This window comes from Zophobas morio, unplaced genomic scaffold (genome assembly GCF_036711695.1).
Source record: "Zophobas morio isolate AGI-343-1 ecotype UQ-CSIRO unplaced genomic scaffold, CSIRO_AGI_Zmor_V1 ptg000159l, whole genome shotgun sequence".
NCBI classification, from domain to species: Eukaryota; Metazoa; Arthropoda; class Insecta; order Coleoptera; family Tenebrionidae; genus Zophobas; species Zophobas morio.
In genome coordinates, this window is record NW_026972263.1 from 7,587 (window position 1) to 79,675 (window position 72,089).

The following is a 72,089-nucleotide window of genomic DNA, read 5'->3' on the forward strand; positions in this document are numbered from 1 at the left end:
ATTTTTAACGAATTTTTATTTTTACTAATCAGGCGGATTTGGAACTAGTTTATCCGGCAAAAGCAATTTCTTTAAACTTGACAGATTCGTTGATATTTTTTGTTACTATTATCGGTAGAATTCACTATTTTTTTTATGATTATCAATTTCATAAATTTTCTATAAAAAGTTTTTACACATTTTATGCTTCACCAATAAAATAAATTCTTTAAAACATATCTTTTATATGACTACTTTCTAATGAAGTCTGATACTAATTTTGTATTATAATGCAACAATATTTTCAGCTTATAAAAAAATTATTGAAGGCTTATATTATTAAAAAAATTGTTTTTTTTTTAAAATGTTTATTAGTGGGCCTCGTTTCTGTTGCAAATTCTTCTTACGGCGAAAATTTGGGAGACTACGTCTACAGCATTGCATTAGGTAATAATAAGTAAAATAATATAATGATGCTAAAATTAATAATAATTATAATAATAATGTAAAACTTTTTATATACAATTGAAAAAGAAAGTTTGAAAAATGTAACAATAACAATTACTGATAAAAAAAATTATTTTAATAAAAGAATTGTTAATAAAAGAAATAATATTATTTACTAGGAAAATTAAAGTTATTAATATAATCTTATAAATAAATACGATGAAAACAAAATTTTAAATAAAAGTAGTAATAATATATGTTAACCTAAAAAATATTATGTTATAAAATACTAAAGACAACATTATATAAACTTTTATAAAGGTTTTACTTATAATGGCATTAATGAAAAATATTATCAATATATTATTTTTGAAAAAAAAATTTAATGATAAGTTTTATTAATAAAAGTAATAGTAATATGTATAGAAAAAAAATTGTTTATTATTATAAAAAAATTTTAAAACAAAAATTTATATAAACGTTTTATTAATAAAAGTAATAACAATAATAATACTTAATAGTAAAAGTATATTATAATTATGAAAAAGTAATTTTTTTTACTTTTTTAAGGTGTTGGAATTTTGATAGCAAGAAGTATTTATAATTATAATAACCAAAAGTCTGCTTATGAGGCCACTTTAGTACTTTTACTATTATTATAATTATTATTATTATTATTATATATTATCTGATAGACAAAAACTTTGTATGAGAAACAAGTGAGTACAGACGAAACTTTACTTATTCATTTAGTTCGGAATTGCGAAGAACAGGAAGTCAAAGAAGTTAAAATAACTTGTTTATTATATTTATTATATAAAGATGTGAATTAAAATTATAGAAAAGTTTACTCTCTAGTCTTTTTTTATAGTTATACTTATTTTTATATAAAGGTTTGGGATTTATAAAATTAAATAATAATAAATAAATATTACATTAGCGATTATAATATTTATAAAAAGACAAAAATTTTTCTTTTATAGAAATAACTAATATTAATAGTAATAATAAATATAAACAGATTCATGAAGAATAAAAGAAATAATAAGCAGAAGTAAATATCTTAAAAAAAATTCTTTTTTAATTTCAGTAAATAAAAATTGCTTACGAAAAGTAGACTAATACAAACAAAAGTATACAATTCAAGAAAAAGCACTCTAAATGTTACAATACTTTAAATTCATTAAAAAAATTGCTTACGAAAAATAGACCAATAAAAATAAAAAATTATGTAAGTAAAAAGGTTAGTTTTTTTTTAAGTTCAGTAAAAAATTGCTTACAAATCAATTTTAGACTAATAAAAAAATTGTATTAAAGAAAAAAGTTTGTTTCAATAATATATAATGGAAGATTTTTTATGATAATATTTATAATATTTGTAATATTTTTTATAATAATAATAATAATAAATAACAATGAAGGCCCTTCTTGCTTTCTTTATGCTAACAAAAGAAGGCTCTCAAAAGGAAGATATTCTGGACTACCTCATCGAAGCATTTTTAAGAAAATATTTCAAAAAAAATATTGACTTCCACGTGATTTTGATTCATTATTTTTATAAATACTTTAACTTTTCTTACGATGAAATCCTTTTATTATTATTATTATTTGATAATTAATAACTTTTAAAATTAAATAATTTTCTCTATTTTTTCTGTACTAAAAAGATATTATTTCTTTTATTCTAATTTTTTTTTTTACAGTAATTATTTTTACTTATTATATTTTTTAACTCCGGATTATTTTATATACTTATAACTTTCTTTTATTTTTTATGAAAATATTATTTTTAAATTTTCTTTTTACTTTGCACGACAAAAACATTATTATAATGATTATTGTTTATTTCTTATACAAACTTTTTTTAGTTTCTTATAATATTTTATATTACAATTATTGAAACTGTTTCTTTAATTTATAATAATAACAAAATAAAACTATTATTTTTTATTTTACTTTTCAGTATTACTTTATTAAAGACCTTCAAAATTGAATGATAACTTTTCCTTACATTTTCACTACTTTTACAAGCTTTTTTTTTTTTAGGTGTCTAATGCGCTTTCTAAGCTTAGCCACATCGGCCTCGTAGAAATTTCTCCCGGCGGCTTGGTTACTGCCATCCCCTTAGAAAAAGCCGTTTCAACTATTACTAAAAAGGTATTATTGTTATTATAATTGTTATTATTATTATTTGATTAAGATCTCAAATGTTTTTGATTTAAAAACTAATTTACTTTTTTCGATTTATAATTATTTTTGTACTTATAAATTTTAGCCACAAGTTGTATGTTTAAATATTTTTTTCTAATTAATAATTTATTAGTTAACGATTATTATTATTATAACGTAAAAAAGTAAATTAGAAAAAATACACTGGTAATGAAAATTTTTTATTTTTCCCAACCTTCATATTTTTGGGGAATTTTTTTTCATTTCTTATATAATTAACAATATTTTTATTATTTAACTTACAAAGTTATATAAATTTTTGTTATAATAATAAAAGTTTATATTTAATGTTTGCTGGATCTGCTTTAACTTAATTTCATATAAATTCACTAAATTTCAGTGGAGTGAGTTTGATATAGGATTAAAAGATAAATCAAAAGAGGGAGGAATGGTTTCCGGAGCTGCCGATTTCGTAACCTTTATTAATTTTTTTTTTTTATTAATCTTATAATTATTACTCACAATTTACTATTTTTATCTTTTACCGATTTGAGTAAAAGTTGACAATAATTTTTAATTCTGTTCAATTATAATATTTTGTGTAATGAAGATACTAAAATTATGTTACTATAAAACCTTTCCATAGTATATAGTATTAATTTATAGCCCTCTAATTTTATTATTAAATAATTTAATTTAATTTAATTTAATTTTAGGTTACCGGCTGGATTCCAGGAATGGGAAAGAAAAAATCTTCAAAAACACCTCAAAAAGAAGAGAATTCTTCTATAAAGAATTGATGAAAGCTAAAATTATGTGTTTTTGCAGAAGTATTTCGCTAAAGTTTTAAATTTCTTCCGAAAAGTTCTTGATAATAAATAAAATATTTATTATTGAATAAAAGTTTTTGTTGGTAAATTAGTTCCATTAAGATTTAAATTAGTCATTTAAAAAATTTTAAAATTGCTTATACCCAAATAAAGCTTCTGTGTTGCACGCCCTTAAAGATCGAAATTAAGTTTATTAACTTTATAATAAAGTTTTTTTTAAAAAAAGTTCTCCTTAAAATTGTTTTGTTTTTTTAATAATTTAAACTTTAGTTTGTATAAGCTTTAGTTTTAACTAAGTTTTCTAGATTAAATTCATTATTAAGTGGTCTTAAACGGCATATATTAAATCTTCACACCTTTTAAAAAGTGCTGTACATAAAATTTGTTATAGTAAACCTAAAAAATTATAAAAAGATTTTAAATTTTTTAGCTTATCTTTCCATGTTTTGTTAATAATATAGCAGATTTCATTTAACTCTATAATACGCTTGGCTTACATACGTTTGTCATACGGGGAATTAGTAAATGCGTAACCTTTTATACTCCTCCTACTAGTAATTGGACGAGTAAAAAAAAATATTTGCATTCTGTTGCTCAATTATATAACACGAGAAGTACGGACTCTAGGTGCTTCGCTGCGTCACTAAGGCTGGAGACTAACAAAAAAGTCAACGAAAAAAAAAGCGGAGCTTTCACAACTCCCATAAAACTAGACCCATTCGTTATCTTCTTCCCCATTTTTAGTAAGTTATAGGGGGTATCTTCAAGGGCGATTAGAACAGTTTTGTGGTCTGAAGAGAGTTCCAACAACGTTATAAGAAAAAAATTAAAGCATCAGGGCATTATCGAGCGCACCAAATGTCTAATATAAGGCATGATGAGTCAAGCCACGGGGACCTATCACAAGGATTCCTTTTTTTCCGCGCGTTTTTACGGGCCAATTATATTTGGATACGTACAATTACTGTCCCCAGTGAATGTTTGCAATTAAGATTTCTACCAATGGTTTTTGAGGATGAGCCAGAGAATGATGTATCGATACCCATCCTAATTTTTCTGTCGTCGAGCTTTGTAGGCTAAGAAAATGTTAATTTTACTATTGTTACTAAGTCTCAATATAACCTACAGAAACGTGAGTTTTTTATATGAAAAAGGCCACTCTTCCCTGTCCGTTGGGTCTATCGTTACCATACAAAAAATAGTTATGGCAGTGTAGAATTTTCATCCTGATTGAACTGTGTTTATGAACTAAAATTATGTCATCGCTTGACCCCTCAGTTCCAGTTTTTGAAGTTCGCGGAGCATGATGTAAAGACCGTAAGCATTTTAAGCTACAATTTCAAGTTGCTTACCTCAAGTAAATTCACAGGCTACCGTTCAAATTTTTAAAAAGTCCGTCGGTAAGTTTTGCAATTAAGCACTTAATCTGTTGTTATTGAGAATCTGTTATTCAGTTTTATTGGCTTAGTTCTCGCCATCCTATATGCAGTCTGAATCAGCATTATCATCTCGCTATGAGGTAGAGGGATACAACAAGTGACAGTAAAGGGCTCTAAAGGTTAATCTTACTAATTTCATTAGGTAAAATTTTTTTCTTTACATTATCGCGTCACCTTTTCCTTTTAAAAGGGAAATATTACACCGTTGAATTTGATCAGTATACATTAGTAGTTTATAAGAGCATCACGCTTGTCTCCGCGGACAACAAAGGGAAAGGCTTTAACTGTAACTACCGTAGGTTGGCAAAGAAAACTGCTCCAAATATCCACTTGAATTAATCATTAAAGCTGTATAGTATTAAACGAGTATTCGTGCTCAAAACAGTGTAGAGCCGGGGAGGCTTGGCTAGCGCCTTGTTGGCTGGGCTCCAGGTGGCCTCAGGTTTAATACTTGAGGGTTACCTCTTCTGGTAATGGTTTTTAGCAGTTTTCCATCACTGTAGGGATGACCGGGGTATATTTATAGTACTAACACCTGATAACCTTCTATCAAGCTCATACTCAAAGCCAAACGGCCAGAGACCATCCGAATGAATACATATTGATAGCGCCAATGAAACTGTACATCCAGCTACGGATTTGATGATGCTTTGTATCAAATTGCACTAATAGTTCCGGGACAGAACGTGAGTTTTAGGTTACATTACTCATTATGTAGCTCTTTCCGCCATGGCTTTCGTCCGCAACTACTTACTCTAATGACGATGGTGTACTACATAACTTAGCTGGTTTTATCGACGTGCTTAATAGTATCAAGGTTGATTGCGCCAGCTTTTCATAGGCAAATCACGAAGGACCACTTCTAAAGAAAGTGCTAGTACTCAGCGCGATGCTTTATTTAACTAAGTCTAATATTAAGTCTATTTGTTAACATTTTGATAGCAACTAAGTCAACCTTGAATGGATTTGCGATGGGCCGAGTCTAGTTAATGAATCCGAAGCCTCAAAGCGCAAGAGAGATTATTAACCATAATGTTTCTTCCAAAGGTACAGGGAAGATAGCACCTATCGAAGGACTTAGCCTAAATCAAGGCTAATTCACCCGAAATGACTGGGAAAAATAAGTGAAATAACAATTAGGGGAAATATTAGCTTTATCCTAACGAAGTTTACTTTATTAAAATTAAGCCCTATTTTCAGTCCTAAACTGATAACCCAAAAAGAAGTAACTCTAATTTATAGCTAACGTTATTAAGATAAGCTTTTGAAACCTACCGAGGTTAGAGCAACCTAAGCTTTGAAACAGCTCTAGTTTAATCAACTGTAAAGTTATTAAACTTAAATTAGGATAAGCTAAATAAAGTTTATAAAATGAGGCTCAAAATTGTTGATAACAATCTTAATTTTTCACAAGATAGCTCATTGTAGTAAAGTTATCGAACAAATCTAAAATCCTGAAAAAGTAAACTCTTGTTTCTTAACTTTTTATAGAATGAATAAATCTACTTTAACTTAAATATTAACAATCTTTCTTCTAACCTCGACTTTGCTATATTGTAGTGAGCGAGTGCTTATTTACTAGCAGGAAGGATTAGATTAAAAATAATAACACGTGCTAAACTCTACGCCTAAAGTTGGCATTTTTTAGTAAAATTAAGTTAGTCAACGAATATCAACAAAAGTGGCGAAAGTAGCTTGAATTTGCCAAAGTTGACTGAAACTAGCTAAGGTCAACGATAGTTTGCTACTGTATTTAAATTAACTTTTAATTGTATCACTTTAGTAAAAAAAGTTTAGCCATTGAACTTGTTAAAATATCTTAGCTTGCTCTGGGTAAAATCACTATAATATCATTATTAAGGTAATTTTTTAAATGTTTATTTGATTTTTGCTATTATATACAATATTTAAGGAGAAGAATCACCCGTATGAGAGATAAGCCTCTGGCATGTTTTAGTTTCTTTTCGCACGTCCTGTGCGAGCATTTTGTACCTTGAACTTAACTTCATCTTAACTTTTTAGCGCGGGAAGTGCGAAGGCTCCTTTAGTTAACTGTGACTACAGAAAGTAAGACCATGGTTTTTTAATAGTTTGAGACCTTGGCAACTTCATAAGCTGAGCGCTATGTCGATTATTTATATTTAACATTGGGCCTTTAGCTATAACTCGAAGCTTTCGTTAAGTTTTGTACGTACTCCCTGGGAGCGAGGATTGCTTTTTGTTCCTAGGCTCAGGCCATAAAGCGTCAGAAAAAGATCGGACATATATATAAAATTCGCTCCTGCAGGCAGCTTAATACAAACGGCTTTCCGATGGTTTCAGTCTTAGAAAGGCAATGGGTTATCAGCCATTGGCGGAACACCTACTCAATGTAAGCTCATTCTTCCCCTTGGGTCATTTCACCTCTACTTTTCAAAAGGGTCAACTTTGTTTTTAACTCTAACATATAAACTCTAACACAATTTTGACACTATTGGCTAATTAACCATGAGACCTAATGAAATGTAGTTATGGTAACTTCCTTTGGAGCATAATGAGCTCAGGGTGAGCGTGTGCTACGGAAAGCTCCAGAGTTGCAAGAACCAGCTAACTCCAAATAGGCTAGAGACGCACGGTTGGAAACAACTGCTTTTAAAACTGACGAAAAGTTATCTCTAGGCTAAGTCCTTCGATAGGTGCTATCTTCCCTGTACCTTTGGAAGAAACATTATGGTTAATAATCTCTCTTGCGCTTTGAGGCTTCGGATTCATTAACTAGACTCGGCCCATCGCAAATCCATTCAAGGTTGACTTAGTTGCTATCAAAATGTTAACAAATAGACTTAATATTAGACTTAGTTAAATAAAGCATCGCGCTGAGTACTAGCACTTTCTTTAGAAGCGGTCCTTCGTGATTTGCCTATGAAAAGCTGGCGCAATCAACCTTGATACTATTAAGCACGTCGATAAAACCAGCTAAGTTATGTAGTACACCATCGTCATTAGAGTAAGTAGTTGCGGACGAAAGCCATGGCGGAAAGAGCTACATAATGAGTAATGTAACCTAAAACTCACGTTCTGTCCCGGAACTATTAGTGCAGTTTGATACAAAAGCATCATCAAATCCGTAGCTGGATGTACAGTTTCATTGGCGCTATCAATATGTATTCATTCGGATGGTCTCTGGCCGTTTGGCTTTGAGTATGAGCTTGGTAGAAGGTTATCAGGTGTTAGTACTATAAATATACCCCGGCCATCCCTTGGTCGAATAAGGTCTAGGTCAGGTATATCTCAGCCCGGCTACCCCCAGTCTTTTGGGACAGTCAAAATACTCCTTCGCTTCGAGAGTGAACTGAAAGCGTTCGTGTCCCAATCCTTCATGGAGCGGGGGGAGAGGGGGAGGAACCAGATCTCAAAGGGTTTAAAACCTAAACTAGAGCTGACAGTCCTGCTGGTTCTTTCCTACGTATGTACGTAATGAATGTTAGAAGTTTTTATAAGCGATTGTTGATTACAATAGGAATTCCAAATCCTGTTTTATTCTTACTAAAGAGTACGTCGTAGCCATTGTTGTTGAATTTACTGATGGAAAGTATGTTTACCTTGGTCACTTTGCAGTAATAGGTTTCAGGAGCAGTTCTAAATCCCTGCCTACGGGTTGCATGTATTGTAGTTCCGTTGGCAAGCATAGTTGCTTTCTGCCTATAACAATGAGCTCAGAGAAGAGACTTTTGAATTTCTAAAAAAGTATTTAAAAACTTAAAAAACTTTCTAAAAAGAGGGAATCAACGATGCTTTATGTGACAAGCAAAACGTAAAGGCGTACACACAATTAAAAAAAATTGCTAGAACTAAAAATTTCTTAAGTCACATGTATAAGTATTTTAGTTAGCTTTTTCCTCTTATTATTAAAACACAAAAGTTTAGGGGATGTATAGATTAACAGCAGAGTGCCTTACAACCTGCCTTCATCTACGTAAAAATTTCCAGAATTAAAACTTTGATAAGGCACGAAGAGGTAAAAAATAATTTCGTGTTAGTAAAAGTATATTTGCCTGCAATGAACGCAGTTTAATATTTTCAAAAGGCTTAAACTCAGCAAAAGTTATAGTTAATTATTTAAAATACATTTTACTAACTTGTTTTAGTAAACATAAATAGTTTATATTTTTTTAATGTGTTAATGTATTTATTAAAAAGTTAAGAATAAACTAAAATTTTGTACTTTTTTATATTTACTTTATACAATATACTTCATTTATAGAAGTTTTTTTCTCCTGTTAAGCTTTTTCTAATGGTGGAAGTTATTTACTATTTCGGTAGATTGCGTTTTTATTATTATCTTATAAAATTTGGCGTGCAGTTCTTTTTAAAGTTTGTTGATATGTTACATACTGTTTGTTTTCATAGGGCATTCTCTTTAGTTATAATAAGCATATACTATTACAAATCAGGAATTCAGACACTGCTTAATCCTTACGTTAATAAAATATAAAATACGTTATGCTAAATAGTTAATAACCAACTTTTTTTTGTTAATTGTATAGCTACTTATCTGTACTTGCTATATATTGTTTAACTGTTACAGTCTGACTAGAATACTTTTTTCTTGTCACTACTTAAAACATTTTAAGTATAAAAGCAATATGAACCATTAAGTCCATAAATAAAGGTAGCAATCTTGTAAAAGGAACAGGAAAACACCAAAAAAAAAAGTTTAAATTATTAAGACGCAAAAAAAAACCGTTATAAAATAGTATTTAGGGCAAAGATGAAAGATAGTGCCGATGCAATTAAAGGATAACCGCAATAATTTAACCAGCATAGCTTTAAATTTTCTTCTTTGTAAGCTAGAAAAATAAAATGCTTAAAGTATACAGAATTAAAGGTAACGCAATCATAAACTTGGGTAAATCTACGTGATAGTTATCAAACTTTTATTACACTTTAAGCAGAAGGTTTTCTTTCCAAGGGAACAATTTGAATTTACTCTTTACGACTGTTATCAAACTAAAGATACCTTTGAACTTATTTTAACTTAGTGACTTTTAAATAAAGACTGTACTCAATCTAAAGTTTAGAGTCAAAAAGTGTTATGGTTTTAGAAAAAATTTGAATTTACTCAACGCAATTGTAATTGAACTAAAGTTGTTTGCAACCTTGAAAAAGGCTGTACTCAATTTAGTGTTTATAAACAAAAACTATTATTTTCGTAATGCTACAGGACCTTTCTATTTAGTCTCCTTTCTCAGAAGACTTGCATTTACCTTGCTTTCTAGATTATATTAATAGAATTGATAATTTTATTCTCATATACTTGACTATGTCTTAGTCTCTGAAAAATCTAGTTTTAGTTAAATGCTAAGTATACAAAAACTATTGTAAAGTACAGAAAAAAATAAATTTGGTGGTATACCGCAAGGTATTCTTATTAAAAATGACAATTACGAACATAACAAAAAAAAGTTATATTTACATATGTTACATATCCTATTTTCACTGTTTGAAGTTTTTTTCTTTTCGAAACCGCCTGAAACAATATTACTTCGTATATTAATAATTATTTTATTTCTTGTCTTTATACCATTATTTTTGTCGAAATTCTAACATAAAATTTCACCATTTTTTTATATCTATGGTACAAAAAACTTATTTATTAGTGTTGCAAAATAAGCACTTAAGTTATAAAATTTTTGTAGTATTGTATTAAGCAACTTAGAAAAATTTTATAGTTTATACTCTAGTAAATTTACTTCTTTAATTCCTATTGGTTATAAAATCTTAGTTTAGTTTTATTTATATATTATAAAGAACAACTCTTTTACCTATTTTTATATTTTATCAGCTGTTTTCTTTAATACTTCTTTAAAATATACTTCCTCAATTTTGCTATTTCTAGGCTTTTTAACAATACATCTTTAGAAGCGACGTGTCTTCTTTACCGGGAACTTGGTGCACATATATTTTTTACTTATTATTTAACTAAAGTGCTGTCTCTGCAAGAAATCACCAGAACTTTACCACACCAAGTTTGTTTACTAGGAAATCTGCTCACGTAATAGTTAATGTTAAAGATAATCCAAAAAGATATCCCGCATTCTATAAAAATTCAATATTTTCAAAGTATTACTACACTCGGTTTCATATATTATTAAAGAGCTATACGTTTCCTTCCACCAAATAACTTGAAACTTAGAGATAACTATGAAGGGAAAAATAACAGTGTAGTATTAGTCATGACTTTGGATTTTCTTAAAAAAATAATCAAGTAACTCTTATAACTTCAAAAAAATTCATATTTTTGTAAGAAATATATTTAAGTAAGCTTATAACAGTTAACAGTGCATAATTAATAACAAATAGTATCTAATCGAACAATGAAAAAAAAAAAAGTTATGGTTTACATAGTTTATGAAATTCGTTGTACTCTTCTTGACACTAGCTAAGTAGCGACACAAAATTTAATATAAATTTTACTCAAAACCAAAATCATTTAAAATTAATTTAAAATGCGCAAGGATAAAACTACTGAGTCAGAACTGCCGGCAGGTGCAGAGGCAGACAGCAAAATTCCCAAAAGCCCCATTTTTTTGAAATTAGTAATTCCTAGTGAGCGATCGAGCCAACAAAACACCGAATTCCGAGCTCTAAAAAGGTTTTTAAAATTTTGTTTTATCACTACAAATATTAATAATTTGCGCAAATGGTCTGTAAGATCGAGCGCAGACTGCTTAGTTTTGTTATAACGTATTATGTTTTAAGTAGTTTGTACTTTGTTTTCGTACTTTAAGCTTGTATTAAGCAAGGATTACCGAAAACGTTAAACGTAAATGACGTCTGTTCCAATTCTTAAAAAATTAATTATGTTCACTGAAACGTTTAACTGCTCGAGAATTTCGTTGTCTTTTTTAAAGTTTAATAGTTCTTTAAATTCTTACCAAATTCGGCAAAACTAAAGTAAAAGAGGTATTGTTATTGAACTTAAACACTATACAAAGAAAGCCAAAATACAAAACCTTTTTAAAAAAACGGAATAGCAACAGAAAAATAATGATATAAATATAAAAAACGAAATAATAATAAAAGTAATAGTACAAAATTGAGTTGACATAGAGTAAATTGAAGACTAGTGAATAAAAGTGAACCAGCTTTCTTAGCTCTAAAAACACCCTTTTATACCATTACTTTATTAATCTTTTTAACTTTCTATAAAATAAATATGAATATATAATCGAACAGGAAATAAAAAGGACTACAATTTTTTTTTTATAAGTACTTTATATATTTAACAGTAGCCATTATAAAGTAATATACAAATTGACCTAAAAATAAAAAAAAGTTTACACATTTATTTTTATAAGTTTACCAAAACTAAACGGTAACAAAAAATGATAAAATTAATTTTAAAAGGCTAAACTTCTGTTACGAGTTGCTTAAAAAATTTAAAAAATTATAAATGTTTTAGCTAAATAAATAGTTGAGCTTAGTAAAATTGATTTTTATTGAACCTTATAGACTTAGAAAAATTAAATACATCGGTTTATATTACTACTAAAAATAAAACTTAAATTTACTTGCAAAAAGTTAATTTTTAACGGTAGAAGTTAATTTTATAAACAAATTTCATAAATATGATGTTTTAAATAAAAAGATAATAAACTTATTAATTTTTACAATATTTTTCATTTTTTAATTAGATCACAATTTAAACCTTGCTGAACAAATTATTTAATTGTATATTTCCAATAATACATCTACCTTCAATCTAGTATATTATAGTAAAAATTGTTTTAATATGTATTAGTAAAATCGAAATCATATTATATTTTTTGATAAATTTAAAGTATGATAAATGAAATAATTTAATTTATATTTCTAAATTAAAATTTAATTTCTTTGTTGTAAAAATTGAAAATACCAATAAACTTTATTTATTATTGTTTTTAGCACTCAAACTTTTGTCTTACAGAAATACAGTGTTATATGTAAAACTTTAATATTTATTAAAGTACAAACTTCACTAAAAGTTTTTTGCAGGTAAATAAAAAAGAGAACATGGACAAGTTAACAAAAAATATTTTTATTATAAAAATGTGACAATATTTAGTTGAAAAGTACAAATGTAAACTAATAAAGAAACACTTTTAATTTTAATAAAACATCAATATATTAAAGTTTCTGACTTTAAATTATAATTTTAATACGTTTGTAAAACTCAATTGTTTTAATTACTTCATTATATTTTTTATATAATTATTATTTTTCGTTTTGTTATAAATTAAATATAAGAGCAGTATAAAAATAATATGTAATTTTCAAAGTCTTCCTAATAAGCTTTTTATATTATTAAAATAAATTTAACTATAAATTTATTATTATTTAATTTATTATAAAACATATTAGTATATAAAATTAAACTTTACCAAATACAAGCAATAACTTAAAAAGTACATTTTATACTGTAATTTGTTTTGAAAAAAAAAAAAAGGGCCGCCATCTAATAAGATTTTGGTTAAAAAAAAAGTTTGAAATATAATTAACAAAAACTATAAATCCTCGTTACAACCAAAAACTTGTATTACTACTACATAATTTAATAATTTTTTAAAAATCAATAAAGGTGCGAGTACCATAATTTTCAGAAAAATAAAATTACTGATTCAAAAAAAATTAGATTATTAGAAAATTCATGATATATATTTTTTTCCACTGTAAAAGAAAATTAATCTGAATTAATTTATAATTAAATAATTTACTTAATTTTTATTATATAGTTTAATTAATCAATGTCTATTGATTATGTAAATTATTATAAATTTTTTTATTGCGTTTTGAGATCTTCTTTACAAAGCAAACAATCGCAGTTAAAATCGAAAGTGGAATGCAAAATTTTGCGTCGTTCTTCTCCTTAAAAAAATAATAAAAAAGTCAATAAATATAAAAATTTTCATTAATAAAAAATAAATAAATAAAAAACGAAGGTACTATAAAAATTATAAAAATATTATTTGTATTTAATTTTTATTAAAATAGAATTAGTTGATGAGTAAGTAAAAAAATATTTGCTAAACAATTTTTAATATAATGTGATCTAAAACTAAAATAAACAAAAAATATTAAAAAAAACTGTAAATCCAAATAAAATTTATTTTAAAAAATTAAAAAAACTATTAAAAGAATTTGAAACAATTATCATCAAGTGTGTCTGAATAAATTTATAAGATAGTAATAAAAAGTAAAATAAAATTACTGTAAAAAAATTTTAAAAATTTAAAAAAAATAAAAATTTGTTAAATAAATTTTTATAAAAAAAAAACTAAAAAAAGTCTCAAAGTATTTATTTTAATTATAAATATTGAAATAAATTAAAAAAATATGGAAAGAAAAAATGAATACTTCAAAAAATATAGAAAAAGTAAAACTAAAAAAGCTTTAAAAAAGTTATTTATAAAGTTTATAGAAAAAATTATAGAAAATGAAGTATATATAAAATAGCCAAAAAAAAATATAACTTTCACATATGTTAGGTTGACTACTTTTATCACGAAAATCTTTCGATTAATTAAAATAACAGTAAAAGAAGTAGAATAAGTTTATTAGACTGTGCCACATTCTCTTCTGAAAAGTAAGCTGCCTTCGGAGTGCGCATTTAGACATATATATATTGACCCTAGAACGAACTTAAATCTATCACTCATAAATATGGTAGCCTTTAATGAACTCCCCTAATCACTAATGGGGCAAAGGATCTTTGTTCCTGTTACTTATTGGTGAATTCAATAAACAGCGTTGTTTTGAAGAATTCGGTTTCTTAAAATAATGATGACAGCTAACTTATCTCTCTAATAATAAATATATTATTCGTCTTCTATCATAGAACTATAAAATCGTATTATCAACACAAAAAAATATAATAAAACCGAAAAACTAAAAAATATAATAAAAAAAATAATATTAAAAATAAATATGAAAAAAAACAAATAAAATTATAAAAAAAAATAAATAAAAAAATATAAAAATAAATATATAATAAATCGAATAAACAATAATAAAATTTAAAAATAATTATATAATAATAATTTATAAAAAAAAAATAAAAAAAACTAGAAAACCTTGAAAATAATAATTTATGCATACAATAAAATAATTTAAAAAAAAAATAAGAAATAAAACTAACAAGTCTTAGAAAATTAAGAAATTTATATATACAAATAACAAAATTGAAAAAAAAAAAATTATACATACGCTAATACTAAAAAGTCTTGAAAAAGGTTAAAAGTTATAAAACTAAAAAAAATTAATAAACTTTAATGGATAATAAAAACTAGAAAGCATTATAATTTTATTAGTTGTAAATGTACATCTAGAAAAAAATTATATATTCTAAAGGGTAATAAAAATTTATAATATTTATAATTACCAAAAAATAATAGAATAAAAAAAAATAGAATTATTAATATAATAGAAACTACAAACCCGTACAAAAGTTTAATGTGTAATTATAAGCGATATAAAAAAATAAATTCTTATAAAAAAGTTTATCTATAAAAAAGTATTATAATAATATATACATTTTAGTAATAATATTAATTATTATAATATTAAAAAAAAATAATGAAAAATAATAAATAAAAAAGTTTACTTTCTCATAAAGACAAGCAAAAACATACCAGTTAAACGTGGATTCTCTAAATAATTGATCGTCATAAGCTCGTTTTCCTGGATATGTTGAGAAGCAACAAAGGTCAGCTCAGAAGTGCCTAAAAATATTAAAATGCGAGGAAAAAATAATAATAAATAATAAAACATAAAACATACTTAAAAAGTGGATCAAAAACACAATAAATTAGTAAATATAATAAAAAAAATACATGTATGGTAGAAAAAATTCTAATAGAGTAAGTTTATTAAAGCAATATATATATAACATATTTTAAAAAAATTTTTTTATATTAAAAAATATAAAAAAATATAAAAAAATATAGTAAAAATAAATATAATATAATGTTTTAATAAATATTTTTGCTTTAAAATATTTTATAATAAAAGTTTTTATATAAATCAGTTTTTTTAATAATAATAAAATGATTCAGAATTTTTAATAATAAAATAAACAAAATGAAGTTAATAAAAAAATAATTAACAAATTAATAATAAGTTTAATTATATTTTATAGTAATAATAGGTTGATATATTATAACAAGTTCGTTAAATATAAACATAATTATTTATCAAATATAATATTTACTATTAAAAATAACATATATAATAAAAAAATAAACAATAATAAAAATTTCGTATTATTACAAAAAAAATTAAGAATATTTATTATAATAAAAACCAATACAATAAAAAGGTAAATATTATATACCAAATAGGATATATACAAAAAAGTATAGTTTGTAATAATTATTAATATATAAAAAAATTTATTTCTTAATTATAGAAAAATAAAATAATAATAACATTATTGAGAGAAACAAATTTAGTAAAACAAAATAATAGTATTACTATAAAGAATATACATAAAAATTTTATAAGGTCTAAATAATTTAAATAGTAAAATATATTTTAATTAAAGAATATCAATTTATTACGCAGTACAAAAAAAATTTCAAAAATATTGAAGACCCCAAAAATGAAGTAAAAAATTATTTTTTTAAAAAAGAAGCGTTTTTCATAAATTATAATTATAATTTTTGTAAGAATTTTACGCTAAACTTTTATTAATAGACAAAATATTAAAAATAGTAGACTTAAAAAAATGAATAAAAAAAATTCCTAAAAATGGTAAAAACATTAGTGAAGCTTTTTAGCAGATATAGTAATGTATATTTTTAATAAAAAACTTACACTAAACTTTTTAAAATATATAAATATTAAAAATAGTATAAAAAGTTGTATCGAAAAAGAAGTAATTCTTGTAAAAGAAAATGAAGTGGAGTAAAAAATATAAAGTATAATAAAAAAAATTTAAAAAAAGAAATAATAAAATAATATAGCGTATATCCCTAAAGTATCTTTTATAAATAATTGAATAGATAAAATTATTTCTTATCAAAATACTGATGTGGGCTTAAAAATAAATAATAACAATTAATAGGAAAGAATATGAATATATATTCAAGCGCAATTCAGAAATATTAATGAAAGCAAAATAATTTATTTTTTGACAAACTAGTCTAACTATAAAAGTAATATAAAAAAGTTTATCGAGAAAACTGTAATGAACTTAAAAGATATAAAAATAATTTAACAATATTTCTATAACGACTTCCATAAAAAAGGATGAATACTTTAAAATTTTCATACCAAACTTGTAGTTAAATAAATTGATAATAATAAAAGATGTAATATATATAATTCTACAAACTATTTTTATATAAAAAATTACCAGAAGCAGAAAACATATGCACGTTGGGGGAACAGGAATGGTCAAAAAAAGAGGCGCAAGGATAAAGACCTTTTCCAGAATTTACAAATGTCTAATGAAAATAATAATATTGATAAGAAATTAAGACAAAAAAAATAAAAAATGCAACAAAAATTTACAGTAAAATTTACTATGAAATATAATGATAAGAAGCAAACCCACACGAATTCATAATAATAAGAAAATAACAAATGTTATCGTACTAAAAAAAAACTTATAATTAATATACAAAAAGTTATATAAAAAAATAATATTATTAGAAAGTAAAATAAATTGTATTTATACACCAAAAAAGTTCAAAAATATTATAAAGGTAATAAAAATTTAAAAAAAAAACAGTGGCAAAACACAAATACATAATAATAAAAAATAAAAGGCTATCATGCTTCTAAAAAAATTATAATAAATATGTATAAAATTATAATAAAATAATAAAATAATAATTATTATTGAAAAGATATTAATATTAAAAATATAAATAGTAATAAAAAATATTTATAATATAGTATATAATGCAAAACACAAAAATCATAAATATAAAAAATAAAACTGTTTTTTTTTTAATATTTGTAAAGGAAACGGGAATATATATATACAAAAGTTATATAAATTTAACTCCATTGCTAGAAGGTTTCGACTGGAAGGAAAGTTGATTATATAAAAGTTTGCAGACTAAAGCAATATAGAATTCCAAATTATCATCTACAGAAAATAATAAGAATAAGCATTTCTACAATAATAGATTATAATGTATATGTATATAAAAATATGTAATAGTAAAAAATTTACTAAAAATTAATATTTATTTATTAATATTATAATAACTCAGAGATAAATATTTATTAAAAAGTTAAAAAATATAATAATCTAATAATAAGTATAAAAATAAATTAAAAGCTAAAAAAATTGACATAGTAAAAAAAGTAAAATTAGTATTATAATATTAACTAAAAATATTTAATAATATAAACAAAATGAAAAAAACATTCTAAAAAGTATAAAAAATAAATAATAAAAGATTAACAATTATTGAAAAAAGTATTTATGACATAAATAAATACTTTTATATTAATAACAAAATATAAATAAATCATTAAACTTTTCAAAAAGTAATAATAAAATAACACAAATAAAAAAGTAGAATAATATTAATATAAAAAATATACAATAATACTAAAGCAAAGAAAAAAATGTATAAAGGTGTACTAGAACCGGAAAATAAGATAAAATACTAATAATGATATTATTATTAGAGTATATAATAATTATAATAGAAATATATAATATATATATTATGATAGTGGTAAGCATGATATAGTAAGAAAAATGATAATAACTATAAAATTAATAATAAAACTTTAAAGGTTGTTGAGCTATTAAGAAAAATATTAATTATTAAAGTGAGTAATATTTTACTTTAAGTGTTAATAACTTTTGATAATAATAAAAAATATAAAACGATAAAAAAATAAAAATAAGGATTGTAATAATAAAACTTCAAAGATTGATGAACTTTTTAATAGTAATAATAACTATTATAATAATAATAATAATTAAACGTTGACGCATAAAAAATCACCCAAAATTATTAATAAGTAAACAATTATAGATTAATGAGCATAATAATACTTGAAGGGTTGATGAACTTATTCATTAAATTATGCTCCTCCTTTGAAAGTTTTGAGGCGTTGGGCATCGGCGTGGGTATATATAGATGGGAAAAAGCATCTCGAAATTGCTCGTCAGACTCATTTTGCTCAACCATAGCGTACAGCGGCGCAATAGCTTAATAAAAATATTAAGTTTTACTTAAAAAAGTTTAAAAAATATAAATTATATATTTTACTTGTAAATAATAATAAATAAAGAAATGAAAGCAATAATAAAGAAAAAGTAAAAAAAATAACTATTAATTATATAAAAAATATTTTTTTTAGTAAAATGATAAAATAATTTTAGAAAATATGAAAAAATAAACTATGAAAAGCATATAATAAGAAAAACACTATAATAAAAATAAATCGTCAAATATGTTAAAAGAAAAAGAAAAAATCATGATAATTTATTTATTATAAAAATATAAAAAATAAAAATAAAATATATTATGAGTAATATAAAATTATAAAATATAATTGAATAACAATAATAAAATAGTAATATAAAAAAAGTAAAAACTATAATATATTTTCTATTGAAAAGGCTTTATATAATATTTATTAATATTAATATATATATATATAATAATAATAAATATATAGTTATAAAAGTTTAACAATATAAAACCAAGGATTATTTATTAATAATACACATATATATAGTAAAAATTAATAAATAATTATATATAATAATAAAAATTTGATAAAATTTAACTAGATAAATAGTTACACATAATAATTATTTATAAATAATGATAAATACATAAAAATAAAATTCATTAAGTACATATTAATATAATAATAAAAAAAAGTTTAACAAATATAATATTAATAAAAATGTACAAATAATAAATATAGTTTGAATGTAAAAGTATAATAAAATATTAATAAATATTATAAAATGTAATAAAAAACTTAAATTTATATTATACTAAAAAAATAAAGTTAAAAATAAAATTGATAAATACTTATAAATAAATTATAAAAGTTTAGTAAAATTAATAATGAATAATTATATATAATAATTGGAGTTTGACAGAACAATATTAATAAATAAATATATAATTATATAAATAATAACAAAAAATTATTAAATAATATTTATAAATACCTGAAATATTAATGTAATAATAAAAGTTTCATGGAAATAATAATAATTTAAATTGAAGTTAATAAAAATAATGTCAATATATATATTTATATATATAATATTAAAGTTTAATAAAAATAATATTATTAAAATATTTATAAAGAACCATTTACAAGTATTTATATAATTTAAAAATAAAAGTTAAAGATAATATAATACAAGATAACTTTAACAATAATAATATAATTCTTTGATTAAAACTAAGTAAATAATACATAAAATATTTAATAATAATATATACCACGTAAACTATAATAAAAAAATAAAATAGTATTATTAAAAAGTAAATATATGATAAACCTGAAGTATTTATTAATAATAATAATATAATACAATAACTTTAATAATAATTATAGTTTTATTGTATACTAAAAGTATGTATAAAAAATAACGATAATAATATAATAATAATAGTAATACAATAGTTTTATTAAAAAGTAAATATATGAAGTAAAAAATATTAAAAAAAAAATATGAAATAATTAAAAACTATATATATGATATAAAAAAATATTTAACAATAATAATAAAATAACAAAATAATAGTTTTGTTATGATAGAAAAAATATTTAAAAATAATGAAATAAAAAATATAGTAATACAATAGCAGTATTTTAAACCAAATAAAGTACATATAAAAATATGTAATAACAAAAATATAATACTATTAAAATTCAATAATAATAAAAATTATGTGTGGCTGAAAAGTAATTATATATTATATATAATAATAACAATATTATTATTAATATTAACAATAAAAATTATAATGTGTGGTATAAAAGTGATTATATATTATATATAATGATAACAATATTATTATTAATAGTAACATTACCGTAAAATATGGGCCTCTTCGAGGTCCTGGCAAGTTCCTGCAGTTGATAAAAAAATCTTTTGGATTGGCTCATTGACTTTTTTTTTTCTTCACTAAAAAATTTTAGATCTTTTAGCCGACCACTTAGATCAGGGCAATTCTCCATATTGTTTTTTTCGCGGGGAAAACAAAATAAGTAGTGAAATTGTTGCAGTTTTTCACACTTTTTATTGCAATAACCAAAACCACAACATCTGGAACAGCGAATCTGTCATAGAAAATAATGAAAAATATGATTAAAAAATTTACAAATTTTATTATCATTGTATAATATTTAAGCGAAAAATCCTTACAAAAACTTATTTAAAAAAAGTTTAAAATATTAAATAAACTTTGAAATTAAAAAAATAGAAGGTCACAATTAAAAAATTTATAATAAATCTAAACAATGAGTAAAAAAAAGTTCTTGGCAAAAATTAGTATTAACATAGAAGAAAAGTTAAATAAGTAAATATAAAATAAGTGAAATAATAATTAATAATAGATAAATTATATTAAAGTTAACTAATATATAAAACTTTTGATAATTTTTTAAAATTGAATAAATAATAAAAGGCAATAAAAAGTTTATATATAATAAGGTTGTACTAAACTTTTAAAAAAAATACATAATAATATCCTGAGCGTAAACAATAATAAAATAAGTTTTTTTATATATTTCTATAAACAAATAAAAATAATGATTATTTTCTCTTTAATATAATAACAATTAACAAAAGATAAAAAAATAATTGTATAAAAAGTATTTTATTATTTTTATTAAACATTTTTTTTCTATAACAAAAAAAATATAAAAAGTAAACAGAATTAACAATGAAAAAAGGTATTATTAATGCTATAATAAAAAAGGTAACTGTACAAAAAATAATTACTGTATTATTATTTATATAATAATAAACTAGCATAAATAATGAAAGAAAAGTATAAAAAGTAATTTTTATTTTTTATAATATATCAAGTAAACAGAAAAATACTAAAAAGAAAAATTTGAAGATTCGAGCATTAAATTTATATATAATAAAACATAAAGAAAAGTAAAGCAGTAAAAATTATTTTTATATACAAAAAGTATTATAAAGTAATATTTTAAAACTTTCTAAAAAAAGATATAAAAAATACAACAACAAACTTTTTTTTAGTTTATATATAAAAAATAACTTAAAAATAAAATAAAAGTCTCAAAAAAAAATTCTTTAAAATATAAACAAAAATAAAAGTTTATATTAAAAAAAATGGTGTAAAAATATTTTATATAAATATACATGTTTATTTTATTTTATCTTCGAGTAACAAATATATATATAAAAAGTAAATTAAATAAAATATAAGTAAATAAATATAAAGATTTATATTATAATATATAAAATAATAAAATAGATAAAAAGGCCGCAAAAGTGTTAAAAATTAATAAGTAAGAAGAAAAACAATTACCAATAAGTTATTATATACAAATATGACTTTACTAATAAAAAAGTTTACAGAACAATGTAAATATATAACAGAAAAATAATAAAAGTTAAATAAGCATTATAATATAAAAAAGTTAAAAATTTTATGATATAAATAAAAATTCTTATAAAAATAGTATAAATAAAATAATAACATGAAATTTTCCACATAATAATATAAATATAGAACAAAACTAATAAAAGTTTAATAACAGCCTAATATATGATAAAAAAGTTAAAATTATAATTTTTTTAGATAAAAATAATAATACTTACACAAAATTTTCCACATAATATTTTAAAGATGATGCGGAAATAATAATAGTTAAATAATATTATAATATATAATAAAAAATGTTAACAGACAATAAATTTTATATAATACAAAAAGATATTAGAAAAAATAAAAAATATACAAAAAAAGTTATTAGAAAAAAATAATACACTAATAATAAAATTTACACATGATATTTAAAAAATAATAATAATAAAAGTTTAATAATATTTTAAAAAATTTAAAAAGGTAACAGACGAAATAAATTTTTTATATTTATGTAAATTTAAGAAAAAAAAATAAAAAATAATCAAGAAATGTTATCCGTTAAAAAGAAATCTACTAATAATAAAATTTCTTCAAAAGGATATATAAATAGTATTAAACAATTTTTAATAGATTCTAATTCATAAAAAAAGTTAATAAATGAGATGAAATATAAAAAAGTTGTAGTTATTAGTAATAATATATAAAGTAAATGCTTCATTATAATACCATTCTTAAAAATATAATAATAAAAAGTTTATTATAAATTAAAAAAGTGATCATAAAAATTTATAAATAATAATCCTTAATGATAAAAAATTTAAATATTTTATATTTCACAAAAGAAAATATATATACTCTCAATGAAGAAAATTTTTTATTTTTATATATAAATACTTTTTTTTAAAATTTTTCAAGAAATAACATGTCAATATACACATTACTTTAAAAAAATAATAATATAAAAAACTAATAAATAAATATTAATAAGTAAATACATGCTCAGCAATGAGAAACTTTTTGCAGGTAAAGCAATAGTCGTATTCCTGGTTAATAAATAAATATGTAAAAATAAAAGAGCAATACCTTATTTACCTTGATAAAGTTATATAATATGAAATGAGTATAATACAATACAAAAGATTTGTATATGGAATAAATCTTAAGTATAATAAAATTCTACTAAAAAAAAATATTGTTAATGTATAACAATAAAAAATTTAGGGATATTTATAAAAAAATATTGTTTCTTTCAAAAATTTACCAACTATACAAATTTATATGATTAAAAGATAATGGTTACATAATATATTACCAAGTATATTAGTAAATAGTGATATGAAAAATAATATAAATAATAGCAAACAGTAATAATATTCTAAAAGAATTATATTATATAATATTAATAATAAAAAATAGTAATAATAATAATAACACAGTATTAATAATAACTGATATAAACAGTAATAATATTAACATTGCAGTCAGCATTCATATAAGCCACTAAAGGCTTCATCACAAAAATTGTCTCTCCCGCGCGGAACGGACGGGCAGCCTTTACGACCCGTCGCATGCTCGTGGCGTCGTGGAGCACGTGGATTCCGTATTTTTCAGGAAACTGCTTTAAGAAATCCGATCGAAAAGCCTATAAAAAGTGCAGGAAATATTTTCATATATATAGAAGTAGTGCAAGTGATAAAAGTAAGTGTAAATTCGATATAAAAATCGTTTCACAATAATAACTAATAATAAAAGTTAAAAGTAATAAAGTAAATTATAAATTTAGTATATAATTTTATCCTACTATTATATGATGACCAGAAGACAATTAATAAACTTAACAAAAAATAATTATCTTTCAAATTTATATAACAATAAAATATGTGTACAAACAAACTTTTTATCAAAGTTTGTTCATCATATATATTATTTACCTTCAAAAATACCAAAGAAAAAATAAATGTTCATTATTTTAGTAATAATAAATTTAGTTATTATAATATATATGTATTATTAACGTTAAAAAAATTAAGAAAACTAATAATCATAAAAAATATATAATATATATTAAAATAATAATAATTAAATTTAAAACTCATATTATATATTAATACTTAAAAAGTTAATTAGTAGATTTACTATAAAAATAGTAAAAGCAAAAGATAATAAACTTTTTGAGCGATAGCAATAATGGCACTTTCCGGTAAAAATTGGCTGAGTTCCTCAAGACACTGAAGTGGTGCTGTGATTAATTAATTAAAATTACATATTTACTATAAAAAATAAAAAAGCTAATAAAATTAGAAATTGAAATTTATTAAAAAAATTTAAATAAACTCAAAAAATACTAATAAATATTAATAATTTTAAAATTTTGTGAGCACAATTACTAATGAACTAAAATATGAATTTTATATATATATATTTAATATAATAAAAATTCAATAAGTACAAATGTAGTGATAAAGTTATTATAAAAATTTAAGTATAACTATATATTAATAAGTAAACTTTAAGTATGAAGTAAATATATATCTAAGTAAAAAGTTTATAAAATACGTAAAAAGGATTATTTAGTTACTAAATAGTTATAATAAAAAAAACGTAAATGATATGATTTAAAACATTAAAAAAAATTAACCATTACAAAATGAATTAAAAAGATGGAAAATTTAAAAATAAATTCTTTGACCAAAAATGAAAAACTTAACAATATTAAAAAAAATTAAATAACTATGTATAACTATATAAAATAATAATAAACGATAAAAAATTATAAAATATGTCAAAAGCGTAAAATATAATAAAGTAATAATAAAGTAATACTTTTAAAAAGACTTTATCTTTCATAAGATTAATTTCAACAGTTATTTAAAAAAAATCAAATTTTAAAACTTTTCATGAGTTTCAACAACTTAATAACATTAATTCTTATGCTTAGAAACTAAATAACCTTAATTTTTGAATTTTATTATTAACTATAAAAAAAAAACCTTTTTGAACTGAAACTATCTTGGCGTAGGCATCTACGAAACCTTGAATATCATCTAAAGAAATTTTTTTTTAGATAAACCTCGTAATATAAATAATTTTTATTTACAAATATATTCCAATTTTTTTCTTTAATACAGTAATAAAGTTATTATAATAAGTTAACTTTTTTCAAGACAGTTTTTAGCTATTATCGCTTGTTGAAGGGAGAATTTTTCAATTGGCTGCAAGTCATCCAGAGGAGCTGTAATTAAAATAACAGGGTAGAAGTTTACTACATTATATAAATGTACTTTGTTCCTTTTGTTTAGAAGAATTCTTGCTTTCACTTTGGTTCACCGTGTTCTTAGAAATTTTCTTAATTTTCCTCTCTGTAAAAATAAACTCTTAAAAATTAAATAAGTAAAGTGGAACATAAAACTTCTTTGCAACGCCTCTTTGTGGGATAAAGAATGAGTTCTTTTATAATCATATACTAGCAAAGAAAGAACGGCGGAGCAGAAAAAAATACTGCCAACAAGTAATAACTTAGTCATGAGTATGTTTCGAAGAAAATTTCCAGCTTCCTCTTCCACCGCAAGATTCCTATTCACACACTTGCATTATCCACGTGATTCACTCCAGTTGAAAAGCTACCTAAACTTTACTCACTTGAAAAAAAAGTATGACTTTGAACATACTTTGATCTTAAAAATCTATTATAGCTATCTCTATTTATTTTTTACAACTACTGTTAAGCTGGGATTGTACCACTTAAAACTTTTCTACTGATGAAGATCTTGATAAATATAAGCTTGAACAATAAACTGAAGCATATAATTTTATTTATAATTGCTTTTTAAAATTTTTTATATTATATTCAAAAGTTTATTTGTCTCCTATATCTAACAAAATATTTTAGGTTATTTAAAAACTTTTAACAAAGTGCTCTAAATTATTCTAATTAAAACGTGCATTTTTTATATACTACACTAAGTTTAAAGTCCTTCAGTTCAGAGAAAGCAGTATTAAAATAATTGGAAGTAACATAGAGAATTTAGTACTAAAAAAATTGTTTAAGTCGTAATTATGACCTATTTTTTTTATTACACACAAAAAGAGAACTACTCTTCTTTTATACTAAACCACAGGCTTGGTCTTCAACGCTACTTTTAAAAGGAGCATATCTGTGGTGCGTAGAATAATTAGTAAAAGATTAGTATTATGTATACAACCGCTCATGGAAACATGAACTTCGGGTTAAAGTTAATAAACTCTAATAATTGGCGAAATTAAAACAAACCAGTTAAATATTACTTTAACAAATTCTTTAATAAACAGACAAACAACAAAATCGTATTACAGGACAATATACAAATGCAAAAAAAATTGAATTTTAGTCCTCAAAAAATCCCCCCCTGGATGCAATTTTCGCATACACTATTCTCGGCATTGAATAACAATATTGCTTTTAACTTCGAAAAAATGAAAATATACAGCGATACTTTCAAAAATCTCCGTAACTCTCTTATCTCGAAAGAATATTAAATAAATATTTATAATTTTTATTATGTATATTTAATTTAATTAGGTATTCGTAATAATAATAAATGTGTAATTGGCAGAGCTTCGATAGTTTAGTGATAAAGTTTATTAATTGTTTTCCGAGGTCTGCAACATCAGTGACTTCTTATAATCAAGGTTTACTTCTATATTATCTAGTTTATTATCTTTAACAACGATAAAAAATATTTCGTAAACAAATTTTAAATGTTTTACTGGATTAATTTCTTTGTTTTCGCTACCTCTTCAGTGACCAAGGTTAGAAATTTTAAAAAGAAGTTTTACTTAAACTCTGTGCATTTCTGTGGCTAGCATGCTTATTTATAAGTTTTATTTTAGGAAGTAACTTCTTGAGGTCCTAAATCTGGACCCCTTGTGTCGTTACAATATTACTGGAGAACTTTTGGTCAATATGAAAATTTATTAAATATTTAAAAAGATATATAAAAATATTTTTAAAAACTTACAAATGGTTAAGTGAATGTCTGCCAGTAGGGTTTTGAAGGTTACTTTAAAAATATTATTCAGCTTATGGTGCGGACATTTATAGGCGACTCCATCACCTCAAAACCAAATTTTTAAAACATCTTACTTTATTTTTGCAGCCTTTTCAGGCATAGGTAATGCCTTCAACAGGGTAAGCATATTCGCACATTTAAGTGCGTAAGGATTAAGACTCGACTCATTTGTTGATTTATTCGCGGATTGTCAATTTATTATTTATTATCTTTCTTGAACAGGTATATAGACTTTTTTGTTTTTATAGCATAAAATAAAGTTTTTATCAATTTTCGACTTGTAGCTTAAGTATCTGCTGTGTTTTAAATTTTTACTATTGTGTATAGTTACAATAAGTAACAAGCGAAAAAGGTAAAAAATATTATTTCTTTTTGCCTGTGTAGAAGATATATAAAAAGTCGACTAGATAGCATAAAGTCTGATAGTCTCAGTCATGTATTACCTTTTACACATAATGTAATTTATTGTGAAGTGCATAATAATCACAGGAAGTTCCATGAGCAATGTAGCATCTTGATCTCGATGACTCGTGCTTTGGTGCTCTGAAGCGTCTGTTACATTATAAATATACTCAGAAACCGCCCTTTAGTAGCTAACGGTACCGCTATCTGTGTTTTACGTTTATTCAATTTGTATGTAACTTTCCGAATGGGAGCAAATTTCATATGCGACAATTTCAACATAAAGAAATTTATATTTTTGAACATCCTGTGACTATTTTTTTTATTTTTTTTTATTGTAAAAAAGAAACTTAACACGACAAATCTACCAACGAGTATATATCTTTTAATCTCACAAAGGTAATAGCGGCGATAATTATTATATTTCAAGAGCTAATTAAATTTTCGTATCAAAAGCAAAAAGTATTTTTCTATTAAAATTAAATTTAGCTGCTGACTTTACGATTCCTTCAATCTGTAAAACTTAAAATTGCTTCTTTTTGTATCGGGAAATGAAGGAACTGACTTCCTCAGAGTGAACATTTTTCATGCCGGTAATGACAAAAAAAAATGGGTCGTTCTTCTATACTCACTGTTAAACTTTGGTTTTAAAATAATGACCTAGTTTGCAATAATTATTGCAATGCCCCAGACGAGCAACTTCTTAAATATAAACAAATCCCGAAAATTAATTCAAATAAGTATATAGATGTAATTAAATCTCTATATGCTAACAAAACTCTAAAATTAGATATAAACAATAAAAACGGATATCATTAGCATTCACCCGAGAATAGATAATGTATGCAAACAAAGCATAATGAAGGTTACAATATAAAGACGGTGTGAAAAATTCCATGGGAACTTTCCTAAATAAAAAAAAATTTTGACGAGACTCTTGAAAACATTAGATTATTTACGTTAAACAAAGATAGACGTTACCAACCATACTCTTAGAAAATTGCGGGAGGGAGAATATTTGCAACAATTTTTGATGCTCAAGTCAAAATTATTACAACAGTAAGCACTACTTTTAAAACTTTTATATTTGGTTGTTATGACACTGAAACTACAAGAAAATTAAATTTTTTTTAAGTAATTTTTAATGCTAGAATTTAATTCTGATTTTCAGGTCAGTTTAGTCACAAGTAAATGCTACATTCCCGGCCTAGTCTTCTTGTATATATTATTTCTCCAATCATACTATGTTATAGTCACTAGACTACACTGTGTGTACATTTCAAAATTATTTGTAATTCAAAGTACTTTAAGCTATACAGTTTGTGGGTAGCTCAACTTAAGATAGTAGTGATTGAAAATTTATTTTAAAGACAAGCTTTTTAAAATACTAATTTAAGCCTCCCAATTTGGCAAAACTGATCTTCATTTGCTGTACTCCCCGGGGTAGAGTAATTCCGTATTATATTATACATTTGAGACTGAATATTACTATATGTAGTATTCTCGATTGTATGTCTTTCAGTCGGGGGGACCTAATGATTAGCTATACATTTAAGTTAAATAACCTAAATATATTAAGGAGTATAGTTACACCGTACTGTGCTATGTAACAGAATTTGTAATTTAACCGCAAATTGTGTTGCCTAAATTGCTGCTTATAACGCGGTACCCTTTTTAATTAAAAAGGATCATAATAGAATACAGTTTTTTCAAAATTATCTTGTTTATTAGGTTTTTTTACTTTAATAAAACTAAGTAGTATTACAAAAAATACGAATACAAGAAAACCATGAATCCCAAATTTTGTTATTACATATACTTGTGCAACTTACATAAATTTCCTGATTTCAAAAAAGAAATAAGGCGCTTCTAAAACTTCTGTTATAAGTAGCACTTAAGAGAACTTTTCCAGTTAATTTGAAACCTTTTTTACTAACTATTAATACATTTGGATTATACGGACGTTGAGGTTTAACTGAACGTGAATATAAATAATTTATGATTGTTAGCATAGGGTGATTAACTTTATATAACCAGAGAAAGAGAATCTCCGTTGAATTTTTTTTCTCTGTTTTATGTACACAGGTCACTTACCCTTTTCCTGCATAATTAAATTACCGACCTTCGTTCACCAAGAAACTTAAGCAGAAACTAAACTGGGTGCCTTTGGTTTGGTGAAAAGTGCATTACAATATGGCCATTAGCTATAATCTAAAGAGTCCACTATTAAGTTTTATAAGCGCAACTTCCTTTTATGGGCTACTAAATGTTTATAATACCGAAATACTATACTGTTAATTAAATTATATAAATAAAGGAAAGTACTCTACCAATGAGGATGTTTTTAAAAACAGACAGTTATTTATTACAATACAAGAGGTAAAAGTAGGCTGTTTTCTCACTTTTGAGGGTGCTTTTATTAATGTCTCAAGTCTTAAAGGTGGTTCCCTTTACTTCCATTCCTGATGCCACCTTTTGGCACGAACTTACAAGGAAAACACTAAATGTTTATAAATTGGACGATACTCCAACTCCTCTATGGGGTTCTCCCTTAGATATTAAAGTTACTTTCTTTTAACTATTGTCCTCAACAAAGGTTATTTCTATAGTGGAAAAGCACTTCTCTACTCCCCACGATTTCACCTTGATAGCCACTCCTTTGACGAGTATTATTTGTTTGAAATATTTTGTATATACTATAGTAACTAGACCTTTAATTTAAAAAAAGGATTCCTGAAGCTGTGGGAACAGTCGTGAGGGGGACACTGTTTAATTATAGTCGACTTGAAGATTTTAAAAAATGTGACAAGTCAGCCATTCTTAACTCTATTTGTGACGAGGTGCCGCCATATGTATTTTTACTTTTATCAACTCTTTCCGGTAATACTAACTAGATATGGGCAGATATTTCTTCTGAAAATGTTTATGAGGATCCTTCCCTTGTTAATAGTTTTTTCCTGCTTTGTTATGCTAATATTAAAAAATACAAGTATTATTATTGGTAATACTTTTATAAATTTACAAGTTTAGACAATTTTATTAAAATATATTACTAAAGATCTATTGAGAATTATGTATTATAAATTATGTTGACTTTTTAAGAGCTTTGAATCTCTACAGTAGTAACTGCCTTATAATAAGTTATAAACTAAAAATTTAAATATATTTTGATTTTAAAAAAAACCTATTACTATTCATACTAAAATATTTAAAAGGTAATAAAAGTAAAAAAAAATAATTTTTAAACCTAAGGTTTGTATTCCTTTGTATTCCTAAGCAGCGTTGTGCGCTCAATAGAAAATATTAGGCAAAGCAGTTATAAAGGGCAAAGTATATAATTTAACAAGTAAAAATCTTTCGTAATTTCTGTAGAGTTGCTCCTTTATACTAAAAATAACTAAGAAAAAAAATATAAAATAATTTAAAATAAAGTTAAAAGCAATTGCAAAACTAAAAATTTTTATAACAGGTTTTGCTTTCCTGCACTAATTTTAAGTGAAGATTCTATAGTATTCCAGCACATTATGCCTATCGCTGAGTATCTTCCTGCACCTAATGTAGTGTATAACTACTACTAAATATAATTATGATAACGTTTTTTATATCACAATATACAAGTTAAAGACTCTGATAGATAGTTTTTCTGCGTTGCATTATAAGCAAAGGACCTTTTTTGTAATTGATCTTATCACTGGCACTGCCCATCCCCTCCGCGGCTGGCAAGATTTAGTGCGTGAGGAAAAGGTGGATTAGTATTCTAACCGCGTTTGGAAGGCTGTTTATATACTAATTTTTAAAGCTTGTCGTTGGGTACTGCGACCCATGTGGCAACCCGCATGCGCCAGGATGGCCTATCAGAAATGTCGTCGCGACTATACTATGCCACTGTAGCCCTTACGTCCAAACGGTGGATATTGGTCGGATCAAATTTACTTATATATATTATTGTAAAGTAAACACTGCTTTTGTTAGTGTGTTACCGCGAAGAATGGAAGTCCGGAGTTTGTATGGTTGAACACAGCATAGTTGTTTGTGGCCTGAAAGTTTTTTCTTTAGTTGATATAAACAGTTATTTATTTTGAATATATAATTAAATAAATTATTTATTAATAGATAGTTGGTAACAGGACCGTTAAAAATAGTGGGCTGGGAGAGGAATGTGAAAAATAAACTTGCTTGGCGAGTTTTAGATTTGAGTTCTACCCTAGATCCTAATAAGTATAAATTTTTATATGTACCTCATTACCACAAATTACAAAATTGCTAGGATCGCTGAAACTGCTTGCTTTATAAATTTGAGTCTAATGAAGTGGCGACTCTGACCGTCTCTTGATATTGATAAACTTTTCGCCGTAAAAGTAAAAAAAGCAGCTATAATTTTTCCACCCAATTTTTATTTGGAGGATTCACATTATTATAACGGCTAGAAAAATAAGAATAACTTACCGGATGTAACAAACATATAATTAGAACAAATAACCCAATACAACACAATTTAGCATTTTCTTATCAAAACACATCATTTATTTTTTATTGGATTAACTTGCTTTACCTTATTATTATCTACGGAAGTGCCTAATCATAGGCGCGGGTACACTAGGTCGTAATGTGAGCCGCTGTCTACTCGCGTGGGGGATCACTCACGTGACCTTTGTTGATAACGGATAGCCCTTTATGTTTTTATCAACTGTGAATGCTTATTATGTAGCTAAACCTCAATAATACGCAAGGGTTATCTCATTAAAAATATTTATTATTATTAAACTTATGTTAAGAGTTTTAGCTTAATAAGTAGGAAAATCCAATTATTATGCTTTAAGTAAACCAACAAAAAAATAATAAGTTGGTCATTACAGGTTAGTTTTATATTTTCTTGTTTTACTAGGAAAGTTTCCCTAAGTAACCCCACACGCCAAACTCTTTTTGATTTCAAAGATAGTATCCAGGTAATAGTAGTAATAATAATAATAATTAATAAAAATAATATTATATTAATACTAATACAAATGACGTGAAACGGACAGGGCGGCAAGTGTAAAGCTTATGCGGCGGCGGAAGCGCTTAAACGCATCTATCCCAACTGTGTAAGCACTATCTATATGACACACACTTATTGCTACTTATAATAATAAACTTTCCTCTTGATAATTTTTTTTATCTTTGCCAATAGCAAAGCCGGGCCTACGAAATAACTGTCCCTATGCCGGGCCATGCCATCGCCATTGATGAGGTAGACTCGACTTTGAAGGTTTTACATATTTACAAATAAGTTTAGCGATATTTTTTATAACAGGTTGCGATACTATTATATAATTTCTTATAAAGTTAAACAAGTTGGTTTTTCAGCAGTAATCACTGATATAATAATGTTTTACTTTTTTGTGCGCTCTATTTAAAAGTGTATACAAAATACCTTGAGAAATCTTAAATTAAGTAAATAAAAGCTATTAGGAGTTAATATAAGTTTGGGGTGCATTATTTTCAAAAAAATTAATGCTTGCAATATTACTAATAAGTATAGTTTTATAACAAACTCTTGTTAGGAATTTAAACTGCTAGAAGAACTTGTTATAGAGCACGACGCTATATTCTTGCTAACTGATAGTCGTGAAAGCAGGTGGTTGCCCACTGTCCTTTGCCAGGCTCATGATAAAGTTACGCAGCTTTTAGATTTAATTAAGCTTCATCTATTGAGGATAAACTAATAGATTTGTGTGAATACCGCTTTGGGTTTCGATTCTTTTGTGGTTATGCGCCATGGAAATTACGACACACCTATTAAAAAACGCTTGAGTTATTAAAAAACTATTATTAAGATAAAATAATGATAGTAGTCAGTATAGAAAAAGGTTTTAATGGAATATTATAATTATTTTCATTTAAGGTTGTTACTTTTGCTCGGATGTTGTGGCTCCAGTGAATGTAATATTTATACAAACCATTAATGTGATTCTTTGCTAATTACCTACATCAAATCCTTTGAAAGCAGAACATTGGACAAGCAATGCACAGTGACGAGGCCAGGTCTATTTTCGGCCACTAGTATATCATCCTAACCAAATGAAAATATCTGACTTTGCTACTATAATGCACTCTAATTACTACATATTACTGCGTAGCTTCCTTCAGTATACATAATAATGCAACAGTGGGCGTCACTTAAAATTTTAACTTTTTTTTTAAGCTAATGCAACTATGGGCTTGCAATATATAATAATCGTGTGCTGATAAAATACCTTTTGGAAATACTTTCCTCTACCTTAACCTACATATAAGTAATACTATGTCGCAGTTTTAGTTTAATAGGATAAAAGGTTGACTAAAAAAAAATTAACTAAAAAAGATATTATACCGAGGAAACCTGCTAATTTTATAAAAATAAGGTCTTTCCTTTATAGCAAGTGCTTTAACGGTAGAATTGTTTGCTTCTTTTATACAGTATCCAGAAAGGTCAGTTCATTTATATCTTTAATTTTTTTCTCTTAACTTACAACCTTAAGTGAACTTGCACTAAAATAAGAGTACTAAAAAATTAATTTTAACTTTAAAATTACTTTTATATATCCATTACTATTTTTTTAACATTGCTTAATATTGTTAACCTTTCTATCTCCAGCAATGAAGTTGAGGAGACCCCTCTGGGTACTCCATATTATGTGTTGATCGAAGCAAGCTTTTTTTAATTTTGATTAAATAATTAGGAATAGTTCCTCACCAAATTCGAGGGTTTTTGTCCCTGTATAATTTATTAATGTCCCGCGGGGAAGCTTTTAGTAACTGCGTTGCATGCTCTGAGAAGGTTAGCAATTAAACCAAACACAATGAATATTATAAATGTTTAAAGTCTTGAAGGTCCTTCAAGCCTTTAGGGATAACAAGGAAGAGTTGTTATTGAAGTGTTGTAACGACGCTCTTTACTTGGAGGAGATTACCGAGTTGGCATATACAAAAGAAAATATTGATCAAGTAAATTGTTATTGTGTTTGGTCGTTTTTTTCAGTAGAGTCTCTTACTGGCATTTTATGAACAGTTCTTCTTGGACTCTGATCTTGATGATAATAAAGAAGATTAATATTTAATTGTTTCATCATTTTGCAACTGTACAAATAACTTAATAAAATGGCGTTTCTTTATAGGGAGTATAGAATTGTAACCTTACCGAATTCTTAGTCCGTCAATCAGACTCCCGTCACGCAGGCTAGGAGCGCTCGTTTGTAGTAAAAGCTGAACTTTTGCATCAAGCGGTCGATCCATCACCAATATTTTATTTTCATTAACTTTGTTATGAGATAAACCCCACACATATGTTCAAAAATTAAAAGAATTTATGGTAACGAGGTCTTTATGAAAGATAATGATGGAGGATGAATAAATAGATCCACCACTTAAATTACGCGCGGGAGAACCACTAGCAAAAATTAAGTACTAACTTCAAAGAATTTATGACAGTGTGTATACTAAAAAATTTTTAAGTTACTACATTAGGAAATACACTAATGAAACATGCCCTTACCCCCAGAGAACCGGTTTTCACAAGAAAAATTAGAAATATCATTTTGGGCCCTAATTCCTGTATTGCCCCGGGGTTTTTTCCGGTCTCCGTAGGGTTAGTGTTGGTAGGAGTTTTGAGGGTTTTGAATGTTTTACAAAAAATTATGAATACACTCCCTGGCCTGTTAGTCAACCTCTGCGGATATAATTGTTGAGGGAGGCCCCATTATCAACGAAGTATTTTAGTTAGCGAACTCTATGAATTTATTTATATACCATAAGATTTCAAACTACTCTTACAATTCTATTCTGAAAGTAATAAAATCATTATTACTCAATAAAGCCTATTAAAAATAACCATAAGCTGAACTTCTGTTATGTATCTTATTTTTATAGACTAAAATTATAGTTTTTTTAATTTCTTTTTTTTTTATACTTTTTTTACAGTTTAAGTTAGAATTAGGTAAATTATTTAATCTTGGTTATAGGATTCCAACAAACTGGTTACTGTAATCTAAGAATTTTTCTTTTTAGGTATCAAAGGAACTTTAATTTCTTAAAAATTTAGGTGTATTACACTTTACGAAATAATTGTATATTGTAAACTACACTAACACCTAAAGTTTTATAGTGAATCTCTCGAAGGTTTAGCTTAAGTCTTTTTTTAAAATAATACTTTGTTTTACTAAGTTGAACTTATAAATTAGGTTATAAATTGGGTTTTAAAAAATCATATATATTTTTTTTAGAGTTATAAATACGCAAAAAATACTAAATTTTAAAAATTATCAAAATTTTGAAAGGTAGGGTCAGTTATTTTTGCTTTTATTACACCTGAAAAATATAGATTTCGTATGATCAACAACTAAGATACAAAAGATTTATAAAACAGCTAAATATAAGAGCCTCGACGGAAGTAAAATAAAGTCAAAGAGTAAAGAGCACTAAAATAAAAAGGACACTTGAAGTGCTAAGAAAAAAAGCAATTTAAAAAAAAGTAAGGTAGGTAATTAGTAAATTATTTATACTACTACTAAAAGGTATACCAACAAAAGTTTGTAAAACGGTTCACATGGTTCAAAACCTATTTTAAAAGATTTTATATAGTTTGAAGTATATACAAAATATATATTTGATATAACATAGATTGTAATAAATAAAAGTTAGGGATAACATTAATTTTTTTTTAAAGTAAAAAAGATACACAAATGAACCCTAAAACAAGGGCATACAAAATTCCAATTCACCAACATAGTTTAACTTTAACCCAGGCCATAAATAAACAAAGTCATCTACCATTAGGAGATATAAAAAGGTAATGAAATTTATGGATTTCCCCCAAAAATATACTTTTTAGTATAATCAGCAATTCTCTTTAAAAGACCAAACTCTGCTAAAAAATCTAAAAATTTCTCGTTTAAATCTACAGGTGGCCTGCGAAGGGGATCAAACAATAACTTTAAAGATTTTCCTAAAGTAAACGTGCCCGAACTTTTGTATTTCTTCTCTATTCTTTGATGTAGTTTAATTAGATTGCCAATAGGGCATATATCAGGAACTATTCCCAAAAAAACTACTTACAATAACTAACTTTATAACTCCTGCCTTCATAACCTTTGTGCCGTGTACTAACGTTTCATCTTGCTTATCCACGGTAATGCTATCAACCTTTCTATTGAGATATCAACAAAATCTAAAGAGGGTTCCTGGAAGAGACACTGATACATTCGGGTTTCAGCGTTAATAGGTTTTTCAGCACGTTGACAATCCCTAAAAATATCTAAAGGTCCCTCATTTGATGGAACCTTGCAGACCATTGGTCTTGATCCAGTCGTGCCACATAGGGCGTAGGGTTGCCACACCTCAGTGGCACGTTTCCTCAAGACATCATGGGTATATTCTAAACTGAGGTAGTTCATTATGCATATTAGTTTAGAAAAGTAGTGTTTCGGCAAACTCTTGTTCCTTAACTCTGTTTAAGAAGGCCTGCTTCTATCTCTGTGGAGCTGTAAATCATGCTTAACAAGCTCAAAGTATGCGTGAGTGGCATTACCATCAAGAGCCAAACCAAATTTATCCATATATGTTCTCTGGCATCAGTAAGAAATTCATTGAGGTCAAAACATTTATGCGAACCAATAATTTAGTTTTTCGACAACTATTAGTTCTATCCTCCTGCTAGCATCTTTTAAATTGATATATTGGAGGGGCAAAGAAAAAAGTTGTAGCTAAAATCATTGACAATAGCATAAGATATGTTTAATTTTCCTTTATGCATAAGAAGACCGTGCATGAAATGCACCATTTCTTCAAAATCCCATTTAATTTTAGCAGTTCTTTTAAGCCTCACTTCAAGCATCTTGACTAATTTATACAATTTTTCACTTTTTTCATATATAGTGGCTCCTTTTGAGTATACGACTGAAATAAACTTATTACTTTTATAATTTTTATTTCCAGGAACAGATTCAAAAAGGTCAGTATATAACCTGTTTTTAAAAATGAGCTCCAAACCTTTTTAGAATTCTTCATTAGTGAGTTTAAATCATTCACTAATGATTCAGTCATACATCTAAAAGGAAGCTTTAAATATGATTTATCAAATCAAGGAAAAGAAAGTTGAACGCATATAACTCTTGAAAGAAACAACATTAGTGGCACTCGCTTTGTTGAAAACGAGTTAACTTTAAAGTAGAAATGTTAACTCTTAAGATTTCTGAGTATGTTCGAATGTACTCATCTACAAAAATTTCCAAGTCCCGCTTTTTACCACAAATTCTACGGATAAAAACCCTTTTCAAACTGATCTTTTATGGGGGACTAATTCTTATATTATAATGCACTAAGTTAATTAAGGTTTGCAGTGTTTCAACTTTTCTAACTGGTAGCTCCTTAATTGTATCCCTAGGAAGAATCGGTAATTCCAGGAACTTCGAATTGAACACAGCACACTCCGAAACTAACCTGGGAGGAAATAGAAATTAAAGAAATTCTCTTAATACTATCTCAAAAATAACCGTGATAAACAAAAAATTACAATCAGGAGAGAAAAAACCATTAATGATGTATCGAGCATTCATTATAGCCTTTTCTCGAATAAACTTACGTTCTACAACAGTAAAAGCTAGCTTTCTCAACATTCATCTCGAAATGCGCCATACAATCGAAGCCACGCCGAAAGGGTAAGTTAAACTCTAACGGTATCTGTTTGAGGAATACAGAATTCCAACTCCTTAAGAACACTGAATTTTTTCTCTTTCACGCAGCACTAACCGTTTTCCCGAAACTAAGATGTAACCGTAATAGATAATCGTTAGTAAACTTCGAGAGTAATGCCGATAATAAACACACTTGTAAGGTCTGGAGCAATACACAAGTGTACTGTAAGAGTTTATCTTATCAACACCAAAATTTTTCTAACGTAAGGTATTGCTCTAAATGAAAGAAGTAATAGTATTGCAGTTAGGTGCAAGATTACAGAAAATAAACTGTGGGTATCTTCCAAGTCGGAACTTTGAAGGAAAGCGTCGTCAATAAAAATTGTTTTAATAACTTTTCCAAAAATTTCAATGACTATGCTTGCTTTAAAAAATTTGAAGAGGCTAAGGTTCAGGTATTCGTTAATTTTGATAACTTCTAATTTTTCATTATATAAGAATTCTTTATTATTAACGCTTTGAAGGTAAAAAACCCCCCTCAATATTTTTAGCATTCAAAAAACATTTGAATGATGAATAACACTTCTTATATAATTTTCCATTAATACAATGACTTTGATAGTTGATTTTTATATTGGTTGGGGACAAATTTTCAAAAGGAACAGAAAAATTCGAAAGAGTTATAAAATTGCATAAAACATGAAACAGTTGTAAATAAAGAACATTATCAAGCTGCCTCTCTTACTAACTTAAAAAAAATAGCAATACAACCAAGGTAAGTATAAGTTGATCGATAAAAGACACGCTGGTGTGTCGCTAACCTTAAAAAAGTGATTTGAAATGCGCACTATATCTGATCTATTTAACAGATTCTATCTTATTAAATTCAAAGTCATATCAAAGAATGTTAACTTATGAAACTCTTCAATATTAAAAACTCTCATTAGGCCATCAATATTTAATAGATATTGATAGTCATTCCCAAAAGAGTCAAATTTAAACAGGAGAACACCAACCAAAGTGGTTTCTAAATAAATTGGCGGTTTCTCTTTCAAAGAAGGCATGGAAAGAAACAAATAAAATTTAATGCCTAAAGAAGGAGAACAAATGCCAAAGTGTAGTAATACAGAAAGTCTAGAACACCTTAATTTTACAAACTGTTGGTCTACCAATAGGAAATAAATTAATAAACTAGGGCCAATAACCAGTTCACTTCTAAATAATGTTTATACGTGAAAAGGCCAGTTTGGACATAGTATAAGTTTAAAATTGCAAGTTCCTTTTAAAAAGGAAGCAAATTAAATAAGACGAAAACTAAAGGAATTAATAGAAAAGTAAAACGGTTTCCTTAGTATTCCCTTTTAAAACTTACCTGGACAACTTTTTCTAATAATAGAGCAGGCAAAATCTTAGAAACGTTTAAAATTTAAAATTGTCGACAGGTTAAATAAACAAAACAGATTTATGTAATTTTTAATCAGAGTCACAAGTCTAAAAATTATAGGTAAAATAACAAGTATTTTAATAAAAAAGGGTATATTATAGATTGAATAAGTAATAGAATAACTAACTAAATAATAAAGAAATATATTTAAAAACAAGCAACTAAAACAGCAAAATGAACAAAAAAAACAAAAAGAGAAAGCGGAATACCAAAAAAACGAAGTGTTACACATTATTGCACTGGCTTACTACCGATATGATTTATGATCGATTGGTGCTTAATTTACTTTAATTGAGGGAGCAAAAACCACAAGTTCCTTAACGATTCAATGCGTCATTAAGGAGAACAGGTGCGCGTTATATAGCTAAATAGTTTATAATAAAAAGACGTAAAAGAAAAATACTAAAAATATTAAATGTAAAGGAATGGATTTAGTTTCAATTTTAGAATTTCATAAAAAATATATATAATTAAGTTAATACAATAACCTATAATCTCAGCCATACCCTTCCTCCCTTAAGTAGGTCTAAGGGATGTTTTGACCGCGAGTACTTGGCAACCAATGAAAAAGTCATAATTTAGAGTCTTTCTAATAAGATAAACTTAAATAAGCTCGAGGTTACACTCTAGATGTAGTTAGCTGTTGTGCACAAATCATGGGGGCATCCACCACCATTTTAGAACGCGATTCTGTAGTAGTTGTAGTCGATGAATATTTTTGTTTAAAAATAGGCACAAGCAATAGAGTCCTAAACCATCAGCGGGCGTATAACTTCAGAAACTCTTTGCTAAAAGCAATTTGCTTTTCCTGAATATTAAGGGGTTTAACACGATTATAACTTTTCTGGTTTTAAACGACTTAAGAAAGATTTGGAGTCCACTTAGTCGTTCGTCACGCACAATTTCGAGATATTACTTCGAGGAATGACGGTTTACTAGGGATCTAGGGAAGTACCCTTCCATTTGTTATAATTACAAAGCGACTTTTCGGCTAGTTAATTACCAACCTACCTATTGAAAGGCCAATTCTCAGTTACTGTCAACTTAAACTGTATGTTTTTAAACAGAAGACAGGTGGAATTTGAGCTATAATATAAGGCTGTTTCGTCAACGTATTGAGCCTAATTTCTATTTTTCCGACACCATTGTGGCATGTCGCACATGTAGATAGAAAAAAGTAAATGGAGTACTAAGAAGCCTTGTGAAACACCCGCCTTTAATTGTCTAAAAGCGAACTTCTACGAACTTTAGCTGTAAAAGTTCTATTCATTAGGTATGAGGTGTACTACCACCGTCAAGTAAAAAGGGAAGCTGGATCCTTGTGCCCTATTTTCGAAAAGTCTTTCGATATCTAAAAGACCACACGTGTTACTTTTTTTTATTAAGAAAGCTTTTGTAGTTTCTCTCGTAAGCCTAATTATCTAGTGAATTGTGGGGTGCTTAATTCGAAAACCAAATTGGAAATTAGGCAGGACACCCACACCATCCACAAATTCTTATGATTTACAAAGGACCCCGCTTCTGCCTCCTTTGTTAAGCAGGACACCAAGCTTATTAGGCGATAATCTTTAATAAAACAGTTAGAGGGACTAGTTTTAGGAATAAAAATTACTAAAGCCAATTTCCACAGTTTGGGGAAGTAGGCTGTGGTGAGTGTTTGATTAGTGAATCTTAAAATCATAGAGATAGCTCGTGGAATTAAGTTTTTAGGCATTATCGGTATCCGAGGCTTTTCTAATATTAAGGACTTGGATAATAGTTTTAAGTTTTCGCACTGGTGCTAAGTTTAACCTTGTTACATATGTTAGGTCCTAAAAGGTAAGAAGTAGGCTATGGTAGACACATGCTTAAAGTGGTGCGGATTCTAATATTTATGAGTGGGCTGCCAGTGCGTCAGCTAATGCTTCTACTATTTCGGAGGGCGTCGTAGCTGAGGCCTCCAGCACCATTAATGAGCGGTTTTATGCCTCTAGCCCCAGTAGATCTAATAATTCTTGTTAATCTCTTTAAAGAATTATTATCTGGCCGAAAAGACTATATTTTTTGCCAGCTCTTGAGAAAACAAGCTTTCAATTTCTCCTTAACCTCAAAAATTGATCTTGTTGTAAAGTTTTCTATCGCTTGGAAACAAGAGTTCAGACCTCTTGCTTTCGCCTTTTCTTAATTTGAGATCTAATATGTCCTAGTAGGTTATACTGATGGTTTTTTGTGGGCCTACTATAGTTTACCTTTATAGCTCCTTCCATTGGCATAACAGTTGTATCTAAATCAAGTGCTTTGCCAATTAAGTGCTGCATGATGACTACGCGTTTGTCTAAATATTCAAGAACTGTGGGTAAAACTGGTTACCTTTTTACCCCAAGTTTTCGAGATCGACTAATCTCCTATCTCTATGAGGATGGGATTAGGATCAGAAGAGAGTACAACTAGCATATTGACAATGACAGGTACTTAAATAATTTATGTTACTGTGGCGATTTTGGACCAATAACTATTAAATTTTTTTGCCGGCTATATCGGCAAACCTTATTTCATTGTCGCTCCTCCGCCTTCTATTCCACAAAGGGTTTTTAAAGTTTAACTCTCTAGACATTAAAACCTCCGCAATTTTTGGTATAACCTTGTCGAGAGATTTGTAAGTAGCAGTCATACTGACTATTCCAATGTAACAGAGCTCTCTATTTACGCAGACAACTTCTAAAGTTACCTCTATACAATAGAGCGCTTGGTGGGATGTTTCTTCCAGTTAAGACAGTAATGCCTGGTCCTCTAGTATCTTTCCAGTCGCATTTGTGAACAGAATAGTTAGGTACCTTATATCAGTTACCTTCCTTCAGATGTGTACCAGATGTAAAATTTTGTCCAGGTTCATTCTGGCAATAAGTTTCAGAATTGGCCTTCATTTAGATATTCTAAAAATTATTTCATTTCTGAATTAACTTCTAATGGCCTTTGCCAGTAATAGCTAATCGCATTGGTAAGTGTTGCTACAAAGTTATTCCTCATGTCGTTTAAGGGACTGTATTAGTTGTATCAGGTTATAGTTCTGTTTAGTACGCTGTGCATAGCTTATATTTTCTTTAATGAAAAGTTTAAGGATTTTTGGAATCTATAGTTGAAAAATTGTTATGAATTTTCTCAGAGGTGCATATTTCTGGTAGTTCTGCATCCCCTAGAATTTGAAACATGCATTTCTGGGCAATTAGGGCAGGTAGGTTTTTAATTTTCGCTTTTAGTGCAAAACGTCAACCCTCGAGGGTCATTGCATTTAACGCATTTGTAGCTTGACTTACAGTATGATCCTGTATGTCCAAATAGTTGACATCTATAGCACTGGCCAGCCCTCAAGCTTCTTTTTAGGGGTTCAACAGACACGGCGATATACTCAATACTTTTCTAATTTAAGCTCTTTCCCGCATTTAATACGCCTTGACGAGTAGAGGTAGGGGTTGTCTTCTCGTTTCGAGGAGCGCATTTTAATTACTTCAGAAGGGTTGAACCGTTAAAACATAAGAACCGCATTTACAGTTTCTGAATCCATTTCTGCGAAAATTTCTCGAATATCCATTTTAAACTCATTTTCGATAGGCAGTTTTCATCCGCAGAGGTTCCAATCTCCAAACTTTCCTCGTCTGACGAGTACCTTAGCTTATGTATCTATCCCCTAACTTACTTTTTTTATTTTAGTACAGCCATTTACTAAAATTTGCTTCCTCTAGGTCTACAATTCTCGAAACTTTTTTTAAATCCCTCTTTTAAGCTAATATCTAAGGGCTTTGTTTACCGATTAATATTGTAATCCTTGTTAAGCACTGAGCGCACCACTGTCCAAGTTCGTGACCAAAGTGTAGTGTATCATTAATCAGTTTGGAACTTAGTTGCTCTATACGTGTATTCAATTATTTGTCTAGCTTGGCGACGCTATTAAAAGCAAAGCGCCGGACATTGGAAATAACACCATGTTCAGAATATCAGAAATTCTCGCTGGTCCACCCTAACTATAGCTTATATAAATAATTTCACTTGATCTTCGCAAAATTATGTGCTTTTTTTAGTTATATGTTAACAATCAAGAAGCAAAGGTTTATAAATATATAGAAATAACTTTTACGATAATATCAAAAATGAATAGAAACTCCCAAAGAGCGCTAACAGAACGGCCACTGCTAGTGAACAATTTTCTAAAAGAAGTGTTTAAAATGCAAAATGAAAATATTACTCGTTTAATAATCCCTTAAAGAAGTATAGTTGGTTTCAAAAAAAAAATTTGTGTTTAAGTTAACAAAACCTTTTGTCTACTATAGCACTTTGTTTAAATAATGTTGTATTTGATAAAAATTGTTTTTCATGAAACGAATATTTTTCAAAAATCCCTATCCCTTTTTAAGTAGAATATTCTAAAGCTGAGGTGTTAAATGACAGTTAATTGTCATAAGTTTGAAGTGCAGTCTGAAACTATAAATGCTTCTTTAAACACACTTGTCAACCCCTTTTTTATTGATATATAAATCTTAAAGCCTATTCGCCAAGTGGAAGTAAAAGTGCAGGATGAAGCGAGTAAATAATAAGTAACCATTACGGTAAACAGTATTATGATTGTGCCGTGTTAAAGTAGGAAAAATTATTTAAATACATAACTCTACGTTTTCACACTTTTTTCATCGGCATATTTTAATCCTAATAGCAGCGTAACTGAATAAATTATGCCGTAAACCACCTCATGTACTTAATATATTCCAGAACATTTTCACTATAAAAGATTCTCTATATGTATGCATCTCTATTTATAACAAACTTTCATGTAGAAAAATTATAAAAAATATTTTAAAATATACTAAATGACCTCATGAAGCTTATTACTATCAGAACTCTTATTAATTTAATAATTTAGGCGACCCTGGAGCGGTATACTTATCCGTAAACTTTAAGTTTAATTTTTTATTTTAACTTCATAAAAAAATATTGGAGTAGCCTATTTTTATTTAATGAATACAAATATTAAAAAATTCACATATATATAAAGAAGTAAAACGAAGAAATCTTCTACAATCCAAAGTTTTATTTTCTAATATCAACTTTAAAAGTAATATATACAACTAAAAAGAATATTTCTAAAAGTAAATACTAACCAGTTACTGTAAAAAAGAAAAACTTACAACGCTAACAAGCTAGAGAGACTCGAAAAAGTTTGGGTGCTAATATACTTAATTTCATTTTATTGTAAAAGTCAATATAATTACTAATTTAAAAGTTTTAAAATAAAATTTTATAACAGTAAGCATGAAGGCACATACTTTACTTTCATGAGTATAAGAAATCTGTGTAATATAATATATGGACTTTTTACTTCCAAAAAATAATAAATTTTCGCACTGATGAAAGATAATTTTGATCGAAGTTTATTTAGTTTCTATTACAAAAATGTAAAACAATAAATAACAATTATTACTTTTATTTCCCGTTTCGCTATACTCGTCGTAGTGTTATAATAATTATTAGCCGTAAAAGCTGATAGGATAGTCCAGCATTTACAAAAACTCTACAAGTTTATTTAGAGTATATTACTAATTTAAAATATAATTTAATAACTTGATATTATTTCAGTATCATTTGTCTTAAGCTTAAGTAAAAAATTGAAGGAACTAAAGCCAATAAGAAATTATGTCTTAAGTAATAGATCGATGTAAACTGTTATAGGAAACATACTTATTTGCTATGCCTTTGATAGACCTCAATAATTTAAATTTTTATCTACCTAAACTTAGCTAAAATAATTGCATAAAAACAGTTTTACCATACTAAGCTTGCATAGTAGATATTTTAAAACCATCTATATGTTTATTATAAATGTATATAAAAGTCAAGAAGTGAAACCCCTCCAATGTGGAAAGCATAATTCTATCAAAGTCGTTGAACGAGAGATCGCTTTATTTTAAAATAACGCATCATTTCATAATGATAGTAGTAGAGTAATTCTTACAATTTTTTAAATTCATAAGGCTGCTACTTGTTCATAGTCAGACAATTTTAGATTGCAATTGGATATATTCCTTTTTATAATAAATGTTTAATGAAGTGGATTATTAATAATTAAGTATAGAAGCATGTATATATATCCTAGTTAGAAACGTTTCGGCCTAATACAAAACTATTATGCTTAAGCATGTTAGCTAAATTGAAAAAAAAAATTAAATATTTACCTAGTAACTTCATTTGAAATTTTGATGGTACTAATTGCTCGCCCAAAGACTTGCACTAGTTTAACTTTATGCTCAACTATTTCTTTGAGAAAATTCAGTATTTGATGCATGGGACACATTTACAATTACGGTATAACTGCGAAGTGCTTTCTTATGGGGAGAACAACTTTGAGAGAGCTTTGGGCCTTTCCAGGACGTACAGCAAAAGTAGAACAGGTAAAAGGAAGGTTTTTGGCTCCCTCTGCGATACAAAATAATAAGCGCAGTCCCTCTCGCGTTACTCTTATATAGGTCATGAAATAGTGCTCCTTTTCTGCCTTACATTAAGTGGAAATATTTTTTTGTGATAAAGCGTTTTAACATGACCGGTAAGAAGTCTTCGTTAAATTACATAGTAAAATTTATTCTATACTTAAAATTTATAAAATTTTATTAGTAAATAGAATCTCAAAGAAAAAAAGGCTGAAGTAATTATATATTTTTTTCTTTATAGAAGAAAAACAATGCTGATAATTATCACGTTCGACAGCGCTATTTTAATTTTGGGGAGTACATCTTAAATTTCATATTTTTATTCTTAAAAAATTCATTGGCGTTTTAACCACGCACTTGTGCTATAGAATAGAGATATATAGTAAAATTGTGGCCTACTAATCCATAAAATTTTTATAAACAACTATACACCTTCAGTAAGACATGTATTATTTATAATAACCTTTTCAAATGAAGTTTGCTTACTGTTGTAAGTTTTTTATTTATATAAATATCTTTTTAACTTAAAGGCACCCTGAAGGTGGAAGTTAAACTCAGAAAAATTCTATACAGAAAAACATCTAATTTGACCAGGGTCCCAATGCATCATATTTGGAGGAAATTATCGGTCTTTTCGTTGTATCTGTTCCAAAAAAAACATTTGTTTGTGTTCATCGTAATAAAAGCCATACAACGCAGTACAAAAGAATGCCTAGCTATTCAGGAGAATAACAATATTTTTAAAGGCACACAGTACTAATATTAAATTACTGCTAATTTAACAAATTTTAACTTCATTATAAGCGAATGAGTTATAAAAGGTTAACTGTAAACTTGTTTTGACTATTTTTACCTGAATTCTATGAGGTTACTCTTTTTCTGTTAAACTCATTTGTAAACATGAAACGCATTGAGTGTAACAAAACACACGCTACGGCATCGTTATAATCAATGAAATTTCTATAAGGATTTGGTATGGATTAGTAAAAAGGTGCTAAATATCGCAAACCACAGAAAGAATATTCAAGATGTCAGTATCGTTGTAAATTATTCAACAATATTTTATTCCATCAAAAATCTAAATAAAAATTACAAATGATTTACTATTATTTATATAAACAATATTTATTCTCAATATAAAAGTTTTATAATTAGAAATATATATTGTTTAGGAGAAAAGGGCCTATTATAATACTTTATTTGGGCAAAACTTTATTACTTTTGTACAAAATAATACTAAAAGTTTTTTTTATTTAAAACTTTTTATTAATCGCTATTAAAAGAGCGTAACTTAAAAAAAATTGAAGTATATTAAGCTTAAAAATTAAACAGGAAATTTGCGTCTAACATTCTTCTTTCATACTATTTATTAATATTATAATAACTATTGATTAAAACATTTATTAAATTAGCAATATTTTATAATAATAACTTATATATTCAATAATTATAATGAGTAAAAATAATGAGTAGAAATAAATTTGAGATGAATTTAGTTTAGTTCTTATATAACATAATTTATTAATTAATAAAATTTTATATAGAAAATCAAAAAGTACACAAGAGGAATCTAGTTTTTTTCTTGTGTACTACTTACCAATATTATATTGAAATATAACTTCCAATAAAAAACAAAAAAAAAGATTTTTAGTATTAATATATAATTAAAATTTATTAATCATAAAGATCGGTAAACACAAACTTATGAATTTAATTTATTTCTTTTATAAATATTTATTAATGTATAGCTATTAAAAAAATTACTTTAAAAAAAGACCTTTTTTGTTATTTAAATTTAAATTCATATAAAATAAATTGTCATAAAGAATTTAAAAAAGAATAAATTTGTACACAAGATAAATCTCTATTTTCTTTTATACTACATATATATAATATTATAATAATTATAATGAGAAAATACTTGAGAAAAAAAAAGTTTTTTAGTATTATTTATATAATAAAAATAGAAATAAGATTTGTAAAGTATAAGGTAAATACAAACTCAAGTTTGAGTTAAATTTTTTACGCCTATACTTATTAATATAACAGTGTAATATTAATTAGAATACTTCAAATAAAGCCTCGTAGTATCATTTTATAAAAATATATAAGTAGTTACAAAAATTAATGAAAGCGTGTGAAGGAATTTCATACTTTTACACTATTTGTTAATAGCGATTAACTAAAAAACTTTAACTACTGAATTTATAGAAGTACTGATTCTTATTTTTTATAATTGCGCTTACAGTATTTTAAATTAAATAACATTGAACAAAGAAAAGCTTCTTAAAAATAGCTTAAACATAAAATTATAAGATTATTAGACCAAATTATTAGTATAAATCATTGTGTGCTAATAAATGAATTTATAACTTACTAACTTGTAAAACTTTTATAATTGTCACTTACTTTTGTATAGTTTAATAGCTTTGAAAACAAGAAAGTTTTTTTTTTTTCAACTTTTGATGCGTTTTTCCTCACTGCCTATACATAACTCTATAAAATCATGTGTGCTTAAAGTAGATTTGTAAAGTTAATAGTTTGCTTATATACTTAACTGTCCCTTACATTATTCTAAATTACAATGGGAAACAAAAAGTTTCTTTAAAAACTTTTAAGGCGTTTCATTTCAAACTGCTTAATAATAGCTTACTACTACATAGTTTATTATAAATTCGTAATGTTTGCTAGTAAGTTAATTTTATAAACGGTAATAGTTAATATACTTGGTTGTCACTCACATTATCTAATTTAAATAACAATGAACAACGAAAAGTTTCTTTTTATAACTTTTGAGGTTGTTTTTTCTCTCCTCTTGATAATAGTTTATTTTCTAAATGATTTGTTTTATATGCTAATAAGCTGGTTTGTAAAAATTAATATAATCTTCATTAACAGTATTATAGCTTGTTTTCTACCAACAAGTTTTGATAGCTCAAGTTTTTTAAATATATTTATTTAGCAAGGAGATTCATTAATTTTTGTGTTTTAGTTTTTGGGTGTAGAAACTTTTTTTTATTAATCTAGCCAATTCTAGCTTGTTCCCTTTGGTTTTTTCTTTATATAATAGACAATCTTTTATATATTCGTAAAAGTTAATTACTTGTTTTTAGTTTACACGCTATCGATAAGTTAACTTAATAAGAAATTCAAGTGTACTAATAAATTTGGTTTTCTGTGAAGTAGCAATTATTTAATCTACTTTATTCTATCTTTTCTTTTTAAAAGTTTTAGTAGCGCAAGCTCTAGTTATTTTTTTTTCTTTTAGCTTTGTTATTTTCGTTCTACAGAATGACTTCAATAAAAAAGCAAAATTCGGAAAGTACAATATTTGAATAAATATCTGCAACAGAATGCACAATTCCTATTTGTTTTAAAAAACTTTTTTAATGCTTGCAATCGTTGCACGTAAAACCAATACCCTATTTCACTTTTTTTTTTTTTCCTAAGCTCATATTAGATTACGAAAAACCTTCAAGCTGGAGAGCATGCTTTTTATTAACAGTTAATAGGAAAAATAGTCATTTTGGAGATTTTCTTAATATTTATCGGAGAAGCAGAAGTTATTTTTTTAAGGTTTCATTCCCGTAACCAAGTCGGAAATAGTTGATTATAATTTATAATTAAAAGTATTTAATATTTGTCCCCAGTTTACACTGTCTCCGGCTCTCTTCTCGAGTATAACAGGGGGGTAGCCATTGCTGAAGAGAGCTCACTAGAGAGGGATTGCTATTACATGCCTTTGGCAAATATTATAGTCAAAAGTTCATATATCCTTATATTATTTTTTATTAAACCTAACCTTTAACCCCGATATATTTAAACGTTTAATGCAATGCAATGCTCTACTAAAAACATCGTTGTACTAAATAGATGATAACGTAAACGCAGGTAATAGACTTATTCTAAGAGTTTCGGAGTAAGGTACAGAAAAATATTAAAAAATCAACTTTATTAAGAATTATCATTACATTGCCTCTTATGGTTTATACAGAAAATACCAGTACCACCAAGTAAAAGGGAGCGTAATACGTACTAAATGGGTTTATTTACTATCCCTACCCCACTATAGGGGGATCAGGAGGAAATTTCAGTATTGATACTCGTGGTGTGTGTAGATCCTGGCTTACTTGATGTATAGCACTTAGTTTTATTAAAAGCAAGAAAGATTTCTAGGTTTCCTTTAAAAGTGCAGTTTCCATTAACATTGACTAATTCATTGTAGAGCGCCCGCGAGCAGCAAAGAAAATTTTGATTTTAATTTACTAGTAAATTTTAAAAGGTAATTAAAAAAAGGTTTGTAGGACTGCAATACTAAGGAATAGAAAATTACATGCCATGAGGGTACCAGGAAGCCACAAAAGCTTTAGCCACAATCTCAGTTAGAGGATTTCCTTCAAGATCCCTAATGGTTATGTAAAAGATAAATATCAATTAATATACCTAACAGGAGGAACACCGGGAACAACACCTGGAACAATACCGTTGCCCCGATAGGTGTTATTATAAAAGCAGTTTTACTAACATTATTTCTAAAATGCATTTATACTGGCCTTTTATAACCTGATTAGACTGATAAACTGTGCGAAGCCTCCGCTTACGCGGTTTATTTAGATATTACAAACAGAAAGTTTTTTGGAAAAACAATAAATCCAAACGTTTAGAAAACGATTGGAAAAAGTATAACATGTGAAAAGATACCTTCAAAAGCAACACAACATGATATGTATATGCAGGAAAGGAGCTATAAAATATGATAAAACGTACAGTAAAGTTAACTTCGTTAGCCACACGAAACAAAGAGAAGGAATACTAGTAATAGAGTTTCCTCCAAGATCCCTAAAAATATATAAAAAGATGAAGTTCAAAATTAAGATAAAATGTAAGGTATATTATTACATCTTATTAAAAATTACTGTAAAAAAAGTACAGAAGGAGAGTTATAGTGGTAGTACTAGAGGAAAGAGAATGTAATGCATAACATAAGCAAAGATTGAAGTGAATAAGTTAGTGCATCGTAGCTCCTACAATTAATTTATTCCTATCTTAAAATAAGGTCCATCCAAATTAAGGTGCCTTATAATACCATTCCCAGGAGGAGTAACAAATAGACTAAAAGACTTACAGTTCAGTCAAGGCCACGAGATGTGAAAACGAATCGTCTTCAATTGATTTTAATGTCTAATTCCATAAAGCTCTACAGGTAATATGTTAATAACATAGTTATAGAATTTAAAAGATACTGAACACGATTATTAAGACGCTTAACAAATATTACAAGGAAGTAACTATATAATTTATCGAGTAAGCGGCGAACATTTTATGATTGATTCGAGTACGTGAGTGAACAAAATATTATTATATAATAAAATACTTAACGATAGGATCGAAATTATGGCCTTACAATAAAGTCAAATTACCAAGGCCAGAAAACATTCCTTTGCTGATGAAGGTTAGTTGGTTAGAACCTAAATCCCTCATAGTTTACGTCAGTACGTATATTAGAAGCAAAATTAAAAATCCGCATGGTAATAATTAAGCCTAAACTTCATCCAATTGGTCCTTTAATATTAGGGAAAAAACAATATATATTGCAAATATGAGAACTCAGAAAAAATTAAATCTAGCTAACGAAGAGGGCTGTAGATGAAATAGATTAGCAAGGTAAAAAAAAAATTTATCAATTGACTTATGGAATAACCCCCCAACGTTTTAATAGAGATTAAGAATCTTACAGTTTAGTCAAGGCAACGAGATGAGAAAACGAATCGTTTTTAATTGATTTTATATTGTTATTCAATAAGTTTCTATAAGTAATATGTTACTAACATTGCAAGAGGATATAAAAAAATACTGAACACGATTATTAAGGCTCCTAACTATATAACAAGGAAGTAACTATATAATTTACCGAGTAAGCGGCGAACATTTTATGATTGCTTCGAGTAGCGTGAGTGAACAGAATATTATTATATAATAAAATATTTAGTGATAGGATCGAAATTATGGTCTTACAATAAAGTCAAATTACAAAGGCCCGAAAACATACCTTTGCCGATGAAGGTAAGTTGGTTATAACTTAAATTCCTTAAAGTTTACGTCAATTATATTAGAAGCAAAATTAAAAATAAGTATGGTAATAATTAAGCTTAAAATACATCCATTTGGTTCTTTAATATTTGTGAAAAAACAATATATATTGAAGTAAGAAAACTCAAAAAAAATTAAATTCTAGCTAACGAAGAGGGCTGTAGACGAAATAGATTAGCAAGGTAAAAAAAAAAAATTTTTCCACGTTTTTTGCTGGATATCGTTACACTCTTTTTGGGGGCTCCTCCTGTGGTTTTCCTTTGATGTCACACCTTTTTTCTAACTCTCCTATAGAGTTTCTCCGTTTCCTCTTCTTTGTCGGCTAGGAACGTTTTGCACACCCTAGCGGTGTGTTTAGGGTTATTGTCCTATATAAAGGTAATATTATTATCGATTAATTGGACTCCTGAGAGTATCGCACTGGTTTCCAAAATTTGGAGATAATTTTCTGTGCACATGCTCCCAGCAGTATTTTGACCAAACTTATAAAGCCAGCAAAAGATAAACCCCACACTAACACGGGCTTCCGTGCTTCACTGTTAGAACTACACATGCCGATTTTCATCCTTGTTCCTTCCAATAAAAATTCTACGTTTTTTTAGTTGAAGACCTCGTATTTGCATTCGTCAGTCCACAACACGCTTTCATAATCCCTGCGCCAATTTTTTTGTGTTCTGGCCCACTGAAGACGTTTTGTTTTGTTCCCTCGTCAAAGTACTGGTTACGTACAGTACGCCGACCGTATAAATTGGTTTCTTATAAGCGCCTTTTTACGTTACTGACGGAAACTTCCCTTTAACCTTCCCGACTAAGAGCCGCGGTAATTATAGAAGCTGTAAGTTGTCTAATACGCTTATCAGCATAGTTCTTTGGTCGTCGGCTGCTGAGGTTGTTAGGGTAGTTAAACCTTCAAACCTTTTAAAATTAACTGTAAACAAATGTATATATACAGTGGAGACTTACAGACGTGACTAAAACAAAAAAAATACTGAAAAAAAATTAACACGAGTGCCGTTTATTTTCATGAACCATTATATACTAACACCTAAGCAATGAATTAATCTAAATAACCATAAAAATTGCCTAAAATGGCAATTTGCGTTAAAGCATGAACTGAGCTCTTTTCCTCAAAAGAGGTGATCTGAGGTAGACCGGGGCGCTTAAAATCTTCAAACTTTCCGCGTTCTAGAAACGACGAACTGTTAGATGGACGGGAGATATATTCACACCAATTTATTCGAGGATGTGACGCACTGTTTAACCTTCCTGGGATAGAGTTATAATCTCTGAAAATTTTGCAATTTCCACAGGTCATTTAGATAAACAAACTACCTTAAAGTATTCCTGATAACTCCACTTAAAAAAACTATTTGCTTTCCCTAAGTAATCAGGCGCTGCTGAGAACTCGGTCACTGCCCTGTAACTCGATTTCAGGGAAGCCTTTATCTTAAAACAATTGAATCCTAAATTTCTTTTAAAATAAACATCCACCCAGCAAGACAGACATGTTTGAGCACTATAAACTGGTCACAGGAACGCATTAGAGATTTTTTGGTAGTGTTTTATAATATTTTATCTACTGTCCATTCTTCTGTGAGCGATAGGGTATATGCGAAATTATCATTTGTCTATAAGCTGACAGCGCGAGAAGATAAGCTTTGAGTTTCTATACGATCCAGGCCAAGCTAACTCTATAGAGAGAAAAGGGATATGCAAAACTACTGTGAAGTACAGGGAAAGGGAACCTAGATTAGCAAGCATTAGGTGAATTTCACACCTATTCTCTCTATCCTAGCGGTTTAACGTCAATTAGTGACATAAATTTAACATTAGAGTTAACAACTTCAACCCGTTTCATGTAAAAAAACTTTTAAACTGAGCACATTTTTATTCATAAACTTTTATCTGGATTTTATTTATCACGTTGTACTTGCTCTATGAAAGCCTCCTCTTTTCACAGAAAATGTTAAACTTGTTAGTTATAATAAATATCTTATTCGAATATTTCTGAAACGTAATGCTAACCGGATAAAATAAAGTTGGTTGCTTATACTGCTAACGCTTACTATAGAAACTCTTCTCTTAAACGCTACCAAACAATTTTATGTGATATCTTTTACTCAAGTATTCTTCGCTTGTCGTGTTTATAAAGTCCCGGTGGTTATTTTAATCCACTAAATAGGAATAATCATTTTTTAAATTTATTATTATCGTTTCATCTAAAACTATAAACATTTAAAAAATTGACACGGGAACTAAAATAGGAAAAAAAAAAGTTTTCAATTAGTTATAGGTTTCTTTTTCTGTATTAGTAGCTTTTTAAAAAAAATTTTAACAATTTTTTTTTGTTTTTAATGTTGTAATAAATATACAATCATTTTTGTTAAGGACTTAAAGATTATTTAAAAGTTTTCCTCTCTTTTATTACTGAGATATTGCTGAGAGAATGCCAGATATTTTTGTATAATTACAGTTTAATTTTTGACGTGTTGCATGCAGGAGGGCTAAAATGATGGTCTTTTGTTTTCTTCTAATAAATATGAAAGTAACCTCTACAAATATAACTAGACGATACTAATCTCTTAAAGGTCCACTATTAGGCAAATAAAAAAATTAAATGCTTTAAAGAATAGGCCAAGAAGTTTACCTTGTGTGCTTGACTCCATAATGCGCCATTTAACAAATCTCAAATAACAAATAGATAGTAGCGCTGTCAGAGGTTTGCTTTCACGGCTAGAAAGTTACCCTAAACAAAATGTCACTCATTTGTACTACAAGTGCAACACTGAGCTTATTTAGGTTAATACCAAATTACAACCTTGATAATTACTTAATATAAATTTATATATTTTTTCAGATACAACAAAACTTTGTAAATCTTTTAAACTTCTAATTAAGACTGGTTAGAAAGACCGAGAGAAAGTGTAAAAATCCGATCCTTATTTTTATCACTCACATGGTTTCCTAAAACCGCCTTTCCACCACATTATTATAAGCCCTCAAGAAAGCTGAAAAGTGTAAAATATTGGTGTATAAATTATTTATTTATAAATGACAGTTGCTGGTTCTCGATAGAGTTATAAACTTCTAATACTTGAGCTCTCAATCAAGAGCGATCGCAGATATACTACAAATAGCATTCAGGGTTCATTATTTTATTACATTAACAAAAAAATTAAAAACCAGCACTTAAGCGCGTCACGTGGGCAGCGATAACGTGCCCCTTCCCATGGCTCGTAAATAAGTTCGCTCAGCAGCAGGCGAGAAGGGTGCCGGGTAAACCTGACGTAAAGGACCACGGCATAACGTTGGAAGACTATCTTTAAAGGGTTCAGCTGAAGGTCCCGGTGAAGGGCATCATTTAGCGCAAAACACGGCGCCTTCGTCAGAACAAGAAGCAATATGTTCTGTCGCACTTAATCGTAGTGGAGTCATTGGTTCAAGTAGCAGACTCGTATATCATTATTGGCTGCATCTAAGAAATACACAATTACCGCTTGTTTCGGAGAGAAGACTTGCTCTAGCTATACTTTTGTAAAAACATCCGGCGCTCTAAGGTACCAAAAATATTTTTTGAAATTTTTGTGACCAATTTTTTTCCTGAAATACTCACCTCTTTGATTGAAGATTCGTAATACATGTGTTACCGCCTTCTAAGCACGCACAAATTTTGGCAAAGCCTGTAAAATTTTATAATATTTAAATTATAAGGCTATACACCCAGGATTAATTTTTGATTTAACTTAAGTTTCTAATAAATATAAGTTAGAGGAGTGTATTGATTTATTGTACTACGACTCCAGAAAAGAAGATTTTGAAGCTGATGACCTCTTCCAGTTACAAAGGCCTGCGCAAGAGCAACCGCGTGGGGCCTTACTGATACCGCTGTCAGCACTTTAGGCGCGCGCAGTTCTTCCTCTACTCCTGCTTTCTCACGTTGCTTTAAGTAAGGTGAGAGGCTATCTTACGAAACTCTATAAGTTCAGGACCTATTTACCACGTGTGAATGCTTAGAACACCCTTAAACTGCCCCTACCAACCCATCAAACTCCACTTCTAACTTGAATTCGAAGAGAGCTTAAGTCCTAATTTTGGCCAAAAAGATTTGAAAAGATTTGTAACAGTAGCAGCAAGCAATACTCGTCTAAAGGGTCCAGCAGCTGAAGGCCCCGGTGAAGAGCTTCTTTCGCACAAACCATGGCGAGCCAATTTTAATTTTTTCTGGCGCACTTGAACTGCCGGCTCTATAGCAGGGGTGTATAGGCCCCTGGCAGCAGAAGCGTATGTCATTATTGACTATATCGAAGTCCTACACAATTGCCGTTTGTTTCGCGGAGAAGACTTGCTCTTGCCATGTAGCAAAGGGGTAGAGCGCCTTCGCTGCGGTCTTGACCTTTGCCACTACTTAGTCCAAGCGTGCGGCTAACAGGAAAATTTCTTGTCATATGCTTGAGAACACTACGGAATTTTCCCGCCATCAAAGGTTAAGAACGCCCTCCAAGGGGACGCGTTTCTTAGTAATTAAAAGCGCTTTGCTCTTCATCGCACTTATAGAAACTTTCCAATTACGGCCCAGTCAACGAAGGCGTTAGAATAGAGCTGTAGGTGCTTGCATAGCAAGGTGAGAGACTTCGACGATGAGTAAACGGCCGTTTAATCGACGTAGAAAGCGATGCGTGTGTGGATTTGATGGTTAAGTGCACGCGTTGCTCATCATAAAATGCAAACTAAAGGGGCGAAAGAGGGGACCCCGGAGGCTACTGTCCAAGAACACAGAGGCGACTGTGCATATCCCAGGAGCGCACGCTGGCGACGAGGCCATTTAAATATAGGGCTTCAGAAAGTTGTAAGGGTCATGGGAGACGGATAACCTGCGCAGTTTGTGCAGCAGACCTTCAAGCCAAACATGATCAAATGCCTTTTTAACGTCCACGAACACAGCGCCTGTTATCTAATGGTTAAGATAGCTTGTAGTCCATTCAGTAAAGCGAAGGAGCTGCTAGGTCGTTGAGTTACCTTGCCGAAACCCAAACTGAAACTCCGGCAAGGCGCCCCTGGCGTCAACGACCTCTTTAAGACGGCGCAGTAAAACGGTCTCACCCACTTTGCCGGTCGCTGACAGGAGGCCCATGGGTCGGTACTTGCTAGATGCTGATTCCGGTTTAAGTGTCTTTGGCAGCAACACCCACGGTCGCCGTTTTCCATAGGAGTCGGAAAGACGCCAAGGAACCATCGCAGCTTTTACTAGGAGGTACAGATAATACATCCCTGTTAACGGCAATTTCTTTAACGTCTCATTAATGACGCCATCAAGGCCAGGCGCTTTTCGTTGGGGTAGCGCTTCGACAATCGCTTAAACCTCGCCAACATTAATTAGCTCAGGTGGACCGTAGTTAGTGAAGAGGGGTAAGCTCAGCTGAGGGGACGCAGCGTCATTAGCGGTAAAGTGAGCAGCTGGCACGTTTTAGATAGCAAGAATTCTGGCGAAAAGCATAATTTTGTCTCCGTCACTCTCGGCCGCCACCATACTTCCTCCACGAAGGGGTGGTAGTGGTGCCACGACCCCGATTTTTGATCTTTTTTAACAAATTTCCAAAAGGAGGAGGGGCGGCTGCTGTTACCTGATTAGGGTGTACGATGCAGTTTGCTCTTCCCTTCATTGTTAAAGTGGGCCAGTAGCTTATTTCTTATGCGCCAGTGCAGTCGATTAAGCAAAAATTTGTCTTTGGCGTTCTGCGAAAACATGGACACTCGGCTAAGAGGTCGACGTGGCTAAGAGGTCGATGTTGGCAGCTAAGTGTAGTTAGTACGTCAGGCTGGCGATCGGGGCGGTACGTCTTTCACTAGTGGTTCGTGGCAGTAGTGTGAGCTATGTTCAGTGCGATTTGGGAAAGGGTAACAGGATCAACTAGCAGGGCGGGCGTAGGCGGTAATCATGGACACGGAGGCAGCGTGGTTTCTAATAACTCAGCATATTTGCCCCAGTCGGTAAAAGTACGGGTGATAGTCTATGTCCTTCCCCTCCCCTAAGTCGAGAATAACTAGGAGGTGATCGGAGTACAGATCGTGGAGTGCTTCAATTGCCGTTGTGAGACGTATTTTTAGTATGGCAATGTCCAGTACGTCCATTGTGTAGTGGCCAAGTGTGTTGGTTGCTGGGGGTCTAGCACGCCCAGTCCGCGCCCATCGGCATAGGCCACAAGGATGTGGCCATTCGAGTTAGTGACTCGACTGCTCCATGTAGGGCACTTGCAATTACGATCCCCGCGCAAAACAGAAGAAGAGACACTCCCAAGGATGGCATCCAAATCGAAAAGGCGGAAGTAACTTCTTAGGGGTTTCGTAGACAGGGATTACAAACACGGGCCCCTGGTCGGCCGTACATAGGGAAATTCCCACTTCATTGGCACCCTGTTGTAGAGCTGGCATTGATATCGAATGATATCGAATAATCCTTTTCACAAAGAGAGCACGTCCTTTCCGCGCGCATCAACTCTGTCTTGGCGATATGTAACAAATTATCACAAATTAAATGCACCTTAGGAAGGAGGTGCGTCTCGTTGATGGCGCACGCATCATTTCTTTCTCCTGGTAAAGCTCCTGAAGCTCGTGCTTCATACTCTGCACACCATTTGCATTCTAGAATAGAAGTCGAATGTGGCGGCGAGTATTTGGCTTAGAAACCGTTGCAAACAGATTCCAGTCCTTTATAAGTTTCAAGCATGCTGGACTAATTCGTCGTTAAAATTGCTAACATCTGCCGTAGTGTAGGCTGCAACTGTTCAGCTCTCGCAGTAGAAGCGTGACCAGGGGCATTAGAACCTAACGTGATATTGAGCAAATCTTGATGAGGTAATTTCTTCAAAGGAGACGCGTAAGAGACTTCCGGGGTAACAGTACTGTTTGTAGTTGGCGCCGACGAAGTAAACTTTGCGGGCTGGCTGGCTGCCTCACGCGGGTAATATTTGTAGCCTTGATAATTAGCGGTATATGCCTCGACAAAAGTCGCACACCTAGCAGGCGAGTCTCGTGATTTGGTGCACTCTGCGGTCAAATAACCTCCACGCATTTAACGCATCGAGGTGCGGCAGAGGGAAAGCTTGCAGTTTGGCCAAAGGTTTGGCAGCTGTGGCACTGGTCAACACAACTGCTTTTTCGAAGTTCTTCTGTTTTGATCTGAAGATGGGAAATGGTCTTCATCTCTAAAAGTTTTTGTTGCTGCTTTCTGGGTATATGCGCCAGCATTGGTGGTAACAAAAGCTTTTTCCGCTCGCCAGCGATAGTGTTCTCCGTGTGCATTCGTGCCACTCGGAGGGAAGTGGCGCCTTTCGCCCCAGGTCCGCCTCGACGGTGGAGATATCGAGTTCGCATTAAATTCCACGAATAACAAAATTGTGTGACTTGGCATCAGGTAATTGATAGGTAAAGTGTTGTAATTCTTGCTTGTGCATTATCGCTGTAATCGCACGGTATTCGTGAGATGTTGCCGGAAATACCAAGATGCGTACCTCTTGACCTCAGGATCGTGGCACCGTTGGATCGCATAAATTGTACAAGATGGGGTCACTTTAGTTTTTCGAAAAGGGTAATAGAAGGGATTTCTCTCAAAAAGTTCGCAGGGGGGGTTCTACAGTAGATGGTCGTATATTTAATAAGGACAGGATCAGAAGCGCTGCCCATCTCTATGCCCTACCGTGTCTTGTAAACTTTTGTGGGCTTTTCTGAGTCTCTAACGATTTTCGGGTTGGCGTAACCTTTAATTGGGGGAAACTTACTACTACTATCATTACTATCAATAATATTTCTATTTTTATTACTGAATATATTTTTATTGTTATTAGTGTTGTTGCTAACTAGTGTATTATTATTGATGACGCCAATATGGGAACTATTACTCATAAAGTTATTGCTACTACTACTATCATCTTAATATTAGCTATTTACCCGTGATTAGATCGCCTTTCGTGACCTTTTGAGTCTCGCTATCTTCCAGTACCACTTCAGAAGCATCTGAATGATCTAGAATTGTAAGGCTGAAAATACTTTATTGTTAGTTATATTATCAAAATGTCCTTTCTCCTTTTAAACTCATTTTTGTCCTGAGTGTTTTTAGTAACTTCAAAAAATTTTGCCTTTGAGAATCTAGCTCTTTTCTGAGTTCTTCATTTACAGCCAAAAATTTCGCAATGAAAGCTCGAAGTTCTTCTTCAGAGGATAAACTCAAAATTAATATAAAGTTAAATTTATCTTTAAAAAAGTAGAGGTTTAAAGAAGAAAAAATAAAATAATATATATAAGGACTGTAATAAAAGGTCAGTAGATATAATTTACGTCGATTAATTTTTCTAAATAGTATAAGTATATTTTAAATAAATTGCTAAAAAAATGAAGTTATATAAATATAGCAAATGCTAAGTAAGAATTTAGTGCGCGGGTCAAAACTACAGCTAGGCGGTTTTGTGTATAGTTGTTAATACGTATATATATAAGAGAGACAAGAGACGAACAAAACGACACAAGAAGGTTGAAAGCAGCAAATTGCCACGTGCATTTAAGCAAGAAATACTCGGGACCAGCTTATTAATTTGAACCTTTACAACAGTTACAAAGCTAACAATAATAGGACTATCGGTGAGTTTAACATGGAAGAAGACAAGGAACGCTATCTGCTTGAGAAGACTCAGAGCCTCACAGATGTTTGTATTGAAAAGTATCTTCTTGAAAACGATGAGGTGTTAAAATATATGTTTAATAAATTTTAATAGGGCCGTAAAAAAAGATTAAAATTAAATGCCTTTTTTGCATTCTAGTTTTTGCACCTCCCTTTTTTAACTCACTTAAGACAGTAATAAGTGTCAAGTTAGATTTTGAAATATTTATTTTTGATTAATTTTAAAGAGGGTTAAGTGCTTGTATATAAGTAAACCTTCCAGTCTCTATTGGGAATATTTATCAGATTAATGTTGCAAGATAAATTTGATGTAGAAAAAAAGACTATTTTAAAGTTAGTAATAATATTACTTATTGTTAGCTTATATAGCGCCGCTTGGTTTTAATAAGGCTTTTTTTAAAGTTTCTATTTTAACAGGCTTTAAACTTTTCTGAGTTAAAAGAAAGAAATCAAGAACTTTATAAAACAGTAAAATCGTTACGGTTACGTTATGACGAAAAAGAAGAACTTCTAAATGTAACCCAGAAAAACTTTTTAAAACTTCTTGCAGAGTTCGGGACTTCACTTCGCAAATGGTATTAACTTTTTTTGAAAGTCTTTCTGTTTGAATTTTTACTTATTAGTTACTAAAAGGTTTTTAACTTTGTTTTTTTTTGTTAACCCAATATTATGAATTAAAAAGTTTTTAGTATAATTAATCTTTCTGAGATTATATGAGTTTTTAGCGTAAAAGATTTTTAGTTTAGTAAGAATTTTTTCGGTTTTTAAAAAGTTTCATGAATTTAATAACTTTTAGGGCTTTTTTTAACTTGACACTATATTTAATTTCTTGCTTGCTTGATAACAATGTCCCCGATTCTTTAAAATTGAACAGGTTTTTATATCGCCTGTTTAATTGTATATATTTTATAATTTATTATTTTAATTTTGATTCGTTAAGCTTCAATATACCTTTTTAATTTTTTTTACTCTTTAATAAATTTTCCGTTTTTAAGAGTTTTCATAGGTTAATTTATAAAGTAAAAATTTATGTTACTAATAACTTTTTACTATTAAATATTTGTAATGTAATTATAATAAACATTCTATTTCTTTAACTTTATTTAAGTTACTTATTTACTAAAATATAATTTATTTTCTTCTTACATATAGTTCTGGTTATTATTATATAATGTATTATATATTAATTAAATTTTTTTTACACATAATTCTAATTTTATTATATTTTATACAATTTATTATATATGATCCATAATTATTTTTAAAGACTTAATTATTAGTTTGTCTTTTATTATATATAATTTAGCGTTAATACTATTTTTTAGAAACTTTTTTTTTTACTTTCTGATTTTAATTTTAGTTTACTTTTTTTCCTGAAAGAGCCAATTTCTGAAGATTTCATTAACTCTCTAAATAACTCTTTGGAGCTGCTCTACGAAAAAGTTAACTTTTCTTTGCTTTCGCTAATAAAGAATTTTAAAATATCGAATTCCATTTCTTCAACTTTGACAGGTTTAAATTTTTTTAAAAAATTTGTTTATAAAGCCTCTTTTAATTTCGTATGTAGTTGTAATTAAAATTAAAATTTATTTACCAAAGGTTTTTATTTTCTTGACGTTACTTATTTGTATAAATTCTTTAGTTACGGATGATGTTATTAAAATTCATTTTTACCTGTAAAACATATTTTTAGTAGATTTTACTTATATATCCAGAATTTATTTTGTGAATATGAAAATGTTTTATATTATAATAATTGAAAAACCTAATTTTTAATTTATATTTTTTTATATAATTTGCTTTACATTATAATTTTAAATTTGGATAATATTATAGTTTTCATTTTTTTTTATTTTCTTTTATTAGTTAAATTTTTATATCTTTAGAATTATTATTTTACTTTTTTAAAAAAGTTAACTTTCTTTTTTATCAAAGTGGGTATATTTTGTTTTTACTTTTTTGATTACTATTACCTATAAGTTTTATACTTTTTATTATGAAAAGTATATTTTCTACAAGTAATTTTTCTCTTTTTGTTATTAATAATAACTTCATCACTTTTTCACATTTATTATATCAAATATTTTTATTAGTAGAACTACTATTATACTATTAATGTTTTATGTAAATATTTATTTTTTATTACAAACTTTTCCTATCATAACCTTTCTTAATTTATATTTTTATATATATATAAAAGTTGAAGAGCGTTTAAACTTTATTGATATATTTATTGAGGAGCTGCAAAAAGAACTTTCGCTTCTTAAAGAAAAAGTTTGCTTTTATACATATTTTTATATATTGTTTTTGTTTTTTATTATGATAAAGGTTGATATATAATAATTTCTTTTGATTAGTTCTATAAAAAAAGTTCTTTTACATAATTTTTAGTAGTTTGTTATCCGTTAGCTAATAGTTTATTAACTTTTTATTAATAATATCTAATATACTTTCATATTTTTGTATATTTTAATGTTATTTGTGTACATATTATATTAAAGTCTTAAAAAAATACTTGACTACTTTATTATATCCGAACTTTTAGTTTGCTATGTACAAAAACTTTTCTTCATTTTATATTTTTTATAAGTTATATTTTTGATGAGTTCATGATATATTTTTTTTAAGTGTGCATAAAAAAGTAAGTATTACATATCATTTTTACATTCAGATTATATTGTGAGTATAAAGAAAACTTAACTTTTTTGCAATTAATTTAATTATTTTTTATTAGTTTATTATTTTTAATAAATTGAAACATTTTTAGAAGTTTTAAATAACGTTTACTTTTTATATATATAATTTATATATAAGTAATTTATTATGTGTGTACGAAAGAAACTATAACATTTATATATAATTTGATAAAAAAAGTTTTATATAATTTAATATTTTTTAAGTTGTTTATATTACTTAATACTTTTCTTTGCTTTTTAATTTTTTATTATTATTATAAAAGTATTTTTTGTGAAAATACTTATTTGGTTTTCTTATTATTATTTGTTATTTATTATATTCCAAAATTTTTTATTAATTTATTAACAGAATGAAGGACTTTCGAGCTCTTTACAAGACAATAGTGGCAGTATTTTACTTGAAGAAAAAGAATTTTTCAAGCAACAAAACGACCTCGAGGCCACTTTGAAGCGTTTATTATTAAAAATGGTCAATAATATTGGTAGGAACAGTTTTTTTGGTAGCAAGTTGTATAATAAGCTCAATTTTATTTTATTCAATGACAATCTCATTTTCAGTTCACACATGAGTCATATATGGACTCGCTAATAAACTTTAACTTGTAACAATTTATGATATGCTGGTAGCAAATATCTTTTGTTGTTAGCCTTTAATAAATATCTCTTTATGCAGTAACCGAGTTAGAAACTAATACGCCAACGACATTACATTTCGTTAATTTAGTACTCGTTAACATATAATTAGCATCAACAATTTTAAAGTGGCTCTGATTTACTTAAATTCTGGTTTTTTTAATAAGTCCTGAATAACAGCAATTCCGTCCAATGGGCGTCGTGAATATCAAGCATGAGGTGATCAGCCATGGTTGGTTTGTGTAGGCGGGTCCATTAATAGTTCACGTGTAGTTTACTATTTTCTTGTGCTTGCACATGACCAAAACCAGAATTTTACTAATTACTTTTTTATTCTATTCTCTTTAGACTTTTATAAATAAACAAATTAGCGGTGTGGGGTTTTTAAAAGAAGATAGAGTTATTATTAGTAAACCAATCAGTTTCCTTATTAAGTATTATCATTAGAATGAAGGGGCTTTTCCCTATAAAAACGTACGATAACTTTTTGGCCTTTCCCTTTAGAAAAAATATATATGTTTGCAGTTTCTTTTTTTTTAAAAGAAACATTTATAATAGAATTTATGAGAGAAAAAACTAAAACTGAAGTTCCTACAAACTTCTCGAAGTTCTTATTTATTTTATTATTATAAGTGTTGTTATTATTACTAAATGTTTTAGTGACACACATAATAAAGTTGAAAAAAAAGAAGAGAAAAATATTATTAATGAAAACATTATAGAAACTTTAAATAAACTTAAACAGTTATACCAACGAAGTGATAAGCAAAAGGAACTTAAAAACTCTTTACAGGAAGAAGTATTTATTTACTTTTATTATTATATTACATTTTCTAATGTTTTATATTAAAGTAACTATAAGAAAGAAACTATAAGTATATATAAATATAAATATATTACTTCGTATTCCTTTTACTTTTATTATTCTCTTGTTTTATATATTCCTTTATTTTATATTGTTTTTTTTTTATTATAGATTACATTTATTTTTTTATTTTCTTATTTTTAGAATATTTCCTTACAAATATTTTAATATATATTGTTAATTATTATTATTATAATTATCATTCATATTAATATACTGTTTTATTTATTAATAATTTTTAAAATAGCTCAAGTCTGTCCGCATGGAAATAACGTTAATGAAAGCTCCAACAGAAAATCCTTTGGAGTCTGTTTTAGTAAATACTGTGCCAATCAGGACTCTCCATTCTCATGTTTAATTAATTATTTTTATTATCAGCATTTATTATCGTTCCACTTTTATTATTTTTTTTTATTTTGAATAAATTTTATTTTCTTCCTATGTTTTATTATATTATTTTTCGCCTCAGTTTTTATTATCTTTTATATCATATTTATAAAATTTCTTTGTCCTTATTTCATATATATAAAATTTTTATAATCACTTTAAGTATGTAACTGTTTCATTTATATAAATATATATTAATTATTAGCTTTTATTTTTATTTTATTTTTTATAAAAATAATCTTTAAGTTATCTTTTTATGTTCTTCTTAACTTTTTTTATTTAGTATATATTTTTTTAATATTTTTATTAATATTTTATGTATTATACTTTTGATTATTTTAAGTTTTTAATAACTAATTCATATTATTATTTGTAGTTTACTTAATTTTTTTTATTAATAACATTAACTTTTAATTAAATTATAAAAATTTTCTTTTATATCTCTATTATTTTATTTTTATTACGGATAAAAAAAAATTTATTTTTTTAATATTATGTTTATTATTTTTTTACTTTTAAATACTTTTTATCATTTTTATGTATATCATGTTTACTTTATAATAATTTACTTTTTATCTTAATTGTTTTTTTGTTTTATATATGTATTATCGTTTGTTTTATTATTATTATAATGGTTTGTATTATTTACTATTCTTAAAGTTTTTTTAGTACACTGTGAATACTTTTTTTATTTTTTACTCATATTTATTTTATTTTTATATATATATAGTTTTTATACATAGAGAGTTTAGTTATAATATTAATATCATTATTATTTTTGCAAATATACCTTTTTTATATTTAATTTTTTAGTGAATTCTTTTTAATATATATAATTTATGCAATATTTTTTATTATAGTTCATAATAATAGTCATGTTTACTATTTTTATAAAGTTTTTGATATTTTGAGTTACTTTTTTATTTTTTTATTGTCTTATATTCTATCTTTTACATTTTCTAATAAAATTTATTTATATATTATTTTTTATAATTTTCTATATTTCCACTTTTATCATTTTTTTACGTTTTTATTTATTACTAAATATTTTTATTTATTGTTATTACATTTATTATATATATCTTTTTCATTTATTTTTATTATTGCTATTTTTGCGTAACTATTACTTAAATATATATAATATATTATTATTTTACGTATTATTTTAGTTTAACGTTTTTCTATTTTCCCTTACTGTTATTTTCACTATATGTTCATATCTTTATCTATATTTCTTTTTTTTCTTTTTATGATATTTTAAGAAAATTTTTTAAATTTATATAATTAGTTACTTTATTCTCAATATTTGGTGCAAAACTTAAATTCTGTGAAAGAAAATATTCAAAGAGAGCTTGATTTTTATCAACTTTTGGAAAAATTATTTGCTGAGCAACACGAGGTTGTAAAATCTTCATCATATACATTGAATCTACAATCTATACTTTTAATAATTATTATTATTTAAGATATATATAGTTATAGTATTTTGAACATTTGGTTGAATATATAAAAGTACTATTATATTTTTATGAAAACTTAAGAAATTTTCTACTTGGCATATAGCGAAAAAAGACCTACACCCAGCATATGGGGTCTATTGATAGAATTTTAGTTAAAATGATTCAAAAATATTATTGCATGAATTTCCTATTTCTGGGTCGTTACGAATATTTAATTGTTTATTTACCAAAAGTATCAAATTTTTAATAACAAAAATTCATAAATTTATTCTTATAATTTCTCAATTTGGGCCGAATTTATAATTTTCATATGGAAGTACTATAATATAATGAAATTTAAAGTTTTTAATTTTTTAAAATGAAGTTATAGTCAAAATAAAAGTAGTAAAGCATTTTTTTAATAATTAAAAATTTACATAAAAAAGTAAAATGCTTTGAAGATTATAAAAGTATGTAAAATCTGTTATTAACAATAAAAAAATAAATATTTATGTATAACAAAAAACCAAAAATAAATGTTTATTTATAATTTTATACTATTTTTTTAAAAAAGAAAATAAAGAATAGTTTATGAATAGCGTAACTTTTACTAATACCAAAGAACACTATCTTATTAATAACATATCTATGCTGAGAAAATAAAAACTACGAAAAAAATGGAAAACTTTAATTTTTCTCCTTACCATATGCCTTGCAAAAGCGCCTCTTTGATGTGTATTTAAGCTAAATTTTAATAGCTGATGCTATAGTACTTAGCTCTTACTTGGGTGCGTATGGTTGCACAGCTGAGCTCGTCCCATAAAGAAATGAAACAAGAAAAGTAAATAGAACAAATTAATATTTAATAACATTCAAGAATTTATAGAAGTGCTTTGAAGAATATATAAAGAGTTTATAAGTAATATCTTTTCATTTGTTATGTTTTTTATGAAAAAATAAAGGTTAATAAAAAAGTAAAAGTTGTCTAATTTATAGTACAATTCGGATAATAAACGTCGAAAAATGTCGAAACACATATTTTAACTTAAAGTAAAAGGAAACAGATAATTATTTTTAAAAAAAAATTGTAGTGAATTTTTATTTATGTTAAAGTAAATAAAATTTATAAGAACTTTTCTTTTAAATAAAGAGAAAAATATAAAAATGTTTTGTTTATTTTGAATAAATATTTTTAATGTAATAGCAACAATAAAAAATGAATTGTTATAAATAACGAGAAATATATATAAATATATCTAAGTAAAAAAGGGATTATAATAAGTAATAAAGAGAACTTAAAAGTAGCATAAATGTATCAGTAAAATTAAATATAAAAATATCGGGGTTGTTTTTTATAAATTTTTTATATAAACAATAAAAGTTAGTCATTTATTAATTTGCATAACAAGGATTACAATTTTTATAATTTTATTTCTAACAGTTTTTAATCATTCATCATTTATTTTTCATAGTCATAAAGTTTTTTGTTATATATTTGTTAAAGTATATTTATCATATAAAAACTAACAAATAATTGTTATAATAACTGAATTAAAAATATAAATGAACAAATAACACCACTATTTATTATTTTATAATAATTTAAAATATCTTATAATATTTTCATTTAAATATTTTTATAAAAACTTCTAAGTAATAAAAACTAATGTTTTTTTTGTTTAATTACATATTTTTCATTATTTATGTACAAAAGAATTTTTAATAATAAAGAAAATTTGATAAACTGAAATTATACATATTAGTTTTACTTTTTCATGATTGGTCACAGCTTAGCCATAGCGGTAGGACTGATCCATCTCTTTTTTTTATATTTAATAATGTATTAATGCGATTATAGTTTTTGTATATTTTATTTAAAAACTATAAAAAGTTTAGTAACAAAATCTTTTTTCATTATTATATAAATAATAAATTGTATATTTTATAATATTTATTAAAAGTTTTGTGACGATTTCTTTTATTATAATTAACTAATTTTTTTTTGTTTATATAAATTCATGCATTTTATAGTTTTATATTAAAAGTTTTATTGCAAAAACTTTTAATGTTAATAGGAAATTCATAAATGAAACTATATACATAAAAATAATCACTAATATTCCTTTGAGTCATATTTATAATTAATTTTTTTTAAAACAATATGTTTTTTATAAATATAATAAATATGAAATTTTCTCTTAACAATTGGAAACTTTATTTAAGAAATTTTAAATTCTGTATTATTAGTAATAAATAAGAAATATTAATTATAGTTTATTGTTCAAAAAATTTCTTTATAGGTTTTTAGTATATTTTAGTAAAAACTATTATCATTTTTTGCGTTAGAAACTTTTGAGCAGACATCCCGCCAATCGGATGGTCAGTGCTGGTTTAGTGGTTCTCAATAAAAATGAGCAGAAAAAACTATTTTATGTGAATGAAGTGAAGCCGAAGTTATCAGGCATTTCTTTTCATAATTTTTTGAGTACGTCTCATTATTATTTTTTACTAAACTTAGAAAATTCACAAGTACGATCGGCCGAAGGAAGTTGCAGGGAATTACTTAATTCGATAGATAACTTGCATGTATTACCAATATTACTGTTATTACTATTATTATTGTTTTAAATATTATTATTAGAAGCAAATATCTCAACTTAAGGAAGAACTTTCCTCTTTCGACCATTCACACTTTGATAAAGTAAGAAGCTCGTATATATTTATAGAAATATACACAATTTGTAAAAAAATGAAAAACTTATTATAACTATTTTTGAAGAACTCATGCAATTTTGAAGTAAACTTTTTAGATACCGAAATAGAAAATATTCAAGACGCTGAAGTAGTTGAGGTTTTTTATTTTTCATTAAAAGTTTATATTATTATATGAGGTATAATATTTTTCAGGCTATAAAGCTGTTAAAGGAAGCGCAAGAAACTTTACAAACAAAGAAAAATGTATTATTATCACTGTTATTATTATTATGATTATTATTATTATTATTATTTTTTAAGGGTGAAGGAGTTTTACGCACTGAACTTCATCATATTATTGAGTCGTTTAATAGTTACGCCCAGCAGAACACTCGCTTAGTAGCATTATAATTTATATATATATCACTCATCAACATATTTTTATCAAAGCATATTATATAACTTATGTTATTATTAATAATAAAGGCCGAACAGTTATATAATAAAGACGAGAATTATAATTTACTTCTAGAACAGGTTTATATATATCTTGGTATATATATAATGTTACGCTCTACTAATCTTATGATATACCAATTTATAGCTAATACGCTCTACTAAATTGCAAGAAATTGCTGCTTATGAAAAAGAAACCTGCAACAAAAAGCTCCACCAGTTGACGGTTTTTTGTTATTTACTATATATTTATTTATCTATTGATTTATTATTATTATTAGAAAAGAATCTACACTGCTACTAATTATTTAAAGCTACTTGACGAGAGAACAAAAATGTCTACGAATTTTAATGTACTTTTTATTGTATTTATAACATTTACATATTAAAGTTTTCATATATAAGTGATTATCCCTTTTTGTAAGAAAAATTTATTCGGTCTTTCTTTGTTCGTTTATAGTTATTATTTTTTTTTAATTTTTTACTAATTCCAATTTTTCATTAGAATTATATAAAATTTAACGTATTTTTAAATCATTGACTTTTTCCTGTCTGTGACAATAAATAGGATGCCAACATTATAATTTTATTTCTTTGAGTTGACTTATTCTTATTGGTTTCTTGTTAGTAAGAAATTTTTACTGGAAATATATTATTGACTCCTCACGATAGTGTGAAATATATACCTTTTCTTTTTGGTTTAGTTGATTTATAAAATATTTTTACTAAAAATTATGATTAACTTCCAACACTAAAACTATAATTGGTAATGAAAATTTTTTTCTCTGAAGATTTATCCATTAACTCTTTTACACTTGAACTATGATTTATGTCGATTTTTATTGGTTTATTTGGATTTATTACTGAAGTATTATATTTCCATGTAAATAAAGAATTTATACTTTTTTACTGGTTTACTCGTAAGTGGATATATATTTTCTGAATAATAATTTTTTTTTGGGTGCAAAAAATTGAATTTTTTAACATAAACGTAGTTATATTATTGTTAGTGTTATCATTATTATTAAATACTATTAAGCTTGCCTTGGAAACTGAACTTAATTTAAATATTCAAGCCATTGAAGTATTAAAAAGAAAAATATCAGACTACACACAATTTAGTAGCGAACTAAAAGGATTGGTAGAAAAAATATCAAAAATTCACGATCTGGTTATTATTATATTACAATAAAATATAGCTAATAAGAAATATTATAAGTTTTACTTTATATTATTTTTTACAAAATAGACTTGTTATATTGTCTAAAAACTTTTAGAAAAACTTTATTAATTGTAACAGACTTTTATTATTATTTTTAACTTTTTCAATAGATTCTTAAAGATTATAAAAATAAGACTATTGCGCTAGAAGAGGAGCTGGTTTTGCATAACAGCATTAAAGTTATATTATTCTTTTTCTTATTACTTTATTATTATTATTTACTATATATTCGTATTATTCGCATCTCTTTACTATTTGAAGGTTGTTTACTCTACAGTTCAATAATTATTATGATCGTAACAACCAATAAAAACCTTTTAGAAAGCAGTTTTTTTACTGAACCGAGAAATTGCTGAACTCAAAACTTCGGGACTTCCCGAAGACGATGAATCATTGGTTTAATTTTATTTGTACTAAAAAGTTTTTGTAAAAAAAATAATTTCGTTAAATATATTTTGATGAAAACATTTTGTTCTTTATTTTTTGTATATT

The 72,089-nt window shown here is 27.0% G+C and overlaps 3 protein-coding genes and 2 long non-coding RNA genes across 11 annotated transcripts in view; 3 read left to right on the top strand and 2 right to left on the bottom strand.

Moving 5' to 3' along the window:
• The window catches only part of LOC135145572 (uncharacterized), a gene marked incomplete at its 5' end in the record, with an annotated part of 10,494 nt that extends 7,088 nt beyond the window's left edge, over positions 1–3,406 (top strand). The window contains 8 exons of the mRNA XM_064077685.1: positions 33–114; positions 355–426; positions 997–1,067; positions 1,122–1,211; positions 1,848–1,961; positions 2,473–2,583; positions 2,996–3,067; positions 3,312–3,406. Of these exons, the coding sequence (XP_063933755.1) occupies positions 33–114; positions 355–426; positions 997–1,067; positions 1,122–1,211; positions 1,848–1,961; positions 2,473–2,583; positions 2,996–3,067; positions 3,312–3,395 (696 nt within the window). The remainder of the gene's footprint in view (positions 1–32; positions 115–354; positions 427–996; positions 1,068–1,121; positions 1,212–1,847; positions 1,962–2,472; positions 2,584–2,995; positions 3,068–3,311) is intronic.
• Positions 3,407–13,664: 10,258 nt separating this feature from the next.
• On the bottom strand, positions 13,665–25,926 carry LOC135145576 (histone-lysine N-methyltransferase SMYD3-like). Its single transcript, XM_064077695.1, has 13 exons — positions 25,859–25,926; positions 25,731–25,808; positions 25,604–25,681; positions 25,440–25,493; positions 24,618–24,688; positions 23,924–24,091; positions 23,445–23,492; positions 20,920–21,166; positions 18,906–19,061; positions 17,893–17,978; positions 17,238–17,328; positions 15,514–15,603; positions 13,665–13,750 (listed from the first exon to the last, which is right to left on the bottom strand). Exons 6-13 carry the CDS (start codon positions 24,017–24,019, stop codon positions 13,665–13,667), a joined length of 900 nt encoding a protein of 299 aa, XP_063933765.1. The 5' UTR covers positions 24,020–24,091; positions 24,618–24,688; positions 25,440–25,493; positions 25,604–25,681; positions 25,731–25,808; positions 25,859–25,926.
• Positions 25,927–30,336: 4,410 nt separating this feature from the next.
• On the top strand, positions 30,337–35,032 carry LOC135145573 (uncharacterized). Of its 7 annotated transcripts, none has more exons than XM_064077692.1 (23): positions 30,337–30,442; positions 30,496–30,565; positions 30,628–30,739; positions 30,794–30,900; positions 31,369–31,461; positions 31,518–31,643; positions 31,699–31,816; positions 31,872–31,967; positions 32,027–32,117; positions 32,167–32,257; positions 32,472–32,630; positions 32,785–32,845; positions 32,924–32,983; positions 33,070–33,147; positions 33,443–33,553; positions 33,608–33,692; positions 33,784–33,821; positions 33,889–33,923; positions 34,283–34,349; positions 34,516–34,541; positions 34,601–34,698; positions 34,752–34,865; positions 34,930–35,032. In XM_064077692.1, exons 14-20 carry the CDS (start codon positions 33,100–33,102, stop codon positions 34,519–34,521), a joined length of 390 nt encoding a protein of 129 aa, XP_063933762.1. In that variant the 5' UTR covers positions 30,337–30,442; positions 30,496–30,565; positions 30,628–30,739; positions 30,794–30,900; positions 31,369–31,461; positions 31,518–31,643; positions 31,699–31,816; positions 31,872–31,967; positions 32,027–32,117; positions 32,167–32,257; positions 32,472–32,630; positions 32,785–32,845; positions 32,924–32,983; positions 33,070–33,099; the 3' UTR covers positions 34,522–34,541; positions 34,601–34,698; positions 34,752–34,865; positions 34,930–35,032. The 7 variants fall into 7 exon arrangements, with proteins under 7 accessions (XP_063933762.1, XP_063933761.1, XP_063933758.1 ...); XM_064077691.1 differs by having other exon boundaries at positions 31,369–31,456; XM_064077688.1 differs by having other exon boundaries at positions 30,509–30,565; positions 31,369–31,456; positions 34,744–34,865.
• Positions 35,033–50,448: 15,416 nt separating this feature from the next.
• Positions 50,449–52,245, bottom strand: LOC135145566 (uncharacterized). The gene is made up of 6 exons (XR_010283487.1): positions 52,180–52,245; positions 51,865–52,006; positions 51,570–51,641; positions 51,212–51,283; positions 50,778–50,849; positions 50,449–50,709 (listed from the first exon to the last, which is right to left on the bottom strand). It is a non-coding gene; the product is annotated as an uncharacterized LOC135145566 (long non-coding RNA).
• A 13,022-nt stretch (positions 52,246–65,267) lies between these two features.
• LOC135145570 (uncharacterized) lies at positions 65,268–69,680 on the top strand. The gene is made up of 4 exons (XR_010283492.1): positions 65,268–65,333; positions 65,647–65,751; positions 67,075–67,185; positions 69,572–69,680. It is a non-coding gene; the product is annotated as an uncharacterized LOC135145570 (long non-coding RNA).
• Positions 69,681–72,089: the final 2,409 nt, after the last annotated feature.

Coding starts and splice junctions, on each gene's coding strand:
- LOC135145576 (XM_064077695.1), bottom strand. CDS start 24,019: ATGCGACGGGTCGTAAAGGCTGCCCGTCCGTTCCGCGCGGGAGAGACA. Junction 21,167..23,444: donor AGTTTCTCATTGCTGAGCAT/GTATTTACTTAT, acceptor TTTCTATGACAG/ATTCGCTGTTCCAGATGTTG. Junction 17,329..17,892: donor CGAAACCTTCTAGCAATGGA/GTTAAATTTATA, acceptor TATTTTCATTAG/ACATTTGTAAATTCTGGAAA.
- LOC135145573 (XM_064077688.1), top strand. Junction 30,566..30,627: donor GATAGCCACTCCTTTGACGA/GTATTATTTGTT, acceptor ATTTAAAAAAAG/GATTCCTGAAGCTGTGGGAA. Junction 31,457..31,517: donor AGTATCTTCCTGCACCTAAT/GTAGTGTATAAC, acceptor ACAATATACAAG/TTAAAGACTCTGATAGATAG.